The 71,089-nt window shown below is 47.3% G+C and overlaps 4 protein-coding genes and 1 pseudogene across 4 annotated transcripts; 2 read left to right on the top strand and 3 right to left on the bottom strand.

Moving 5' to 3' along the window:
- Positions 1–14,196: 14,196 nt before the first annotated feature.
- Positions 14,197–20,395, top strand: LOC543222 (eukaryotic translation initiation factor-like). The gene is made up of 9 exons (NM_001427958.1): positions 14,197–14,530; positions 15,127–15,198; positions 16,120–16,215; positions 16,398–16,622; positions 17,222–17,319; positions 17,452–17,539; positions 17,626–17,976; positions 18,055–18,297; positions 18,858–20,395. The coding sequence occupies exons 1-9, from the start codon at positions 14,375–14,377 to the stop codon at positions 19,893–19,895; spliced, it is 2,367 nt and encodes a 788-aa protein (NP_001414887.1). The 5' UTR covers positions 14,197–14,374; the 3' UTR covers positions 19,896–20,395.
- A 2,892-nt stretch (positions 20,396–23,287) lies between these two features.
- On the top strand, positions 23,288–30,850 carry LOC123053788 (enhancer of rudimentary homolog). Its single transcript, XM_044477338.1, has 5 exons — positions 23,288–23,527; positions 23,631–23,723; positions 24,875–24,968; positions 30,137–30,257; positions 30,341–30,850. Exons 2-5 carry the CDS (start codon positions 23,721–23,723, stop codon positions 30,432–30,434), a joined length of 312 nt encoding a protein of 103 aa, XP_044333273.1. The 5' UTR covers positions 23,288–23,527; positions 23,631–23,720; the 3' UTR covers positions 30,435–30,850.
- A 478-nt stretch (positions 30,851–31,328) lies between these two features.
- Positions 31,329–34,394, bottom strand: LOC123053787 (probable folate-biopterin transporter 2). The gene is made up of 5 exons (XM_044477337.1): positions 33,693–34,394; positions 33,339–33,598; positions 33,125–33,220; positions 32,869–33,039; positions 31,329–32,290 (listed from the first exon to the last, which is right to left on the bottom strand). The coding sequence occupies exons 1-5, from the start codon at positions 34,072–34,074 to the stop codon at positions 31,580–31,582; spliced, it is 1,620 nt and encodes a 539-aa protein (XP_044333272.1). The 5' UTR covers positions 34,075–34,394; the 3' UTR covers positions 31,329–31,579.
- Positions 34,395–62,738: 28,344 nt separating this feature from the next.
- LOC123055837 (probable folate-biopterin transporter 2) lies at positions 62,739–64,734 on the bottom strand (annotated as a pseudogene).
- A 9-nt stretch (positions 64,735–64,743) lies between these two features.
- Positions 64,744–65,198, bottom strand: LOC123053789 (probable folate-biopterin transporter 3). The gene has a single exon (XM_044477339.1). The coding sequence runs from the start codon at positions 65,090–65,092 to the stop codon at positions 64,781–64,783; it is 312 nt and encodes a 103-aa protein (XP_044333274.1). The 5' UTR covers positions 65,093–65,198; the 3' UTR covers positions 64,744–64,780.
- Between the last annotated feature and the right edge of the window lie 5,891 nt (positions 65,199–71,089).

Below are 71,089 nucleotides of genomic sequence, written 5' to 3'. Positions count from 1 at the left end.
ATAGGTTTCTAGCAAGAACGTTTCTTACCTACGTAAAACCACAACGTGATATGCCAATTTCTATTTACCCTTCATAAGGACCCTTTTCATCGAATCCGTTCCGACTAAAGTGGGAGAGACAGACACCCGCTAGCCACCTTATGCAACTAGTGCATGTCAGTCGGTGGAACCTGTCTCACGTAAGCGTACGTGTAAGGTCGGTCCGGGCCGCTTCATCCCACAATACCGCCGAAACAAGATAAGACTAGTAGTGGCAAGAAAAATTGACAACATCTACGCCCACAACTGCTTTGTGTTCTACTCGTGCATAGTAACTACGCATAGGCCTGGCTCTGATACCACTGTTGGGGATCGTAGCAGAATTTTAAAATTTTCTACGCATCACCAAGATCCATCTATGGAGTATACTAGCAACGAGGGGAAAGGAGTGCATCTACATACCCTTGTAGATCGCGAGCGGAAGCGTTCAAGTGAACGGGGATGATGGAGTCGTACTCGTCGTGATCCAAATCACCGATGACCGAGCGCTGAATAGACGGCACCTCCGCGTTCAACACACGTACGGAGCAGCGACGTCTCCTCCTTCTTGATCCAGCAAGGGGGAAGGAGAGGTTGATGGAGATCCAGCAGCACGACGGCGTGGTGGTGGAAGTAGCGGGGATCCCGGCAGGGCTTCGCCAAGCGCAAGCGGGAGGGAGAGGTGTTGCAGGGGGAGAGGGAGGCGCCAGGGGCTGTGTTGTTGCTGCCCTCCCTCCCCCCCACTATTTATAGGGGTCCTGGGGGGCGCCGGCCACCCTGGAGATCCCATCTGAGGGGGGGCGGCGGCCAAGGGGGTGGCTTGCCCCCCAAGGCAAGTGGGGCGCCCCCCACCCCTAGGGTTTCCAACCCTAGGCGCAGGGGGAGGCCCAAGGGGGGGCGCCCCAGCCCACTAAGGGCTGGTTCCCTTCCCACTTCAGCCCATGGGGCCCTCCGGGATAGGTGGCCCCACCCGGTGGACCCCCGGGACCCTTCCGGTGGTCCCGGTACAATACCGATAACCCCCGAAACTTTCCCGGTGGCCGAAACTGGACTTCCTATATATAATTCTTCACCTCCGGACCATTCCGGAACTCCTCGTGATGTCCGGGATCTCATCCGGGACTCCGAACAACTTTCGGGTTTCCGCATACTAATATCTCTACAACCCTAGCGTCACCGAACCTTAAGTGTGTAGACCCTACGGGTTCGGGAGACATGCAGACATGACCGAGACGCCTCTCCGGTCAATAACCAACAGCGGGATCTGGATACCCATGTTGGCTCCCACATGTTCCACGATGATCTCATCGGATGAACCACGATGTCGAGGATTCAATCAATCCCGTATACAATTCCCTTTGTCAATCGGTATGTTACTTGCCCGAGATTCGATCGTCGGTATCCCAATACCTTGTTCAATCTCGTTACCGGCAAGTCACTTTACTCGTACCGTAATGCATGATCCCGTGGCTAACTCCTTAGTCACATTGAGCTCATTATGATGATGCATTACCGAGTGGGCCCAGAGATACCTCTCCGTCATACGGAGTGACAAATCCCAGTCTCGATCCGTGCCAACTCAACAGACACTTTCGGAGATACCCGTAGTGTACCTTTATAGTCACCCAGTTACATTGTGATGTTTGGTACACCCAAAGCACTCCTACGGTATCCGGGAGTTGCATGATCTCATGGTCTAAGGAAATGATACTTGACATTGGAAAAGCTCTAGCAAACGAACTACACGATCTTTTGTGCTATGCTTAGGATTGGGTCTTGTCCATCACATCATTCTCCTAATGATGTGATCCCGTTATCAATGACATCCAATGTCCATAGTCAGGAAACCATGACTATTTGTTGATCAACGAGCTAGTTAACTAGAGGCTTACTAGGGACACGTTATGGTCTATGTATTCACACATGTATTACGATTTCCGGATAACACAATTATAGCATGAACAATAGACAATTATCATGAACAAGGAAATATAATAATAACCATTTATTATTGCCTCTAGGGCATATTTCCAACAAGCTTCTGTAGGTTCTGGTGCATGGCGCCGGATGTCCGGGCTTCTGGCCGGATTTCCGGGATCGGTCCGGATGTCCGGGGCCTGTAGATGTTGGGCAGCTGGGCTGCTGCTGTGGTGGACGCTCCAGGGGCCGGATGTCCGGGGTCTTGGCCGGATGTCCGAGGCCTGGGAGGTGCTCTTTCCTCTTTCCGTTGGTTCTCTTCATTCATGGACTTGGCAGCTTGTCCGTCTTCACATGCATCCTCGGGAGGGTCCTCTTGACACCTAATCATGCATAGCATATCGGACTTAGGTAGTAGCCATGTCTCGAGTGGATCATATGTGATATCACTAAGGAAGGAAGTCACCTCGTTCTCGAGAGCTCTAGCTCGTGCTCGTGTCATGGGTCCTCTTGGTTCTTGATGAGACGATGGTAGGTCCATGGGGATGATCGTAGGATGCTCCGCATCAAAGATTTTGATGATTCGGTTTATAGACCTGAAAATTTTAGTATACTTAAATATTGCTATGAGAATTATGAATTCAATTCCGATATTGATGATTTTATTGAGAGAGTCTCCGTTGTCCAAGAAGAGACTAATATTTTGCAGGAGTCTATGGAAGAAGAAATTAATGACATTGTGAGTTCATTGGATGAAAAAGATGAGGAGGAGAGCGAAGAACAAAAGGAGGAAGAGCGGATTGATCACCCGTGCCCAGCTTCTAATGAGAGTAACTTTCAACTCATACATTGTTTAATTTCCCTTCGTGCTTACCGAAGGATGAATGCTATGATAATTGTTATGATCCCGTTGATTCTTTTGAAATATCCCTTTTTGATGATGCTTGCTATGCTTGTGGCCAAGATGCCAATATGAATTATGCTTATGGAGATGAACTTGCTATAGTTCCTTATGTTAAACATGAAATTGTTGCTATTGCACCCACGCATGATAGTCCTATTATCTTTTTGAATTCTCCCGACTACACTATATCGGAGAAGTCTGCCCTTATTAAGGATTATATTGATGGGTTGCGTTTTACTATTACACATGATGATTTTGATAGATATAATATGCATGTGCTTGCTGCTCCTACTTGCAATTATTATGAGAGAGGAACTACATCTCCGCCTCTCCATGTTTCCAACATGATAAAATTGCAAGAAACTGTTTATACTATGCATTGGCCTTTACTTTTTGTGCATGAATTGTTCTTTTATGACATGCCGATGCATAAGAAGAGAGTTAGACTTCGTCATTACATGATATATGTTACTTTGTGCTCACTATTAAATTACAAATCATTGTTAATTAAAATTGGCTTTGATATACCTTGGGATTCGGGTGGATCCATTACTTGAGCACTATATGCCTAGCTTAATGTCTTTAAAGAAAGCGCTGCTAGGGAGACAACCCAGAAGTTTTAGAGAGTCATTTATTTCTGTTGTGTGATTTTATAAAGTTTAAAAATAAAAATAATGTGCCAAGGTTTGCCTTTAGGATGTTTTAGATTACTTGTTGGTTTGTGCGGTGCAGAACAGAAACTTTGGCTGTAGTGTGCGATTTTACATTTTTTACTGGAATGTCAAACGGTTCTGAAACCTTTTTGCACTGTCTTTCTATACAAATTGTTTATTTTTCCTAATTTTGGCAGAATTTTTGGGGTATCAGAAGTATGGTGAATGTTCAGATTACTACAGACTGTCCTGTTTAAGACAGATTCTGTTTTTGATGCATAGTTTGCTTGTTTTAATGAAACTATCGATTTCTATCAGTGGATTAAGCCATGGAAAAGTTATATTACAGTAGCTACAATGCAAAAACAAAATATGAATTGGTTTGCACAGTACTTAGAGTAGTGATTTGCTTTATTATACTAACGGATCTTACCAAACTTCCTGTTGAGTTTTGTGTGGATGAAGTGTTCGAAGATCGAGGAAGTCTGGATGTGAGGAGAAGGAGGAGAGGAAAGAGCTCAAGCTTGGGGATGCCCAAGGCACCCCAAGTAAATATTCAGGGAGACTCAAGCGCCTAAGCTTGGGGATGCCCCGGAAGGCATCCCATCTTTCTTCAACAAGTATCGGTATGTTTTCGGATTCGTTTCATTCATGCGATATGTGCAAATCTTGGAGCGTCTTTTGCATTTAGTTTTCACTTTTGTTTTATGCACCATGCTGGTATGAGATAGTCCATGGTTGATTTATAGAATGCTCATTGCACTTCACTTATATCTTTTGAGTATGGATTTATAGAATGCTTCATGTGCTTCGCATATATCATTTGAAGTTTGGATTGCCTGTTTCTCTTCACATAGAAAACCGCCATTTGTAAAATGCTCTTTTGCTTCACTTATATTTGTTAGAGCGTGGGCATATCTTTTGTAGAAAAAATTAAACTCTCTTGCTTCACTTATATCTATTTAGAGAGATGACAGGAATTGGTCATTCACATGGTTAGTCATAAAATCCTACATAAAACTTGTAGATCACTGAATATGATATGTTTGATTCCTTGCAATAGTTTTGCAATATAAAGATGGTGATATTAGAGTCATGCTAGTGGGTAGTTGTGGATCGTAGAAATACTTCTGTTGAAGTTTATGATTCCCGTAGCATGCACGTATGGTGAACCGTTATGTAACGAAGTTGGAGCATGAGGTATTTATTGATTGTCTTCCTTATGAGTGGCGGTCGGGGACGAGCGATGGTCTTTTCCTACCAATCTATCCCCCTAGGAGCATGCGCGTAGTACTTTGTTTCAATGACTAATAGATTTTTGCAATAAGTATGTGAGTTCTTTATGACTAATGTTGAGTCCATGGATTATACGCACTCTCACCCTTCCATCATTGCTAGCCTCTTAGGTACCGTGCATTGCCCTTTCTCACCTCGAGAGTTGGTGCAAACTTCGCCGGTGCATCCAAACCCCGTGATACGATACGCTCTATCACACATAAGCCTCCTTATATCTTCCTCAAAACAGCCACCATACCTACCTATTATGGCATTTCCATAGCCATTCCGAGATATATTGCCATGCAACTTCCATCATCATCATATACATGACTTGGGCATTTATTGTCATATTGCTTTGCATGATCGTAAGATAGCTACCATGATGTTTTCATGGCTTGTCTGTTTTTTGATGTCATTGCTACGCTAGATCATTGCACATCCCGGTACACCACCAGAGGCATTCATATAGAGTCTATCTTTGTTCTAGTATCGAGTTGTAATATTGAGTTGTAAGTAAATAAAAGTGTGATGATCATCATTATTAGAACATTGTCCCATGTGAGGTTATCAAAATAAAAGTGGCCAAAGAATCCCCCCAAAAAATAGAGAGGCCAAAGAAGCCTACAAAAAAAGAGAGAGAAGGGACAATGTTACTATCCTTTTACCACACTTGTGCTTCAGAGTAGCACCATGTTCTTCATATATAGAGTCTCTTGAGTTATCACTTTCATATACTAGTGGGAATTTTCATTATATAACTTGGCTTGTATATTCCAACGATGGGCTTCCTCAAATGCCCTAGGTCTTCATAAGCAAGCAAGTTGGATGCACACCCACTTAGTTCAGTTTGAGCTTTCATACACTTATAGCTCTAGTGCATCCGTTGCATGGCAATCCCTACTCCTCACATTGACATCAATTGATGGGCATCTCCATAGCCCGTTGATTAGCCGCGTCGATGTGAGACTTTCTCCTTTTTGTCTTCTCCACTCAACCTCCATCATCATATTCTATTCCACCTATAGTGCTATGTCCATGGCTCACTCTCATGTATTGCGTGAAAGTTGAAAAGGTTCGAGAACATCAAAAGTATGAAACAAATGCTTGGCTTGTCATCGGGGTTGTGCATGATTTGAATATTTTGTGTGGTGAAGATGGAGCATAGCCAGACCATATGATTTTGTAGGGATAACTTTCTTTGGCCATGTTATTTTGAAAAGACATGATTGCTTTATTAGTATGCTTGAAGTATTGTTGTCTTAATGTCAAATGATAGACATGATTAGATTATATGATCAAGATTAGTATGCTTTGAATCACTCGTGTCTTAATATTCATGCCATGATTAGATTATATGATCAAGATTATGCTAGGTAGCATTCCACATCAAAAATTATCTTTTTTATCATTTACCTACTCGAGGACGAGCAGGAATTAAGCTTGGGGATGCTGATACGTATCCATCGTATCTATAATTTTTTGATTGTTCCATGCCAATATTCTACAACTTTTACATACTTTTGGCAACTTTTTATACTATTTTTGGGACTAACATATTGATCCAGTGCCCAGTGCCAGTTCCTGTTTGTTGCATGTTTTTTGTTTCGCAGAAAATCCATATCAAACGGAGTCCAAACGGGATAAAAACTGACGGAGGTTTTTTTTTGGAATATATGAGATTTTTGGGAAGAAGAATCAACGCGATACGATGCCCGAGGGGGCCACGAGGCAGGGGGCGCCCCCCAGGGGGTCAGGCGCGCCCTGGGCCCTCGTGGCCACCCCGTAAGGCGGTTGGTGCCCTTCTTTCGCCGCAAGAAAGCTAATATCCGGATAGAGATCGTGTCCAAAATTCAGCCCAATCGGAATTACGGATCTCCGGGAATATAAGAAATGGTGAAAGGCCAGATCTGGGAACGCAGAAACAGAGAGAGACAGATCCAATCTCGGAGGGGCTCTCGCCCCTCCCACGCCATGGAGACCAAGGACCAGAGGGAGAACCCTTCTCCCACCTAGGGAAAAGGCCAAGGAAGAAGAAGAAGGGGGGCTCTCTCCCCCTCGCTTCCGGTGGCACCGGAGTGCCACCGGGGCCATCATCGTCATCGCAATCTACACCAACAACTTTACCGCCGTCATCACCAACTCTTCCCCCCTCTATGCAGCGGTGTAACCCCTCTTTTACCCGCTGTAATCTCTACTTAAACATGGTGCTCGGCACTATATATTATTTCCCAATGATGTATGGCTATCCTATGATGTTTGACTAGATCCGTTTTGTCCTATGGGTTAATTGATGATCGTGATTGGTTTGAGTTGCATGTGTTTATTATTGGTGTTGTCCTATGGTGCTCTCCGTGTCGCGCAAGCGTGAGGGATCCCCGCTGTAGGGTTTGCAATATGTTCATGGTTTGCTTATTGTCTGTGTTGCGTGAGTGACTGAAACACAAACACGGATAAGTGGGTCATGGCGTATGGGAATAAAGAGGACTTGATACTTTAATGCTATGGTTGGGTTTTACCTTAATGATCTTTAGTAGTTACGGATGCTTGCTAGAGTTCCAATCATAAATGCATATGATCCAAGAAGAGAAAGTATGTTAGCTTATGCCTCTCCCTCAAATAAAATTGCAATAGTGATTACCGGTCTAGTTATCGATTGCCTAGGGACAAATAACTTTCTTGTGTGACAACAAGTTATCTACTAAAACTAATTTAGTTGTGTCTTTATCTAAACAACCCCTACTTTTTATTTACGCGCTCTTTATTATCTTGCAAACCTATCCAACAACACTTCTAGGTTTGTACTTGTTCTAGGTAAAGCGAACGTTAAGCGTGCGTAGAGTTGTATCGGTGGTCGATAGAACTTGAGGGAATATTTGTTCTACCTTTAGATCCTCGTTGGGTTCGACACTCTTACTTATCGAAAGAGGCTACAATTGATCCCCTATACTTGTGGGTTATCATATAGAGAGCTCCTTCACCCTATTCATCAATTCTAATGTTCTGTAATAGAGCATTAGTTCCTCAATAATTGCAACATGATCAAATATGTACCAGTCACTGTTATATGCTACTACAACAGGGTTACGTTAAATTTACAGCTGAATCTCATATGGCATTTGGACTTACAATGCTCACAAGATGATGGATATGCAAATATACCTTTAGCGTAAATATACAATGCCTCCAATTTATCACCCATTTCAATACCTTTAAATGAATATTGATATTGAGCATATATCATTCCTCTCTTTTCGTTTTGTTTCCTTGTAGCATTCTAATTCCTGCAGAAGACATCTCAAAGCCAGACATTTTTTGATGTTTTTTGTTAAGTAGAAACAAACATAAATAAACTATATGCGAGCGGGTAAGTAATAATCAAGCGTTATGCTCCCCAGCAACGGCGCCAGAAAAGGCTTGATGACCTACAAGTGCACATGGCTGTTGTAGCACTTTCGTGATAAATAGAGTGTCGAACCCACAGGGAGCAAATAGGAAGGCACCACAAACCCCGTAGCTACACTGTCACTTAACGAGCTACGTACGCACCCAAACCGTAGTTTGGAAATAGCCTACTTTAGTAAGTTGCTAGGAACACGAATAAAAGGGATAGTGTTTAGTAAACTATGAACAAGAAATAAAAGACAGAAAAGTAAAGAGACTAAACTACGTGAAATGGTGCTTGAGTAGTAAACGTTCTCTTGGGAGCTGGAGTCATCAACACAAGTATGATGCTGACAAAACATGATAAACATGGCTCTCTAATTGTATCATTAAGCCACTTTTATATGATCTCGCGTGGGCGGAGCCATGTAAAGTACGCATCCCCACTAAGGTTACCACATACACTCGTGCCATCACCATGCTTCCCCACTCCGGTTATCACAACGATGATTAAGGGGAGTAAACTCCCCGTGGTCACGGCCTTAAATTCTAGGGTTCTCCACCAATCCCTATTGCAATGATCAGAGAGGAAGCGGGAATAGGTCCTGTCACCACCTACCCTCTACAACTACCCTTCTCAACATAAATCACCTCAAGTCCATAATTGGCCAATACTGTGTGGGCGCCCTTCACAACACCATGAGACAATCGATGCAATACATATAAAGAGAATATTGGATCACTTATTCAACAAAGTACCAAACATGTAAGGGTTATCCAATTCTTCAAAAACTAACACAACTACTCAAACATCATAGAGGGAGAGAGCAACTTACAAGCCGGCATGTAGCCGGTGGAGGAGAGGGGCAAGGCGGCGCCGGTGGTGGTGACGATGGCGCGCCACGGTGAAGACTGCACCGGCCCAAAGGCCGATGCGCGTGGTGGAGGCACCCCTTCTTCTTCCTCTTGGCTTGGCCCTTCTCTTATCTATGGAGGTGGTCTTGGGGAAACAATGGAGATGGAAGACAGTTGCGTGGGTGAATGAATGTGGATGTGTGATGACCACGGCTAGGGTTGAGGGAGACATATATAGAGAGTCTCCCTAGCCTCCTCTCTAGATGGGCTTCATCCAAGGGCTCTAGGTGAGCCAAATACTCTCCCAATCTCTTCTTTATGAGCCAAGGATTCCATGGGATCGAACGGGGGCGAAATCGGTGAAGAATCCCATCTAGAGAGGCAACTTTCAGAGCTGTCTACACGTCAAACAACCGCTCAAACGACCGTGTGCGGTCGTTCGAAATGCCGTCTTTTGGTATGGACTCGCCCGGTAAAACGACCGCCATTTCTACATACAAACTCGGAATTTGACGTTCTTGTGCTCATTGGATTCGTATGAATGACGTTGATCCATTTGTGGTATTAGATCTTGATTTGGAGCACTTTGGAAAAAATGACCTTTTCCAGCCTTCGAAATGGCTAAGTCTGACCCGTGGCTGACTCCGTATTGAACCCATCCTTGCTCCTTTCATCGTGCTTGGTCCTAGGTTGCTCCAATACACCTATAGACACAAGAAAAGAAGGAAACTAACAAAAAAATACACGAATGTGCAATGCTCACAATGAAAAGTGCAAAGCGGGTAATCATGCATAATGGACAATATTTGGTTCAATGGGACATAATATATGAAGAACACATGCAACATATGAGCTCTAAAATTGCGTAAAATACAGAGCCATCGGGATCTACTCACAAGACATCATATGGATCATGATAAGTGGGTATAAATATTTTGTAAACAATCTGAACACAAGAATCTTTCACCAATAAATCTCCTTTGCATCAACTAGAAGGTGTAATCAACACATACAAGTACTCCTAGTTACGAATATGAGGTTTGATACAGAGATTGAACAAAAGGGATAAACTAGGGTTTGGAGATGAGATGGTGTTGGTGAAGATGATGATCTCAACGATGAACAAAGTGTTGGTGATGATGGTGACTTTGATTTTCCCCTCCCGAAAGGAAGTTTTCCTAGCAGAATCACTCCACGGAGAGCAAAAGTGCTCCGCCTAGGTTCAGCCTCGCAGATGACGCCAAAAATTCCAGAGGATCTATTTTTCTAGGGCAAATGGGAATTTATGAACAAAGGGCATCAGAGGCGAGCCACTAGGGGCCCAAGCGTCCATGCACACGGCCTAAGGCACACCAGCGTGGGGTGCCCGCGCGGCGTCCTGGCCCTCTGGCCCATCTTTTGGCATGTGGCTTCATAGTTTTTATAAACAACTCGGTAAAATCCCCGCTGCTTTTGGATCTCCGAAAAATTGCTTTTTCTTCTGTTGAATTTTGGTCCGAATTTCCAAATGTCCAGCAATCCCCTCTCTGTGTATACCTTGCATTTTAAGAGATGAAAGACATTAGAATTGCATTACAATGTAAAATATATCATGGAAATAAGATAAATTATAGTAGGAAATAGTGATACAGAATGGACTATCAAAGGTTCATCGTCTTCGGGTCGACTATGACTTACAAGTTTTGCTGGTGTTGACAGTGTTGGTCTTAGTGGATGTCTTACTCTGTTTTGGTGTGACCAGTTGAGCGTCAATGTCCAAGATTTGAATGAAAGATTAATGCACTCGTGCGTGTGTCTCCTTCTGTTCCCATGTGGCGTCTGACTTGTGTGTATGGCGAACCGCGTAGAGAGAATATGCATCTAATGTGGTCAAAGCTGCAAAACTTTAAAGTAGAATCAGATTTGCCTTGGTGTGTTATGGGAGATTGTAATGAAGCTCTTTGGTCTTTTGAGCATCTATCAGGCACTCCAATAAATGAAAATCAAATGATGGCTTTTCATGATGTTCTTGAAACTTGTTAGTTGGTGGATTTGGGATTTCAGGGGTGTCCATTTACATTTGATAATAAACAACGCGGTTGTCGAAATGTCAAAGTCCAGTTAGACCGGGCTATTGCGGATAACAGACGGAGGGATATTTTCACAATAGCAAAGTTGATACATGAAGTCTCGCCATGTTCTGACAATCTCCCCTTTGTGTTGACATGTGAAGTAGATGGGGAGAAGATATTCAAACCGAAAATAAGATGTTGTGAAATCCTATGGGAGCGGGATGCTAGTCTCCCTGAACGGATTGCCATGGAATGGGAAAAGGCAGGAGACCATTTCAGCTTGGGGGATATAAGAGCAGGACTACGCAACTTACTATGTGACCTGCACACATGGGAATGTAAGAGATTTGGCAACGTGAGTAGGGAACTTGAGAAGTCTAGAAGCCGCCTTGAGGAATTACTGAATATGAATGCAGGCCGAGGGATGAAGTGAAGCGCGTTACAAACCACACGAATGAATCGATTGGCTTAAGGAAGGAGACCGTAACACCAACATTTTCGCTAGTAAAGCTATTTGGTAGGCAAGGAAAAATAGAGTCAAGTATTTGTTGGATGCATATGGGTTGGAATAGAGGAAACATGTAGCGATGGGTCAACTTGTGTAGATCTACTTCCAGGGAATTTTTACTGGTGACAATGGCATTGCTCGAACACTGTGGTAATTGTTTGAACCGTTTATTACTGATGATATAAACATGAAATTGTGTGCATTTTTCAGAGAAAGAAATACGGGATGCATTGTTTCAAATAGCCCCCCTAAAGGCACCTGGTACTAATGATGGATACCGACACGTTTCTTTTAGTGGAATTGGAGCATTTTTTAAGGAGAAAATTGTGAGGGTAGTAAGAATTTTTGTCCAAACCGGGGTAATGCATGAGGGAGTAAATGAGGCGATCATTGTTCTAATCCCAAAAGCGACGACCATAAGTTTATGCAATGTCATCTATAAGATTGTGGCAAAGTGTCTCGTTAACCGGCTTCGAAGAATCTTAGACGAGATTATATCACCTTTTTAGATTGCTTTTGTTCCAGGCCGCTTGATTACAGATAATGCTTTAGTGGCCTTTGAGTGAATACATGCCATGCATCACGAGAAGAAATAAGAAGATAGCTATTGTGACTATAAGCCGGACCTGTCCAAAGCATTTGATCGAGTCGATTGAGGATTCTTGAAGCAAGTGATAGAAAATTTGGGTTTCACTCACCGGTGGGTGCACTGGATTATGATGTGTGTCATCGCGGTGAGATATCCAGTCAAATTCAACAAGACCCTCTTGGATCTGTTCGCACCGTAGTGTGACCTCCGGCAAGGTGATCCCTTGTCTCCCTTTTTGTTTCTCTTTGTTGCCGATTGTCTTTCTATGCTACTTAAGCATGGTGTGAAATCACATGGTATTGAACCTCTGAAAATTTGTCGCAGTGCGCCGTGTATCTCAAACCTTTTTGTGGATGATGCACTTTTCTTCTTCCACGCAGATCAATAACAAGTAAAGACGGATAAGGAAATTATGAAGGTTCCATTGGGCAGTTAATAAATCCTACCGGGTGGTCGATTCTCTTTGTCCAAGCATGCCTCGTGCCCACCCCAAGACCAAGTCAGATCTGAACTTGGCCTGTAACGAGGAAAATTTGAGGATAAACACTTGGGTTTCCCACTCCGACTGGTCGCATGCACCAGGGAAAAATTTAAATTTTACAAGGAAGACTGATGAAGCACATATGTGTGTGGGGAGATGGTCATCTAGTGCAAAAGTGGAAAGAAAGTATTGATAAAGGCAATAGCGCAGGCCATCCTAACCTATGTTATGGGAGTCTTCAAGTTATTATGCTTGGTGTGCGAGGACCTGGCAAGGGTGGCTAAGAGTTGTTGGTGGGGTTCACGGAAAGCACACCGGAAAGACGGGACCGAATTGTTCGGCCAAGGGCGAGAGGTGCCCTTGGATTCTGGGATTACCGCTTGTTTAACCAAGCCTTAACTCGCATGACATGCATGGAGGCTGCTGCTTGCTTTCTCATAAGAGTGGTTGGGTGACCCCAAGTATAAGGGTGAAATAACCTAGCAATAAATATTTCCCTTGATTTGAGAACCAAGGTTTATCGATCAAGAAAGAGTTCTCACAGCAAACAAAGTCACAAGGTACACAATGCACACAAAAACAACACACTCTTCCCCCAACGTTTCAAGAAGGTTATCAAGCTTCCTGTCCAACTAGTTACAAATGTAAATTGCACGGTACGATAGGAATTGATAGATAAATAAAATAAAATAAATGATACAACAGAAAAAGTAGTTTTGTTGAAGTTTTCAATAATGGAAACAACTACTTACCATATGTATACCACAAATCTGCCAATTATACCGCAAAATGGACCTAATCAAGTAGTTGCAAGCTGTGCGGTTCCTCGGAGGCTAGAATGATTAGAAAACGCGAAAATTCCCGCAATGTTTAGAAATCAAAGTGAATCTCAAGGCAAACTAAGTTGCAAAAGTAGCTACTCCTCTATTTATTCAACGAAATTTGCATGGCTCACAACAACCCATTGGTGAATAAGGAACAAAACGAAAGTGAATCTTGTTGGTGTAAAACAAAAACATAAATATAGACATATGTACACATGCTAACGAGACACATATGTTCATTTTTCTTCATACCTGATTCGTGTATGATCTAATACCATGGTGTATTAACTTGACATGTCATCATACATAATGAGGTATATACACCATTGATCGTTGCATCCGATTTTGTAATGCGTTGCATCCAATTTTGTAACGACCATATTATACACATACTCTTACGTATTAAAGATTAGAAGTATGTTCTATATATTGGAAAATACAAATGAAATACCCGTCCAAAGTCACATGTCCTGGGGGTCCATTACAGCCTGCGAGTGGCGAGATAGCATCGCGCTCCAGCAGGACCCCGGGCACCGCATCCGTAAATCCTCCAGCCTCTCCTGCCCAAAATCGTAACTATCCACCACCGTCACGCTGCAGGGCGTACCGACATGCGGGCCCCGAGCCCCGGACACCACGCACCTGCCCTTGTGAAAGTACGAGACTGCCCCGCGGTGGCAGCAGAAACAACGAGGATTTGCCCCACAGCCCTAATGCTCCCGGGATAAAACCCCACCTCCTCCCGTCACCGCGCCTCCACTAGGAGAGAGGTCGCAGACGGAACCCAACCCTCCCCTCCCCCCCAAAGAAGAAGAAAAAAGCTCGGATTCCTCCGCGATTTCCTCCTCGGCCGCCCGCCGATTCCCTGTCGATCGAGCTGTCGCGGTGCCTTGGTCGGATTCGGCACCCTCAGCCATGACGACAGACCAGCCAGTGATCAGCCTGCGCCCCGGCGGCGGCGGCGGCGGGCCCCGCGGCGGCCGCCTCTTCGCCCCCGCCTTCGCGGTCGCCGCCTCCGGCTCCGGCGACTTCCTCCGCCCGCACGGCGGCGGCGCCTCCGGCGTCTCCAGGGTGAGAGCTCCCGCCGCCCGATCTGGGGGGAGGTGTTACTGTTCGATGCGGGTTCGATTGGTTCGCGGATGGGCGGGAGGGGGGAGATCCAGAGGGGAAATATCGGATCTTGGCTCTAGGCCCTGCGCTAGTCTGGATGGAGCGTTTATTGGTTGAGGACGCTGTCTAATTAATCGATACGCCGGGATTTATTAGTCAGTACGCTGCTTAACGAGGTTTTAGACCGCGATAATGCGCAAGAAGGATGTGTTTAGCTGCGTGCGGATTGACGTTGGCTGCTTCTGTAGGCTACAATTTAGATTTCAGAGTATTCACTTCTGGGGTGACGGTGTGAGGGCTGTGCTCTCGACCGGGTTTCAGCTCTCATGGCTGAGCTTTTGTGTAGGATGAGGTGGGCTGTTGGCAGAACCAGTGACTTCAAGCAGATTCCTGGGTTTATCGCTACTTGTGCATATACCATGTTCGATACTCAACACAATACTTACATGCCTAGGCAGACCAAATAAGCTGTTATACATTGGCAGATTTTGGGTATATTCTGATTTAATTTATAGACCTATTTTCGCTATGCTGACATGGATGCTACTGTGGTGCAGATTGGTGACTTGCATTCTGAGTCACGTGAGCGTGTTCGTTATTCAAGAGATCAACTTCTTGACCTGCGCAAGGTACATCTCTGACACTTCCCACAAAGTCGGTTTCTTCATAGAATTTTTGTTGTAAATATCTTCCTTCAATATGCTATGGTTAGTATACCTTGTTATCTGATTTTGCTGAAAGATGCCAGTAGTGTGTGGTTCAACAGGTTTGAGATGTATCGGAGAAGAACTATCAAGTTTGAGTAACCCTGGATACTTTCGGCCAAGCCATGAATAGCGCATAGGCTGTGAAGTACCTTCCCCCACCCACCTGCCCACCCACTTAGTTCACTGATGTATGCTGTTGCCGTGTATACAGCCAAACTTAACCAATAATGAATTGTGTAGATTGTCAGTAGAAGACTCCTGTTTTGTATGTTTGAATGTGTGTGCTGGTATATTGGAAATAGTCTGTCACTGTGAAAGTTATATCTAGAAAGGCAGTGCTATTTTGTAAGTAGCATCATGAACTGGGGGAGTATGGCTCAAGGATGGAAGTAAATACCAGAGGCATTCCCATGAAACAGAGGTGGAAGTGCACCTGTCGTTGTCAATTTGAGGAGGCAGAATACTCTGTAGCGTGCTTAACTTATCCCTGAGCAGTAGCAGTTTGATTAGTCATGTTTTATTTTGAGCCTGCGGGAAAAAGGCTGAATTGGAAGCCAAGTTTCTAACCTATTAGGATGTTTCTCCTTTATAAGGGTGGAAACTGATAAGCAACATGCCAGCTATGATGTGGTAAAAATAGTTCTAGACAGGGATGGGCTATCTTTCTTTGTGGACATAATTGTGCTTTCATCTTTGGTCCAGCGAACTTAAGTAAATATGTGTTATAGTTCTATCTGCACAACCTAACCACCCCATGGGACATATGTTGAATGAAATATCTAATAAGTTGTTCCTGGCAATGCAGACGCATTATTTGCATGCACTGATATAATATCCTTGCAGATTACTGATGTAACCGAGCAAATCTTGAGGCTTCAGCAAGAAATTGAAGCAGAGCTTAATGGTGACGATCAGAGCTGGGTTCGCAACGATTCAAATGTGAGTTCTTCATTTCCATGTGCATTGTATGTAGTTTACCTATTTTTACAATCTGTACTATAATGTTTTGCATTCTTATTAAATGACCTTCATGCTACCATATCACTAAATTTATTACAGTTCTATGCTAATTTGCACATGTGGAAGATGGAACCCTTATTGTTGTCCTTTTTGTTATTTAGGTGCAATTGCAGACACAGGCACAGCCACAAGTACAAGCTCAAAACAGGTTTACTGAGACAGATAACCGTGACTGGCGTGCACGCACAGAGAAACCTCCAGCACCAGCAGTTCAGGAAGAGAAGTCTTGGGACAACATTCGTGAGGTTAAAGAACAGTACAATGCAAGTGGCAGGCAGCAAGAGCAGTTTAACAGGCAAGATCAATCGAGCTCCCAGAAAGCTCAGGTACCTTCAAGATGAGCATCAGTCGTTTACTCTTTTGCTCCCTTTGACCTTTTTGTAGTAAATTTTGAATAAGCTCGTGTTACCAATCATCTGTTTTGTTTGCTGGTTGCTTCCTTTTTGGATTGAATGCCGATTTGCATCGACTAATCAATGTTGATGTGACACGACTCCATTCATCAAATCTCAGTACAGTTGCTTGGTTCTACTGATCTGTCATACAGTCAATGTTGGGGTTGTTGATATAACTCAACAGTGTAGTCTGATCATGGTTCTGTTGAGCTATTATATAATTTGCTTAATTAAATATCATTCTATGCAACTATGAACATACCTTTCTAGCAACCTATAGGAAACTACATGAAGAAGTTGTGTGTTTGAATAGAAGTAAACAAGTAGTACTCCCTCCGTCCCAAAATAAGTGTCTCAACCTTAGTACAAAGTTGAGACACTTATTTTGGGACGGAGGGAGTAATATATTCGGCGGTGATTGATTTCATGTGTTGTTATGCTTCGTTCTATTTTTCATTACTTATTTTTCCCTACCAAGGTAGTGTTTGGCCGTATGTATATCCCTCCTTATTTTGTTCTCCAAATGTCAGGTTGGCCCCCCTCCTGCTCTTATCAAGGCTGATGTACCTTGGTCAGCCCGAAGAGGCAATCTCTCGGAGAAAGACAGAGTCCTGAAAACAGTGAAAGGGTAATATTATGTTTTTCTTCCTTCTTGTTTGTTCCTGTTGAAGTGGCAATTTTCATTCCTTGTTTACTAAGCATATATTACCTAGTTTGTATTTGTCGTCTGCATGCTGTTTATCTGCTCTTGCTTGTGCAGTATACTGAACAAACTGACGCCAGAGAAATTTGATCTACTCAAGGGCCAACTGCTAGATTCTGGAATTACCACTGCTGATATTTTGAAGGTTTGATTTGTTTCTAGCTGTGTATTATAATCCCATGTCATCTTGACTGTTCCTGGTGATTTATCTATCTTCTGCTTTTCATTCAGGATGTTATCTCTCTCATATTTGAGAAGGCTGTTTTTGAACCGACATTCTGTCCGATGTATGCCCAACTTTGTTCTGAACTCAATGACAACCTTCCGACATTCCCTTCTGAAGAACCAGGCGGTAAAGAGATTACCTTCAAACGTGTGCTGTTGAACAATTGTCAGGAAGCTTTTGAAGGTGCTGACAGCCTGAGGGTTGAGATTGCAAGTTTGACTGGCCCTGACCAAGAGATGGAGAAAAGAGACAAAGAAAGGATCTTCAAACTTAGAACACTTGGAAATATTCGTCTAATTGGTGAGCTACTCAAGCAAAAGATGGTTCCTGAGAAGATAGTTCATCACATTGTCAAGGTACACCTTGGGAAATCGACGGTACAATTATTATTCCATGAAAACGTGCCTAATCCGTTTGTTGTATGCACTATGTAGGAGCTACTGGGGTCTGATAAAAAGGCTTGCCCTGACGAGGAACACGTCGAAGCAATTTGCCAGTTCTTCAATACGATTGGTAAACAGCTTGATGAGAACCCAAAGTCTCGCCGAATCAATGATACCTACTTCGTCCAGATTAGGGAGCTAGTAGCGAACCCTCAGTTGACCCCACGTTCCAAGTTCATGGTCCGGGATTTGATTGATCTCCGTTCTAACAACTGGGTGCCTCGACGTGCTGAGGTAAATAAAATCAACCAAGTGCATGGACTGTTTACTCTACATGCAGTTGCTCATAGCGATTTAATGGATCGATATTACTGTTTTGCTGCTATTATGTTGAACTATATTACCTTTTTATGTATAACGAGTTAATGACTGTTGCTGGGTACTGGCTCATCTCATTTTAGTAGTTTGTTGCATATTGCCAGAAGAGGCATATCAACTTCATAGGAAAACTGTTAGTTCTAAGATCCTAAAGGTTAACGTATTAGAAGAACACACATGCATTGTGTGTACTGGCGAACCAAAAATGATTAGCATATTGAATCGCACATTTCTTGGAAATCAGTCAGACGTGCACTTTGCTTTGTACACTCAACATGCACATGCTTATAGTCAGTCAGTTAAAACCACCACATTACCTGATTATACTGAAGTGCGTATAGTCTGTTCTCAAAACTAGAATGACACTTAAGCCTTCAAACAGTTTTTCCCACTTCTTTGACTGTTCTTATAGCAACTGAGTCCAGCTGGATTTGTGAATCCATCCATTGTAAACTTTTTGTGCTTGTAACTTTCAGATCAAGGCGAAGACAATCAGCGAGATCCACACAGAGGCTGAAAAGAACCTTGGATTACGTCCAGGGGCCACAGCGAACATGAGGAATGGCCGTAATGCACCAGGTGGGCCTCTTTCGCCTGGAGGTTTTTCAGTGAACCGGCCAGGAACAGGAGGTATGATGCCTGGGATGCCTGGATCTAGAAAAATGCCTGGGATGCCTGGGTTAGATAATGATAACTGGGAAGTTCAGCGTTCTAGATCAATGCCAAGAGGCGATCCGCTTCGCAACCAGGGTCCGTTGATCAATAAGGTTCCATCTATTAACAAGCCATCACCCATCAACCCCAGGCTTCTTCCTCAAGGCACTGGAGCACTGATTGGCAAGAGTGCACTCTTGGGCACCGGTGGTCCACCATCCCGCCCTTCCAGCCTTACGGCTAGCCCCACTCCTTTACCAGCTCAAACTACAGCATCACCAAAACCATCAAGTGCAACTCCAGCTTCTGTACCTATTCCTGACAAAGCAGCCAGTTCTGCCAAGGTGATCCCTGCAGGGCTTCAGAAGAAGACAGCATCTCTTCTTGAGGAGTATTTTGGTATTCGTATTTTGGATGAAGCACAACAATGTATTGAGGAGCTGCAGAGTCCTGATTACCACCCTGAGATTGTTAAAGAAGCTATCAATCTTGCTCTGGATAAAGGTGCCAGTTTTGTTGACCCTCTTGTTAAGCTTCTGGAGCATCTGTACACCAAGAAAACTTTCAAGACCGAAGATCTGGAAAATGGTTGCTTGTTATATGGGTCGCTGTTGGAAGATATTGGTATTGACCTTCCTAAAGCTCCAACGCAATTTGGTGAAGTGGTTGCTCGTTTGATTCTGTCGTGTGGCCTGAGATTTGAAGCCGCAGAGGGGATTCTAAAGGCAATGGAGGATACCTTCTTCCGCAAAGCAATATTCACCTCCGTGACGAAAACCCTAGGAGCAGACCCAGCAGGCCAGGCCATATTGAGCTCACATGCTGCCGTAGTCGACGCGTGCAACAGCCTCTCGATATAACAGCTCTTGGCAGCTCAACTTCTCAGGTGCTGTGTCTAGTGAAAAACAGCGTATGGTGTATTCTCTATAGCTTAGGTGTTTCACCGCAGAGGAACTGGGATGTGAGCAACAGCCAGTTTTGAGCTGTATATTTTTGCGAGGTCACATGAGTGTTGATTATTGTTTCGAGGAAAGGAAGAAGCCATGGATTTTGGTCTCTCGGCGACGGCGGCCTAACTCTCGCTGGAGCCTGGGAATGAACAAGGCTTTTTTGTTTTCAAAATGGGATGTTTTTGTGTCTCCTCCAATGTTATTATTTCTTTTCAGTTCTTACACAATTTGTAACAATGTACTGTGGTTTTGGAGTATTCTGTCGGTTACAATATATCGTGTCAGCATTGTAGGAGTCGAAAACTGAATCTAAGATTATTTTTGGCTTATTACTGTCAGCCTCAGTTCTTGGTTCTGATCGTTTGATTTTTTTTTCGTGTTGCTTTGATCATTAGATGCTCTTCGAATAGATTTTTGAATGCCCTTCGATGAGGTTTTGAATCTATTTGAAAGTTCGATGTGTGTGTGAATAGATCGTTAGATTTTTGAATGCCCTTCGAAGAAATTGTAAGGTTAGTTTGCTTCATGTTTCTCTGTTTGTATTCCATTTCCAGTAGCCAAAAACATCAACCAGACGTAAATTAAACCTGTTTGCTTGCCAAGTGCACACGAAATGTTTTTTTTGTTGTTTTTGATAAAGACGAATTGAACGTTACACATGAAGTTTTGAATCCCTTGTGGCAAAAATAACGCAAATGTAACAATCTGGTACGAAAGTAGTACTACCTCCATACCAAAATACACAAGACGTTTTTTTATTAAATTTTCCTAAAAAAGTCTTATATTTGGACGTGGCTAGCAGGCGCGCGAGCGCCCTTTGGTGGGATCGAGCGCTCTTTCAAATATGGAAAGACCTACTGGTGCGCCTGACGTAGCCCACCAAAAAAGGAATCTTGTCTCACATGCATTTATTTGGAGGTCCAAAAAGTTTAAAAAGCTATAACTTTTGATTTAAGCATCGAAATCTAATTTCGCTTTCACAGCTGGATTTCTCACGACGATTTCTTCAAAACTAGATCTCATATAGATAGGTTTCGTCGAACTTTTTTTTGAGGCAATTTCGGGTACGATAGAGGCAACTTTAGTGCTACAGGAAAGCAACTTCATTTTTTTGCCTAGAGGACTGTTTATTAGGTTTGTTTGTGTAAAAATGCTAAAATTATCACAACTGGCCTACCATGGTTGCTCAGTTGCCTACCATGGATATTCAGTTGCCTATCAGTGATGCCCACTTGCCTACAATACTATAAAATTGACCTACCATTGACGTCCAGTTACCTGCTATTGATAATTAGTTACATATCATTACTGCTTAATTGTCTAACTTGGCAAATTAGTTGCCTACAATTATCTGCTTATCATTGTGTTTTTCCTAAGTTGCCTAAAACACTATGAAGTTACCTATCGGTGATGCTCAGATGACTGGCATTTTAAGATCGTTATGAAACCCGAGTATCACACAAAAAAGTTAGCTACTTTTGGGGTGTTTTTGTGCAACTTCAGTGCATTCAACAAGCAACTCATGTGTGTTTTCCATCATTATATCTGGAGATTTCAATAATTTTCACGAGCAACTCATGCAAAAATTATGAACAACTTGTGTAGGCTTGTGGGCAACTGTCTGATCCGCCCCTATGAAACTTCTCATCACCCCCTATGCAACTTATCATCTGTCTCTACTTATGCAACCAGTCAACACCCATGACATTGCTAGCTAACACCCACGTGCTCGGTAGCGTTGGCCGATAGACTCCCCCAGAAAAGGAAAGAATAATGCTATCACACCATCCATCTTCACATAGTTTCGAAATTTGAAATCATGATAGGCAACTTATATCCCACAAAAACTTTTCAGCATTGTAGGCAAGTTAGGTCCCTTGATGGACAACTTTCATACTATTTTAGGCAATTGGGGTGTGTAGGCAACTTCGTAGCAATATAGGCAATCTGGTTTCTGAGGCAGGCAACTTAGAAGCCGTGTTAGACAACTTTCCACTCTACGGTAAGCAACTTTCACAGTATCGTAGGCAACTAAACTATCGACAACTTAGTTTTTGATGTATGCAACTCAACAACCATGATAACCATCCATTAGACTATTGCACACAACTATTCGTAGGCTAGTAGGTGAATCACTAACACACACAATGCACTTCATCTAGCATTAAAGTTGCTCCAGTTTAGCACTAGAGTTGCCTCATCTAGCATCAAAGTTGCTTTAAAAAAGCATCAACATATTCATATGGGATCTAGTTTTGAAGAGTTCATCACGAGGAACCCAATGATGAAAACGGGTCATAATTCCAACACGCAGTTTGAAAGTTATATTTTGAAATTTTCTTGTACTGAAATTAATGCATGTTATGTCATCGTTGGGTTCATATGGTTGGTCAGACGAGTTTATGAAAGATCAACATACTATAGTAGATGAATCTTTCCATCTATGGGCAACTTAGGATAATGTCAAGCTACTCGTTAGTCATGACACGTAAATATTGTGCCCTTGCTTATTATTGTTTTCCTAAGTTGCCTACAAACACTCTGAAGTTGCCTAACAGTGGTGCTTAGTTGCCTGCCATTACTTTTTCAGTTGCCTACAATACATTGAAAAGTTGTCTATAAGTGTTACTAAGTTGCATATCTATGAAACTAAGTTGCTTAGCATACCAAAAAGTATTTTATGCAACTAAGGATGATGTTAAACTATTCGCTAGTCATGGCAGGCAGCTGATAAATATTAGCCTAGCTCGAAAACTAAGTTGCCTACAATACTATCGACTTAGAGGCAAAACTAAACTAGTTATGGTAGGTAACTTAGAGGTGAAGCTAGCTAACTTCAAAGGAATTTTCGATGATACACAGTCATCCTACGCAGACTGGTAGTAAGTTGCTTTCCTATAGCACTGAAGTTGCTTCCGTTTCATCCGAAGTTGCTCATAAAAAAAGTTAGTGAAACCTAGCCGTGAAAACAAATTTGAGTTTCGATGATCGGTTCAAAAGTTATAGCTTTTTGAAATTTTGAAAACGCAAATTAAATGCATGCGACGTGGGATCTTGTTGGGAAATCACGACATGAATGGGCGCACTGAGACACGGTGGATCAGCTCCTTTTTCTGTGCGTTAGTTCCTTTCTGTGGGCTGTGTATTGGAACCACGTGCGAGAAAGAGGCGGGAGACAGGAACATAGAATTTCTTATCGTGTAGCGCGTGCGCCCGCCATGACGAACGAGCGCAGCTGCGCGTTTAAGATTTCAGGCTTATATTTTGATATGGATATGGAGGTAGTACCTGGTAAAAATGGATCTCCTCCTCCTGGGGTATTTTTTAAAACAATTTCTGGGGTATTTTGGAAGGACTTATTTCGATCGGGCTTTCCCTAGTCTAGTGTTCCGAAAGGATTCCATTTTCGTTCGGAAGGATCTCTCACTCTCAGGGTCGGGCTTCTCTTCACTGCAACTTTTTCTTGGCAAGCCTTCCTCCTCGCAGGCTCGCCCACACCACACCATCCACCGGCTCCGCCTCCGCCTTCACCCGCCATTCCGGTAACAATTTTTTTTCTGGTCTCCTCTTCACTTTCCCCCTACCGGCGAGCAGTATTTCTTCTCGGCTCCACCCACGCAGTTCGCTTTCTCTCGTTTCCCACAGGAAAGGCGCGGCTGCTGGTCTCTCTAGGGTTCGTCGGCCCGGCGCGGGGGTGCGGCGGGGGACCCGTGCTTCTGCTTCCGCACCGAGAGTATGGTACGGCGATCTAACCCTACAGCTACATTATTCCCGCTTCCTCTGTTGATGCTTTGCCTCGCGTCGCGGCTCGCTGGCTGTTGTGGGGAATTTTGTTCCCCATTTCCTCCTGCCTTTGGCGGGGTTAACTAATTTCCCTGGCTCGAAGGACCCGTGGTGGTTTTGCCATTGGGCAGAGTCCAATGGCTCGTTTCTCTCATTTTTTAGAAGCAATCGATGGTGCTTACTCTTTCCAATGTCGCTGCAAATCTTGATGTGAAATTGATTGATCCTGGAAGTGAAACTGCCTTTGGGGGACATGTCACTTGTGCATGGTGTTCAGTCTGTAGACCCCTGTTTAGGGCGCATCGATCCCGAAGTGTCTTCTGTATATATGCTCTGAGTAGCTTGGATTTGCATGTGAGATGCCAATCGCGGCTTGATTGCTTTCGTAGGAACTTCGATTCATCTCATCTATGTTTGGAGTGTATGATACCTTGCTGGATGGTTATCTAGTGTTCTGATGTCCTGTGACCTGGTTGAACCTGACTATCTGAGTGTGCTCGCTGTGGCGCTTGGCAAATTTTGTTCAATTCGATTAGGAAGACTCTGGGTGGCTTTGCTGGTCGCAAGGCCCAAAGGCGCTTATATGTTACTCCCTCCGTCCCAAAATTCTTGTCTTGGATTTGTCTAGATACGGATGTATATAACACTAAAATGTCACTAGATACATCCGTATCTAGACAAATCTAAGACAAGAATTTGGGACGGAGGGAGTACTTGGAAGCAATTAACAGTGCTCTTTAGGGCTCACTCTTTCTTTCAACTGGAAATAATTTCTATCTGAGAACTGGTGGAAAATAAACAATAAAGTGGTACCTGCCATGATATTTGGTCTGTAAACCCTTTGTTGAAGTACATTGGTTCACAGGTGTTCTGGGTGCCTGGACAATAATTATGCTTATGCCGTTTCAAAACCAACTTGCTTACCAGCATTTCTTTATGCAAAGTTTAGCACACCCCAGATCTTACTTATGGGCTGTGTGCACTTAGCTATGCAGAGGCCAGCTGTCAACTCTTTCCGCTTTTATTGCCTTGATGCGGCATTTTGAGTCAATACAATCTCCCTTTATACTAGAAAATAAAAGATCTTATTTGTGACATTATCACAGGCTGGAAGGCACACCATTGTTCTCGTGCAACCATCTCCAAACAAAGCGTCCAGAACTTTTATGGACTTCAGTTCACTCAACCAAGCACTGGATGGTCAGTGTTTTCTCTCATGCTCAGCTCTTGAATTATTAATGCAGTTATATGAATAAATTTTACTTTGCTGTCTGATTGTGCATGTGTTGTTGACTATGAGGTTATCATGGGATTCTAAAGATATGCTACTGTTTTGCATATGTCTCATTAGTTCATCTATTCCTTGCTTCAACTCTATAGAAGTAGTCATCAGCCATCATCGTTTAGTAGAACTTGGACTGAACGTTCAGGAATTCAATTTCTAATGTTGTTTACTGTCTTAATTTTTTGGTACCAGTAACCTTCGTGGTTGGCTTCTTACAGTGTGCACTGTGCCAAATGTTTCAGAAAACTGAAGTGATATCTGTGTAATGTTTAGGCGAGACAGATCATTAGTATGCTTAAATGTTTAATGAGACAAGATCTCAGTGTTCAAAATGTTCAACAACAGTTGAAATGACCACTGATGTATGTAAATTATCACATGGTTTGGGAGTCACATAACAGCAAATCACAGGATTTTGCTGGTCCTTTTAGATAATTGTGGGGTTGTGTACCTATTCGGCTATTCGTGCATGCAGTGACCTGGATGGCAGTTTTTTTTAGACAAAAGACATCTCAATTATGATGCCCGGTCTATAGAAGACCAAAGGTTCAAAATCTTACAATCCAACAGAAAGGTAAAGGGCTGGGGTTACCAGCTTACAGAGACAAACACACTAGCAGAAGCACTAGAACAGGGCCTGAAAACCCAAGAACCAACACATCAGGAAACAAAAACCACTTCAGATCACATCTATCATGCCGCTTGGGTCCTGGTGAGGTGTCGATTCCTGCTTCAGCTTGGTAATCTGTGCCTGAATACACAACCCTGTCTTCTTGATCTCCTCCTGTGTCCTCCCCTTCCACAGAGGCATCCACTTCTGCAGGTGAATTATCGAAACAAACAAGTAGTCAGAAGGATGAATAGTAGACTTCTTCTCAAAGATAATCTTATTTCTCATTTTCCAGAGCGCCCAAAATTGGACAGGAAGAACGATCCAGATAATCCTAAAACTATCCCCTCCCCCTCAGTGAAGCTAATAAGCTCTCCTCTATTACTAGGCCACCACCAGTTAAACATCTCTTTCAAACAACTCCAGACAAACCCGCAGTAATGCACTGTAAAAACATGTGGTCTGCGTCCGCAGGTGCTCCAAAAGCGCGCACATCCCATTTCCTGGGCATCTCCTTTTTTGCAATTGGATCCTTGAAGGAAGTTTATCCAACAAAGAGTTTCCGCATGAGATTTTCGTAGGAAGTTTTAACTTCCCCAAAACTCCTTTTGAAATTAATGTACCCCTTTTCCTGCAGGACAAGCTTTTGTGCATAGAACTAGTTGAATAATTTTGTGCAAATTAATGTACCCCTTTTCATAGGAAGTTTAACTCCCCAAAACTCCTTTTTGTGTAAGACGCCAGCTAACCTCATCCTCTCCTCTGAAATCAGTACCAGCAATCTCAGCTAACAAAGTAAGCCATAGATTTGAGTTCACCTCATCCAAGTTAGTCCTAAAGGGGGCAAACTATTCCCCTGAGGCTTGAGCTTTAGATACCTTGAGATCTGGGTCACATCATTTGCTGAAAAGAGCTGGAAAATGTTTGCAGTAGGGGTCATTTTCTAACCACAGATCATTCCAAAAGGAAGTTCTCTCCCCATTTCTCACATGATTGTAGTTCCCATGTTTGGAAATAAGTTGGGGTAGGCTAGAGGTGAAACCCATAAGATCTTGCGACCAACTCATGGCTCTGGCACATGGATAGCAAGCCTCCACGCACCCCTGTCCATAGCTAGTTCTTTGGTGATACTCCAATCCTTCAGGTCTCTCTTAACGGATTCCTTCCATGTCAAATTCGGTCTACCCCGACCTCTCTTGACATTCTCCGCACGCTTTAGCCGTCCGCTATGCACTGGAGCTTCTGGTGGCCTGTGCTGAATATGCCCAAACCATCTCAGACATGCCCAAACCATCTCAGACGATGTTGGACAAGCTTCTCTTCAATTGGTGCTACCCCAACTCTATCTCGTATATCATCCTTCCGGACATGATCCTTCCTCGTGTGGCCACACATCCATCTCAACATACGCATCTCTGCCACACCTAATTGTTGAACATGTCGCCTTTTATTCGGCCAACACTCAGCGCCATACAACATTGCGGGTCGAACCACCGTCCTGCAGAACTTGCCTTTTAGCCTTTGCGGCACTCTTGTCACAGAGAATGCCAGAAGCTTGGCGCCACTTCATCCATCTGGCTTTGATTCCATGGTTCACATCTTCATCAATTACTCCCATCCTCCTGCAGCATTGACCCTAAATATCGAAAGGCGTCCTTCTGAGGCACCATCTGCCCATCAAGGCTAACCTCCTCCTCCTCACACCTAGTAGTACTGGAACCGCACATCATGTTCTCGGTTTTAGTTCTACTAAGCCTAAACCCTTCTAATTCCAAGGTTTGTCTCCATAACTCTAACTTCCTATTTACCCCCGTCCGACTATCGTCAACTAGCACCACATCATCCGCAAAGAGCATACACCATGGGATATCTCCTTCTATATCCCTTGTGACCTCATCCATCACCAAGGCAAAAAGATAAGGGCTCAAAGCTGACCCCTGATGCGGTCCATCACTTGTTCGAACACTTGTCACAACATTATCGTACATGTCCTTGATGAGGGTAATGTACTTTGCTGGGACTTTGTGTTTCTCCAAGGCCCACCACATGACATTCTGTGGTATCTTATCATAGGCCTTCTCCAAGTCAATGAACACCATATGCTAGTCCTTCTTTTGCTCCCTATATCTCTCCATAAGTTGTCGTACCAAGAAAGTGGCTTCCATGGTTGACCTCCCAGGCATGAAACCAAACTGATTGTTGGTCTCTCTTGTCATTCTTCTTAAGCGGTGCTCAATGACTCTCTCCCATAGCTTCATTGTATGGCTCATCAGCTTAATTCCACGGTAATTAGTACAACTCCGAACACCCCCCTTGTTCTTGAAGATTGGTACTAATATACCCCGTCTCCATTCTTCTGGCATCTTGTTTGCCCGAAAAATGAGGTTGAAAAGCTTGGTTAGCCATACTATCGCTATGCCCCCGAGGCCTTTCCACACCTCAATGGGGATACAATTAGGGCCCATCGCCTTGCCTCCTTTCATCCTTTTTAAAGCCTCTTTGACCTCAGACTCCTGGATTTGCCACACAAAACGCATACTGGTCTCATCAAAGGAGTTATCCAGTTCAATGGTAGAACTCTCATTCTCCCCATTGAACAACTTGTCGAAGTACTCCCGCCATCTATGCTTAATCTCCTCGTCCTTCACCAGGAGTTGGTCTGCTCCGTCCTTGATGCATTTGACTTGGCCAATATCGCTCGTTTTCCTCTCTCGGATCTTGGCCATCTTATAGACGTCCCTTTCGCCTTCCTTCGTGCCTAACTGTTGGTAGAGGTCCTCATATGCCCGACTCCCGTGCTTCACTGACAGCTCGCTTTGCGGCCTCCTTCACCATCTTTGTACTTCTCTATGTTGTCTACACTCCTATTCAGGTATAGGTGTCTGAAACAATCTTTCTTCTCTTTAATCGCCTTCTGGACATCATCATCATTTTGGGAAAGTGTGAGTCCGCCTATGTTGTCTCAACATAGCCGGTCCCAAGCCCCGTAAAGGAGGAGGGTTGTGATAGGCTTGGCGAGCCAACGTAAAAACTCAGCCACTCTCATATTTTCTCCCCATGCATCGGCAGCCAATGACATGCTGCCTCTAGGTTCAGCCCCAAACTGTCTCTTGTAGAAGTCAGATATGCTCAGAGAGCTCCTGTTTAGCACTAATCACCTTTTCCCCATCAATGAATTAAAGAAAAGATAGAACACTTTCTTCTCCTTTCGTTAGCCACCGCATGAAAGTAAGCTGTCTTACAGTCACCCTGAGTTGAACAATCCATTTCCCTCTCCCCCTCTGCTGCCAATAAGCTTCTTCTGCTTTATAAATACCGATCAACTCCTGTTGCAAGCTGCCATTCCCCAGCAGTGCCCAGAACTATCAAGAACACTATCTTTCCTAACTCTTACTTCTCTCCCAAAATTAGCTTCCAATCCGTCAGAACTTTTCTAAGCTCAATAGAACAGAAGTTCCAGTCACCCAACGCATTACACCTCCTATGTTGCCAGATTTAGGAATTCTCCCCATTTATAAATAACTCGATCTTTAAATCCCTCCTCTGGTAGCCATTGTTTTTCAAAGAACATTTTGTGACCATCTAACTCAGAGGATAGAGGTAAAGGGAACCAATTCTGGTCACAGCTTGCAAGTTACAAAGGGTAAACATGGCTCCTAATCACAAGATATCAGCACTCTATTCAACACACATCTAACATAATCTAATTGCTTGTTAGTCCAAGTAAATCTAGCTTCTCCCCTAGATAACTATCAGATTCAAATTAGCAATAGAAGAGTTAAACAGATCAATCAATATCTGATTGATATTATCCGAGTTTTTTCATGCGCCCCCCTAATAAGATTGAACCCCCTCCTCACCCCAATAACAATGAGCACATTGGAACCTCTGATTTATTTTCAAGCCCCTCTACAAACTGATCAGCAGGACCATACACCACAATTAGCTCCCATTTTCTTCAGGCCCTGTTTGGATTACCGTTTTTCTTTTAAATACACCTGTAAAAAATACACGTCTGCTCCCACCGGTTTTGTTTCCAGCCGGAAAACACTTGTGTCCGGTAAGATACACTTATAAATTTAGTACTTCCGTATTAAATTACACCAATACCAAGCGCGGCCTCAGGTCCCTTTGGAATAGTTACATGCTAAGGAAATATCTCCGCTTTGAAATGTTACCTACTTCAAAAAGATCATCATTACCTCCAGCTAGGATTCCTCCCCGGATCACCCATGAACTAAGCACCACACAAACTGGTGGGTTCCTGGAATGCAGTAGGTACAGCAAAACCGTATCTGCACTGCAACTGCACTTATTTACGTTCATTTCTTTAGCTACCGTCATTGTAGATCTCCATATGGACAACCAGATGCTTTTCTTTGATTGAAGCAAGTCCCGCGTATTTGTTCATTTCTTCAGCCACTGTCTTTGTAGATCTTAATATGGTTAACAGGGCTCTTTTGTAAACGACAGGTATCTGTGCCCGTTATGAAAAGAAAATCATGGATATCAACCCGATGGCCAGGAACTTCACTTATGACATCACCGACCTCTACAATTTCATCGATGGCCTAGCGGACATCAGCGCGCTAGTGTGAGTACAACTTCACGTTAAACTTTCAAAGCATTGAATCACAAAAGCAAAACGACTAACCATGATGTGGCCTGCCCCTGCAGGTATGATCATCAACTCCAAGCTTTTTTGCCGTATGACAGGCAGTGGATAAAACAGAAGATGTTCCAGCACCTCAAGAACCAGGCACGGCAGTAGCCAGCCGCTGGTTCTGATTAACAAAAGCAAGTGTACAAGGTGGTATGTCTGTTGTCTGTAGTTTCAGATGGTGTGAGAGACCTAGGGTTCATGTGCTAATTGTAAGAGAAGATGATCGATTTGCTTGGCTATCTGCCATTTCTGATGCGACACCGACACACCGTAGTACTCCCTCCGTTCCTAAATACTTGTCTTTCTAGGCATTTCAACAAGTGACTACATACGGAGTAAAATGAGTGAATCTAAACTCTAAAATATGTCTACATACATCCGTATGTGATATTCATTTGAAATGTCTAGAAAGACAAGTATTTAGGAACGGAGGGAGTATAAATGAAAGGCTTCTGCCTGTGTGTGTCTGACCATGAATGGATGAGCAATTACTATGATAATAAATCGATCACTTTGTCTTCAAATTTGGCAACACTCGGTCCTCATTCAAATTTCAGTTATTCAATGAGCTTGGGAAATGAACTTATGTGTCAAGATAGAAGCTCTTATGCAAAGTCAATTCTTCCACATAACATACGCTAGATCTGTACTTCGTTTTTTTACCGTCAACTCTGCCATCCAAAAATGAGGTAAAGAGGAGACGGTTTTCACCACCAAATTCTGCCAGTGCCTGTGATATACAGGGTTGGTAAATGCACAGGCACCACGTCTACCTGTAGAGCACCACGTGTACTGAAATACTAGCACTTCACACCTACAAAGAACAATATTCTCAAAACGCCAAACTTTCAACCACAACCTTGGTGAAAGTTACAGGAAAAGAATATGCTAACCAGGGATGGTTCTGTGATAGAGAAGGAGATGAAGTTACTGTTTTAACTCAACTGAAGAGAGCAGGAAAGAAACAATGGATAGGAAAAAAAAAACTGCTCAATACAATAATTGAATGGACTGATATTTGTATTATTCTATCTTGTTTTACATTAAGAAAAGAAAGAAGAAGAATCTCGCAAAAAAGAAAGAAAGAAGAAAATGTATGCTTCACTTGCTACTCAGCTGCTTTTACCTATACAAAATACAGATAAACAGGCGGTAAGAAATTGTGTACATTCCTAGCAACAGCTACCGAAGCGTATAATCAGATGGTCGGGGCGTAAATGAATCATGAATCAACCCTCTTACGAAAAAGATGATCACCCAACTGTTCTGTTCGTGTTCATCAGTGGGATCAACTCTACATCCCCTCCTACATCATCAGTCACTTTGATTCTCTCATCTTGAACATCCTCAACGGAAGGATGACAACCTGAACCATCCGCAACAAGGACGGAAAACTCAACACTGCCTGATCCATCCTTGACAGCTTCTGTAGATTCGTCATCATGGAGCATCTCCGCAGGAAGGAGCGTCGAGTTCTGGTCGCTTTGAGGAACAAGAAACAGTAGCATCAGCGGAAGTAGCCTCGAGACGTTTCTGATCAATACAACTGCCCAAAGGTTAGTGAACTCCGATCGAGTCACATTCAGCGTGTGCAGCAGCAGGCCACCCCACCAGGCAGACATAAGCAGCCCCACATTTTGTATCGACATGAGCAGGGCATAGAAGGTTCCTTCGATGCCCGGAGGACAAAGCTTGGAGCAAAGCACGAGAACCGGCATCCACTGAAGCTTGCCGACCATTACAGAAACGCCGCAGTCGATCACCGCGAAAACGTAGTCTGGTATGCCGACCTTCGTGTTTAGTCGGGTCACCAGCGCTAGATCAAGCATCCCTGTCAGGCTTGACAGCACCTGACCCCATAAAAGCATGCTGCGGAAATCATAGTCCTTTAGAGCACTTTGGTATAGGACAACCCCGAGTAGTGAACCCACTGCACCGACTGCATAGATCACACCAATAAATTCCTGTCACAATGAAAATGTTCCGTAAGTTTCTTCGGCAACAAATGAGTATCGTAAATCTCAATGTAACCAATATAGCACATCCATGCACATTTTTACCATATACTATTACTCCCTCCGTTCCACAATACATGCCTTCCATTTGTCAAAATATAGATGTATCTAGACATGTTTTAGTATATAGGTACATCCATTTTTGAACAAATGGAAGTCAAGTATTTTGGAACAGAGGGAGTACACGATAAAGGGTTAGGATCTGATTGAGACTGCTATTTTGGAACATTTGAGCAGATTGGCAGATCATCTTCAGAAGCTTATTAGTCGGATTTGAACGTACATTGCTTTAGCTATATTAAGATAGTACACAAATACCATGTTCATCTACTTATGGAAGCTACATAAATCAATTAGGTTGCATCAAAGTGGTATCTGGTTGTCTTCCAGCCAGAGAGTTCTGGCCAGATAACCAGATTGGCTTCTAACTGAAACACCACCTGCTTATAGAGATTTAACCATTAGTATCATGCTATTCTTTTTCAGACTCCTAGTCTGTGACGATGATATCTAGGGTATGTGCACACCTCAGAAAATCCTGGTCCATTTAATCGATCTGTGTACCAGTAGAACATCCCTCCTTGGATGTCCAGGCTTAGATTGAGCGAAACATATATGTACAAACACGGCCGCCAGACTTCAGGGCACTTCAGTGTTGTCCCCGTTGACCGAATTGCTTTGTAGAACTTCTTATGAACCTGATTCAGCAGAGGCCTTAGTGTGCAAAGACTGCATTCAGCAATTCAACCCAACAAAAAGTGGAGTGTGCTGTCTGAGGCTGACCTGCTTGTAATTGAAGTTTGTCACTCTGCTCTCCTTCAGGAGAATCCCAGCTGAGAACACCAGTGCTGAGGGGATGCTCAACAAGCCAAGAGCCCCCTTCAAACAACAAGCACAAGACATATCATCCGCCGAGAACATCGAATTCGCATGTCGCGGCATGTGAGAAACAAGAATTGATAGCATATATATTAGCTTAACAGGGGGCTCAACGGACCTGAGCGCCCATGGAGTGGACAAGAAGGCCGCTGATGGAGTACCCAATCAATGACCCAAATGAGGAGCAAAACCCGCACAGGCTCTGCATGTCGGCGGCGAGCGGCGGATGTGTTATGCTGTTCTGCGCAACCAGCGCGTCCAGCGTCACGTCGGCTATCGCCGCGCCTGCGCTCTGCGCCGTGAGGGCTAGGACCGCCGGTATGAGCCCCAGATTGCTTTGCAGGGAGATCATAAGCATGGATGTGGCGCCAATCACGCCTGCATTAGCCTCAGAACACGGAGCATCAGGATACCAACCGTGAAATGATGTTCAGTGTGGTGGAATCAAGAAGAGATCCCCAAATATTTTCACCTGCGAGAAGGAAGTAGGGGCGGCGGCGGTACCCGGCGACGGGCACGACGTCGGTGAGCAGGCCCCAGATGGGCTTGACGACCCACGGCGAGTCGACGATGCCCTGGTAGAACTGTGCCGCGGACGGCTGGAGGCGCAGCACGTCCTTGCTGTAGTACGAGGCGGCGACCACCCCGACGGCGTTGCCCACGCCCTGGCAGGCCCCGTAGACGGCGAAGACGGCGAGCACGAAGCTCCAGTGCAGCTCGCGGGAGAGCCGCCGCAGCCAGCGGAAGGGGGAGGCGACGCCGCATTCGGCGCTGCCGTCGCAGGGACCACTCTCGGCGCCGGCGCCGCCAGCTTCTTCGAGTGGCCCGCCCTCCTTGGCGTCGGGATCCATCATAGGAACAGCAGCCCTCGAGGAACAATTTCTTCCGAGGCTTCTTGGGGATCTGCGGCGAAGCCACCGGAAACCGCGCGGCAGGAATGCGAGCCGCGGCGACCGGGCGGTTGGCCGCCGGGAGAGGCCGACGAGCACGAGAAGCGTATATTTTCTTGGTGAGCTGACTGGCTAGCGGTAGCTGAGCACGAGGCGTAGTGTTCGATGGGTTTACCCGAGTTCGCGGTGTTTGGTTTGACTTCGGCTCGCAACTAGTTTCTACACTAGAGAAGAAACGCTCGTGTCGTCGAAAAATCAGGGCGTTCTGCAGACACAGTCGCCGGAGTTCATCAGAGATTGGGAATCAACGAGAGGGAGAGGAAGTGAAAGACCGTGGTGATTTTTCTGATTTGATTTGCCGGCGGTTAGCGACGGTGATATTGAAAGGCATTCACTCGCTATCAACAGATGATCCAGGAAATGGAATCACACGTGATGTCACATTCTTTGCTATTGCTTTTTTTTCTTTTGCTAGGAAAAGGGAGTTTTATTCCAAAATAATAGGGTTATAATTCAGAGGTAACAATTTCTCGATACATGGAGGACCTCTGTTCATCCAAATAGCCGTGCAAGATTCAATACGACTGTAAACGTCCAATCGATCTGCTACCCTATTTTGCTCTTTTCTAATTTTCTGTGGAACAAACTCCTTGTTCGGGGAACGAAGCATGAAAATCAAAATTTCCTACGAACAATCAAGATCTATCTAGGAGAAGCATAACAATGAGCAGGGAGAGTGTGTCTACGTACCCTCGTAGACCGAAAGCGAAACCGTATATAACGCGGTTGATGTAGTCGCACTCTTCGCGATCCGATCACGGTCCAACCGATCTAGTGCCGAACGAATGACACATCCGAGTTCAGCACACGTGCGGCTCGATGACGTCTCCTCTTTCTTGATCCAGTCAGAGAAGGCAAATAAGTAGATGGGATCACAACCAGCATGACGGCGTGGTGGTGATGGTGGCGGTGGAGTCGAAATACCGGTAGGGCTTCGCTAAGAGAAAAACCGTGGACGAGAACTATGCCGAGAGGGAGAAACGGGGCAGCACCAAGGCCAATGTATTGGGGTGCCTTGCTGCGCCCCCTCCTCTATATTTATATGCGTGGGAGGGCTGAGAGTCTAGCCCTACTCCTAGTAGGAGTTGGCGCCAAAGGGGGTGAGGACTTGGACTCCCAAGTCCAATTCTATTCTTGCTAGGACTCCCCTTCCCCCTCCTTCCCTAACCGCATGGGCTTTTGAGGACTTGGTGCGCCTGGCCCAACAAGGTCAGGGCGCCTCCCCTCAACCCATGCCAGCCCTTGGGGCGTGGTGGACCCATTTGTGGACTTCCGGACCCCTCCGGAATCCTTCGGAACCTTCTGTAAGCTTCCCAGTACAATCCCGAAAAAACCACACCTTTTTTCAGAACCCAAAATATGACTTCTCATATATAAATCTTTACCTCTACACCATTCCGAGACACCTCGTGATGTCTGGATCTCATCCGGGACTCCGAACAACATTCGGTTACCAATCATCAAATATCCCAATACTACTCTAGCGTTAACGAACGTTAAGCGTGCGACCCTGCGTGTTCGGGAATCATGTAGTCATGACCGGGAAACCTCTCCGGTCAATAACCAATAGCGGGATCTGGATGCCCATATTGGTTCTTAAATATTCCACGAAGATCTTTTATCGGTTGAACCACGATGCCAAGGATTCGGTAATCCCGTATGCAATTCCCTTTGTCCGGCGATATGTTACTTGCCCGAGATTCGATCGTTGGTATCTCCTTACCTAGTTCAATCTCGTTACCGGCAAGTCTCTTTACTCGTTCCGTAATACAAGATCTCGTGACTAACTCATTAGGCACATTGCTTGCAAGCTCTTTACGATGTTGTATTACTGAGAGGGCCCAGAGATATCTCTCCGTCACACGGAGTGACAAATCCCAGTCTCGATCCGTGCCAACTCAACAAACACCTTCGGTGATACCTGTAGAGTACCTTTATGATCACCCAGTTACGAAGTGATGTTTGGATACACATTAAGTATTCCTCTGGTGTCAGGGAGTTGCACGTTCTCATGGTCTTACGAATAGATACTTGACATGAAAAAAGTTATAACAATAAACTGATACGATCAACTGCCACACTTACGGTTGGGTCTTGCCCATCACACCATTCTCCTAATGATGTGATCCCGTTATCAAATGACAACTCATGTCTATGGTTAGGAAACCTTAGCCATCTTTGATCAACGAGCTAGTCTAGTAGAGGCTCACTAGGGACATAGTGTTTGTTTATGTATTCACACATGTATTTAAGTTACACATGTATTTAAGTTTCTGGTCAATACAATTCTAGTATAAATAATAAACCTTTATCATGAATAAAGAAATATGATAATAACCAATTTATTATTGCCTCTAGGGCATATTTCCAACAGTCTCCCACTTGCACTAGAGTCAATAATCTAGTTCACATCGCTATGTGATTAACCCCCAATGAGTTCTGGGATTTGATCATGTTTTGCTTGTGAGAGAGGTTTTAGTCAACGGGTCCGCAACATTCAGATCCGTGTGTACTTTGTAAATCTCAATGTCTCCATCCTTGATCCAATCATGGATGGAGTTGAAAAGGGCATTAAATATGCACTTCATATGTAAATCCCGCCTCAACACTCGGTTTGGAACTACTTCAGATGTTTGCTCCACTTGACGTATCCGGTTCGAGACTCAGGGTCATTCAGATCGGCGTCAAAACTTGCATCAACGTAAACCTTTACGACGAACTCTTTGTTACCACCATAAACGAGAAACACGTCCTTAGTTCTTTTCAGGTACTTTAGGATATTCTTGACCGCTGTCCAGTGATCTACTCCTGGATCACTTTGGTACCTCCTTACCGGACTTATGGCAGGGCACACATTAGGTTTGGTACACATCATGACCTACATTATGGAGCCTATGGCTGAGATAGGGAATGACTTTCATCCTTTCTCTTTCTTCTGCGGTGGTCGGGCTTTGAGTCTTACTCAACTTCTCACCTTGCACTATAGGCAAGAACCCTTTCTTTGACTAATCCATTTTGAACTTCTTCAAAACTTTGTCAAGGTATGTGCTTTGTGAAAGTCCTATTAAGCGTCTTGATCTATCTCTATAGATTTTGATGCCCAATATGTAAGCAGCTTCACCGAGGTCTTTCATTGAAAAACTCTTGTTCAAATATACTTTTATCCTTTCTAGAAATTCTATATCATTTCCAATCAACAATATGTCATCCACATATAATATTAGAAATGCTACAGAGCTCCCACTCACTTTCTTGTAAATATAAGCTTCTCCGTAAGTTTGTATAAAACCAAAAGCTTTGATCACCTCATCAAAGCATATATTCCAACTCCGAGATGCTTGCACCAGTCCATAGATGGATCGCTGGAGCTTGCATACTTTGTTAAAATCCTTAGGATCGACAAAACCTTCTGGTTGCATCATATACAACTCTTCCTTAAGAAACCCATTAAGGAATGCCGTTTTGACGTCCATTTGCCAGATCTCATTATCATGAAATGCGGCAATTGCTAACATAATTCTAACAGACTTAAGCATCACTACGGGTGAGAAAGTATCATCATAGTCAACCCCTTGAACTTGTCGAAAACCCTTTGCGACAAGTCGAGTTTTATAGACGGTGACATTACCATCAGCGTCGGTCTTCTTCTTAAAGATCCATTTATTCTCAATGGCTTGCCGATCATCGGGCAAGTCCACCAAAGTCCATACTTTTGTTCTCATACATGGATCCTATCTCGGATTTCATGGCCAGAAGGCATTTGTCGAAATCCGGGCTCATTATAGCTTCTTCATAGTTCGTAGGTTCGCCGTTGTCTAACAACATGACTTCTAGGACAGGATTACCGTACCACTCTAGTGCGGAACGTACCCTGTCGACCTATGAAGTGATGGAAATATGCCCTAGAGACAATAATAAAATAGTTATTATTATATTTCCTTAATCATGATAAAGGTTTATTATTCATGCTAGAATTGTATTGATCGGAAACTTAAATACATGTGTGAATACATAAACAAATAGCATGTCCCTAGTAAGTCTCTACTAGAATAGCTCGTTGATCAAAGATGGTTAAGGTTTCCTAACCATAGACATGTGTTGTCATTTGATAACGTGATCACATCATTAGGAGAATGATGTGATGGACAAGACCCATCCGTTAGCTTAGCATAATGATCGTTCAGTTTATTGCTATTGCTTTCTTCATGTCAAATACATATTCCTTCGACTATGAGATTATGCAACTCCCGGATACCGGAGGAATACCTTGTGTGCTATCAAACGTCACAACATAACTGGGTAATCATAAAAATGCTCTACAGGTATCTCCGAACGTGTTTGTTGAGTTGGCATAGATCGAGGTTAGGATTTGTCACTCCGAGTATCGGAGAGGTATCTCTGGGCCCTCTCGGTAATACACATCATAAGCTTGCAAGCAAATGACTAAGGAGTTAGTCACAAGGTGATGTATTACGGAACGAGTAAAGAGACTTGCCGGTAACGAGATTGAACTAGGTATGAAGATACCGACGATCGAATCTCGGGCAAGTAACATACCGATGGACAAAGGGAATTACGTATGTTGTCATAACAGTTCGACCGATAAAGATCTTCGTAGAATATGTAGGAGCCAATATGGGCATCCAGGTTCCGCTGTTGGTTATTGACCGGAGAGGTGTCTCGGTCATGTCTACATAGTTCTCGAACCCGTAGGGTCCGCACGCTTAACGTTCGTTGACGATATAGTGTTATATGAGTTGTATGTTTTGGTGACCGAATGTTGTTCGGAGTCCCGGATGAGATCACGAACATGACGAGGAGTCTCGAAATGGTCGAGAGGTAAATATTGATATATATATAGGACGATGGTATTTGGACACTGGAAGTGTTTCGGGACGTATCGGGAAGGAATTGGGTCACCGGAAGGGGTTTCAGGCACCCCCCGACAAGTTATGGGCCTTATGGGCCAAAGGAGGGGATAGACAAGCCCACAAGGGGGCTGGTGCACCCCCTCCCTTGTTGGCCGGCCCTAGGGAAGGAAAAGGGGGAGGGCTAGCCCCTCCTACCTTTCCCTCTCATGAGAGAAAGGAAGGGGGGGCGTCCTCTCCTGCCTTTCCCTGCACTCCAAATAAGGAAAGGAGGGGGCGCGGCTTGGGAGGGACCCCAAGTAGGATTCCTCCTACTTTGGCGCCTCCCCTTGGCCGCTACTCCCTCCCTCCCACCTATATATATGTGGGAGGGGGGCGCCTAGCACACAATAGACAATTGCCTAGCCGTGTGCGGCGCCCCCCTCCACCGTTTACACCCCCGGTCATATTTTCGTAGTGTTTAGGCGAAGCCCTGCGGAGACCACTTCGCCATCACCGTCACCATGCCGTCGTGCTGCCGGAACTCATCTACTACCTTGTCGTCTTGCTGGATCAAGAAGGCGGGGGACGTCATCGAGCTGAACGTGTGCAGAACGAGGAGGTGCCGTGCGTTCGGTACTAGATCGGTTGGAGCGCGAAGAAAGTTCAACTACATCAACCGCATTGTGAAACGCTTCCGCTTACGGCCTACAAGGGTACGTAGACACACTCTCCCCTCTCATTGCTATGCATCTCCATGGATAGATCATTGCGTGTGCGTAGATTTTTTTTGTTTTCCCTGCAACGATTCCTAATAGTGGCATCTGAGCCAGGTCTATGTGTAGATGATATGCACGAGTAGAACACAAAGAGTTGTGGGTGGTGATAGTCATACTGCTTACCACCAACATCTTATTTTGATTCGGCGGTATTGTGGGATGAAGCGGTCCGGACTAACCTTACATGTCCATGCACGTGAGACTGGTTCCACCGACTGACATGCAACTAGTTTTGCATAAAGGTGGCTGGCGCGTGTCTGTTTCTCCTACTTTAGTTGAATCGAATTTGACTGCGTCCGGTCCTTGAAGAAGGTTAAAACAGCAAACATGATGAATCACCGTTGTGGTTTTTGCGTAGTTAAGAACGGTTCTTTCTAGATGCCTGTAGCAGCCACGTAAAACTTGCAACAACAAAGTAGAGGACGTCCAACTTGATTTTGCAGGGCATGTTGTGATGTGATATGGTCAAGATATGATGTGATATATGTTGATGTATGAGATGATCATGTTTTGTAATATTGATAACCCGCAGGAGCCTTAGGGTTGTCTCTTTATTGTATGAAATGTAAACGCCATGTAATTGCTTTACTTTATCACTATGCGTTAGCAAGAGTTGTAGACGCAATAGTTGGCGAGACGACCCGGACGCTACGATGGAGATCAAGGTGCCGAGCCGGTTACGATGGAGATCATGACGATGCTTTGGAGATGGAGATCAAAAGCACAAGATGATGATGGCCATATCATGTCTTATTTTGCTTAGAACGGAAGTAGCATTATAAGATGATCCCTTCACTTAATTTCAAGATAAAAGTGTTCTCCCTAAGTATGCACCGTTGCTACAGTTCGTCGTTCCAAGACACCACGTGATGATCGGGTGTGATAGACTCTTTGTTCACATACAACGGGTGTAAGACACTTTTGCACATGCAGAATACTTAGGTTAAACTTGACGAGCCTAGCATGTACATACATGGTCTCGGAACACTAGAGACCGAAAGGTCGAACATGAGTCATATAGTAGATATGATCAACATAGAGATGTTCACCATTGATGACTACCCCATCTCACATGATGATCGGACATGGGTTAGTTCATTTGGGTCATGTATCACTTAGATAACTTGAGGGATGTTTATTTAAGTGAGAGTTCATTAGTAATTTGATTAATTGAACTTAATTTATCATGAACTTAGTCTTGATAGTTTTGCATATCTATGTTGTAGATCAATAGCTCACGATATATACCTCCTATATTTTTTTTGATATGTTCCTAGAGAAAAGTAAGTTGAAAGATGATAGTAGCAATGATGCGGACTGGGTTCGTGATCTGAGGATTACCCTCACTGCTGCATAGAAGAATTATGTCCTTGATGCACCGCTAGGTGACAAACCTGTTGCAGGAGCAGATGCAGACATTATGAATGTTTTGCAAGCTCGATATTTTGACTACTTGATAGTTTAGTGCGCCATGCTTTACGTCTTAGAACCGGGACTTCAAAAACGTTTTGAACGCCACAGAGCATATGAGATGTTCCAAGAGCTGAAAATTGGTATTTTAGATTCATGCCCGTGTCGTGAGGTACGAGACCTCTAACAGGAACTTTGCCTACAAGATGAAGGAGAATAGCTCAACCAGTGAGCATGTGCTCAGAATGTCTGGGGTACTACAATCGCTTGAATCAAGTGGGAGTTAATCTTCCAGATAAGACGGTGATTGACAGAGTTCTCCAGTCACTATGACCAAGCTACTAGAACTTCGTGATGAACTATAATATGCAAGGGATGACGAAAACGATTCCCGAGCTCTTCGCGACGCTAAAATCGGCGAAGGTAGAACTCAAGAAAGAGCATCAAAAGTGTTGATGGTTAACAAAACCACTAGTTTCAAGGGCGAAGGAAAGAAAGGGAACTTCAAGAAGAATGGCAAGCAAGTTGTCGCTCCCATGAAGAAGCCCAAAGCTGGACCCAAGCCTGAAACTGGGTGCTCCTACTGCAAAGGAAATGGTCACTAGAAGCGGAACTGCCCCAAATACTTGGCGGAAAAAAAGGATGGCAAAGTGAACAAAAGTATATTTGATATACATGTTATTGATGTGTACCTTACTAGTGTTCGTAGTAGCACCTGGGTATTCGATACTGGTTCAGTTGCTAAGATTGGTAACTCGAAATAGGAGTTGCAGAATAAACAGAGACTAGTTAAGTGCGAGGTGACGATGTGTGTTGGAAGTGATTCCAGGGTTGATACGATCACCATCGCACACTCCCTCTACCTTCGGGATTAGTGTTGAACCTAAATAAATGTTATTTGGTGTTTGCGTTGAGTATGAATATGATTAGATCATGTTTATTGCAACGATTATTCATTTAAGTCAGAGAATAATTGTTGTTCTACTTACATGAATAAAACCTTCTATGGTCATACACCCAGTGTGAATGGTTTATTGAATCTCGATCGTAGTGATACACATATTCATAATATTGATGCCAAAAGATGCAAAGTTGATAGTAATAGTGCAACATACTTGTGGCATTGCCGTTTAGGTCATATTGGTGTAAAGCGCATGAAGAAACTCCATGCAGATGGAGTTTTGGAATCACTTGATTATGAACCATTTGATAGTTGCGAACCGTGCCTCATGGGCAAGTTGACTAAAACTCCGTTCTCCACAACAATGGAGCGAGCTAATGACTTATTGGAAATAATACATACTGATGTATGCGGTCCTATGAGTGTTGAAGCACGCGGCGGGCATCGTTATTTTCTGACCTTCACAGATGATTTGGGTAGGTATGGCTATATCTACTTGATGAAATACAAGTCTAAAACATTTGAAAAGTTCAAAGAATTTCAGAGTGAAGTGGAGAATCATCGTAACAAGAAAATAAACTTTCTACGATCTGATCGCAGAGGCGAATATTTGAGTTACGAGTTTGGCCTTCATTTAAAACGATGTGGAATTGTTTCACAAATCACGCCACCTGGAACACCACAACATAATGGTGTGTCCGAACGTCGTAACCATACTTTATTGGATATGGTGCGTTCTATGATGTCTCTTACTGATTTACCACTATCCTTATGGGGTTATGCATTAGAGACAGCCGCATTCACGTTAAATAGGGCACCATCTAAATCCGTTGAGACGACACCGTATGAACTATGTGTTGGGGAACGTAGTAATTTCAAAAAATTTCCTACGCACACGCAAGATCATGGTGATGCATAGCAACGAGAGGGGAGAGTGTTGTCCACGTACCCTCGTAGACCGACAGCGGAAGCGTTATCACAACGCAGTTGATGTAGTCGTACGTCTTCACGATCCGACCGATCAAGTACCGAACGCACGGCACCTCCGAGTTCTACACACGTTCAGCTCGATGACGTCCCTCGAACTCCGATCTAGCCGAGTGTTGAGGGAGAGTTTCGTCAGCACGACGGCGTGGTGACGATGATGATGTTCCACCGACGCAGGGCTTCGCCTAAGCTCCGCAACGGTATTATCGAGGTGTAATATGGTGGAGGGGGGCACCGCACACGGCTAAGAGATCTCAAGGATCAATTGTTGTGTCTCTGGGGTGCCCCCTGCCCCCGTATATAAAGGAGCAAGGGGGAGGCAGCTGGCCAAGGGGAGAGGCGCGCCATAGGGGGGAGTCCTACTCCCACCGGGAGTAGGACTCCTCCTTTCCTTGTGGGAGTAGGAGAAGGGAAGGGGGAAGGAGAAAGAAGGAAGGGTGCGCCCCCTTTCCCTAGTCCAATTCGGACCAGACCATGGGGAGGGGTGCGGCCACCTTTTGAGGCCTTTCTCTCCTTTCCCGTATGGCCCATTAAGGCCCAATACGAATTCCCGTAACTCTCCGGTACTCCGAAAAATACCCGAATCACTCGGAACCTTTCCGAAGTCCGAATATAGTCGTCCAATATATCGATTTTACGTCTCGACCATTTCGAGACTCCTCGTCATATCCCGATCTCATCCGGGACTCCGAACTCCTTCGGTACATCAAAACTCAATAAAACTGTCATCGTAACGTTAAGCGTGCGGACCCTACGGGTTCGAGAATTATGTAGACATGACCGAGACACGTCTCCGGTCAATAACCAATAGCGGGACCTGGATGCCCATATTGGCTCCCACATATTCTACGAAGATCTTTATCGGTCAGACCGCATAACAACATACGTTGTTCCCTTTGTCATCGGTATGTTACTTGCCCGAGATTTGATCGTCGGCATCTCGATACCTAGTTCAATCTCGTTACCGGCAAGTCTCTTTACTCGTTCCGTAATACATCATCCCGCAACTAACTCATTAGTCACAATGCTTGCAAGGCTTATAGTGATGTGCATTACCGAGTGGGCCCAGAGATACCTCTCCGACAATTGGAGTGACAAATCCTAATCTCGAAATACGCCAACCCAACAAGTACCTTTGGAGACACCTGTAGAGCACCTTTATAATCACCCATTTACGTTGTGACGTTTGGTAGCACACAAAGTGTTCCTCCGGTAAACGGGAGTTGCATAATCTCATAGTCATAGGAACATGTATAAGTCATGAACGAAAGCAATAGCAACATACTAAACGATCGAGTGCTAAGCTAACGGAATGGGTCAAGTCAATCACGTCATTCTCCTAATGAGGTGATCCCGTTAATCAAATGACAACTCATGTCTATGGCTACGAAACAGAACCATCTTTGATTAACGAGCTAGTCAAGTAGAGGCATACTAGTGACACTCTGTTTGTCTATGTATTCACACATGTATTATGTTTCCGGTTAATACAATTCTAGCATGAATAATAAACATTTATCATGATATAAGGAAATATATAATACTTTATTATTGCCTCTAGGGCATATTTCCTTCACTATGGTTTGGTAAGAAACCTAAGCTGTCGTTTCTTAAAGTTTGGGGTTGCGACACTTATGTCAAAAGGCTTCAACCTGATAAGCTCGAACCCAAATCGGAGAAGTTCTTCTTCATAGGATACCCTAAGGAAACAATTGGGTACACCTTCTACCACATATCCGAAGGCAAGATCTTTGTTGCAAAGAATTGAACATTTCTAGAGGAGTTTCTCTCGAAAGAAGTGAGTGGGAGGAAAGTAGAACTTGATGAGGTAATTGTACCTTCTCTCAATTTGGAAAGTAGCACATCAGAGAAATCCGTTCCCGTGATGCCTACACCGACTAGAGAGGAAGCTAATAATGATGATCAAAACTTCAGATCAAGTTACTACTAGACCTCATAGGTCGAACAGAGCACGTTCCACACCAGAGTGGTACGGTAATCCTGTCCTAGAAGTCATGTTACTAGACCATGGTGAACCTACGAACTATGGAGAAGCTATGATGAGCCCAGATTCCGATAAATGGCTTGAGGCCATGAAATCTGAGAAAGGATCCATGTATGAGAACAAAGTGTGGACTTTGGTGGACTTGCCCGATGATCGGCAAGCCATTGAGAATAAATGGATCTTCAAGAAGAAGACAGACGCTGATGGTAATATCACCATCTACAAAGCTTGACTTGTCACAAAAGGTTTTCGACAAGTTCAAGGGGTTGACTACGATGAGACCTTCTCACCCGTAGCGATGCTTAAGTCAGTACGAATCATGTTAGCAATTGCCGCATTTTATAATTATGAAATCTGGCAAATGGACGTCAAAACTGCATTCTTAATGAATTTCTTAAAGAAGAGTTGTATATGATGCAACCAGAAGTTTTGTCGATCATAAAGGTGCTAACAAAGTGTGTAAACTCTAGCGATCCATCTATGGACTGGTGCAAGCATCTCGGAGTTGGAAGATACGCTTTGATGAGGTGAGCAAAGCATATGGTTTTATACGGACTTACGGTGAAGCCTGTATTTACAAGAAAGTGAGTGGGAGCTCTGTAGCATTTCTAATATTATATGTGGATGACATATTGTTGATTGGAAATGATATATGTCGGATTTCGGGTTCTGGCAAAACCCTCGAGGTTCGAACACTGGGGTGCGCACGAAGATCTCTCCCTCCCCCTAGCTCGCTCTCGCAATGATCGTCAGGCCTAACGTGTCGAACCCAAAGAGTAAGGAGACACAAGAGTTATACTGGTTCGGGCCACCGATGTGGTGTAATACCCTACTCCAGTGTGGTGTGGTGGATTGCCTCTTTAGCTGAGGGTGAACAGTTACAAGGGAAGAACAGCCTCCTGAGGAGGGGTGTTCTTGTGCTTGGTGGACTTGTGTGAGGCTATGGACAGAATGGCTCCGATCCAAGATGAGCTGCCTCCTATGGTGGTGGCTAGTCCTATTTATAGAGGCCCTGGTCCTCTTCCCAAATATTGAGCGGGAAGGGATCCCACAACGGCCAAATTCGAAGGAAGACAACTAGTACATGTTATCCTGACTAAAGGTGGTCTTCGCCTGCCAAAGGCTCTAGTGGTGACGCCGTCTTGGGCTCCACGGTGACCTCCGTCCTGCCGTCCTGCTGGTCTCGGTCTCGTTGCACCGATATGGAAACCTTTGCCTGATGCCTCGGGACTCCTCGCCTGCGCTTGCCTCTTTAGCACCAAAGAGGAAACGAGGACACTGCACACGTTGGCGCCCGCCTGGTCATGGTCGTCATGGCTTGCGTCACGGGAACCTCGCGAGGTGTCCCTTGCCTTGATCTCTCTGCCCCTCGCGAGCCAGCCTGGTGAGGCCGCCCCTGAGGAGGTCTTGCGTCGTCCGCCTCGCGAGGTTTGACCCCTCGCGAGGGTCTTGAGTGTTTGCTAGTGAAGATGGGCCATACGGGGCCACTGGTGGAGCCACGCCGTGGGCCGCAGGCAGGCAAGTCTAGGGACCCCCGTTCCCAGAACACCGACAGTAGCCCCCGGGCCCAAGGCGTGCTCGAACTTGGCTTCGAGGCGAAGCCAAGGGGCAAGTGCGGAGCGCCGCGGGCCCCAACAGCCTGCGACCCTGCTTGACGCGTGGTGATTGATTGGACATGGGCGTCTCCGCTTCCCCACGCTGCCTCGGCAACTGCCCGACTTGACGAGTCCTTGCTGCATGCAGAGAAAAGTCATTATTACCTGTGATCGTGGGGATCGCCGGTTGGTCTTCTCCCGCTATAAATGAGGAGGGGGCAGAGCCCCCGTTGCTCATCTCTTCCTGCTCCGCTTGCTCCTCCTCCCTTGCCCCATTGCTAGAAGCGACACCCATGGCGCCGATTCAGAGGTTCTCGAGTGCGGAGAAGGAAAAAAAAACCCCGCTACAAGCCCGGACCACTTTCGCCGAAGAAGAGGCCGGTCCACCGCCGCGATGTAGTCGTGAGGCCGGAGGTGTCGAGGCCTTGGTGCGAGCGGCCTCCTCCCGGGTACCCGCTGCCCCTGTACGCCCAAGTTGAGGGCTCTGGAGGCAGAGGCGGCGAGCGCCGCGTTCCGCGCCATGGCCGTGGTCGCCGCGCAGCGGTGACGCACGCCGTTGCTCCAGGAGCCCACGCCGCGGACTCCTTGCGCGAACTCGTGATGTGGGCGGCGATGCCTCCGCGCACTTGGATTCTCTTCCCGCAGTTCTTCTTCGTCGAGATGTTGCCGAGGGGCCCCCTCGAGCTTTGGCTGCAGCACGCTGACTGCGACGCCCCGGCGACTGGAGCGGAGGTTGAAGCCGTTTTCCCAGGCAAGGTCTTCATGACCCGCGGCTGGGGCGAGGTGGCTCGAGTTCGCCGCGTGGAAGGCGCCCTCGCCATCCACTTTGAGTACGACGACGCCTCCACCATGTTCTTCAAGGTATTCGATGAGGAAGGCCGCCGCCTGGAGTGCTGCCCTAGAGGGGGTCGTCGGGACGGCGCAGCGACCAACGCCGAGCTTGCGGTCGGCTTCGGCAGCGGCTCTCCCAGCAACAGCGGCGATGCTTGGGAGTCCAGCGACTCTCCCGAGCCCTACGAGACCCCGGAGACGAGCGACGACAGCTACGTACCCCGAGCTCTCACCGGGCCCGGAGCAAGGCCGCAGCATCTGGCCGCCGCCGTCGCTGATCTGGATGGGGTTGGCGTCGGCCTCCCGTGACCCACTATTGATGATGGCATCAGCCGCACCAGCGCGTGTAGATAGAACTCCTAGGAACTCCCTTCTTTTTGTTCCTCACGAGGAATCGAAATGGTCCCCATGGGGGCGTGTAAAGGGTCTGTAATGTCTTCTGTTCATTTTATCCCTATTATGAAAATTTGCGAACGCATGTCTTGTTTTGGCCCAGTCTCCCCTTTCCAACCCCACGGCAGCTTGGTGCTCTACGCCGACAGGTCCCGGTCCCCAGGCAGGCTGCAGCCGTCGCTGGTATGCCAGGTCGCGATGCCGTGGTCAAGGCCAGGAGGTGAGCGGCCCGTGGTCCAGTAAGAGCTCCTGAGGCGCGATGCTCAAGAGGTCCCCTTTAGCGCTCAAGCAACTACCGAGAGGCAGGAAAGGGTGGCGATGTTTCCGTAACAAGGCTGCCACATGTGAGGATCCTATGCTGTAGTGCTTGGTCGACCCGGGCGTGAAAACTTATCTTGGCAGTCCGGAGCTGGTTCCGTGTGTTGCGCCAGACTTGTGCGTCGACTGATGTAGTGCAGCTAGGTTGGGCCCATGCAAGTCTCCTCCTCCCCTCCACACTCTTCGGTGTGCTCTGCGTCCTCAAGTCCCGGCCCTCAAGCGAGCTCAGCCGCCGCTGGTATGCCAGGTCGTGATGCCGTGTTCAAGGCTAGGGGGTGAGGGCTGGAGAGCCAGTAAGAGCTCCTGAGGCGCGATGCTCAGGAGCCCCCCTTTCAACGCGCAAGCGAATCGCATGGGAGAAGAAGGAGCGCGTGGTACCGCCCGCTGTCGTCCTCAGGAGGTCCCTGCAGGTTAGCACGAGGAGGGACATAGATCGCCACAATGATTGTCGGTCTACCGCAGGTCCCTCTGCAAGAAGATGAGGGCACTTAGGGCCTGGTGAGGTGGCGTGCGCGAGGCGTGCCGCGAGCCAGAGCTCGACCGCTCAGATTTGTCGACATTGCAGGGACGGACCCGAGCACAAGCGCCGTGCCAGCATGTGTTGCTCCCGTGGTGGGTGACAACCAAGCAGGTGATAACCATAGATAGATTATGCATGAAAAGCAAACTAGCTTAGGTAAATGCAAGAACAATTCATGCCACCGGGACGGACCCGAGCAGCCTGGGGATAATGCAGCCCGAGGGGCGCCCCCAACAGAGTAAGCTAAAGATGCAAAGGATACATGCCGCAGGGACGGGCCCACGTGGCCTGAGAATGATGCAGCCCGAGGGGCGCTCCCAGCTAAATAAATTTGGAAAATGTCACCTAGTTTCGTTGTCGAAGGGATGTTGGGGTAGCTGAAGATGCGTGGCGAAGGGGTTGCTCGTCATGAGCTACCGGAGCCCTGAGCCTCGGGAGGCTCTGGGGTCCGGGTGGTTCCTTGAGGACCGTCTCCATCTCCTCCAGAACTGAGTGATGCCTGGCCTCCTGAGCTGCCAGGACGCTCCGCAGGTTGCGCTGATAGGCGTCCACCATGCTCGGCAGGCCGAATGGCATGCGAACATAGCTGTGAGGTGGGCCCTCACAATGTCCCACGCGCGAAGGCCAGAAGAGCTCCTGAGATGCGGCCCTGTTGAGCCCTGGGATGTCGATGTAGACGCACAGCCCGCCATCCTCGCCTGGATGGGGAGCTGCGCCAGGTGGGCGGCGGTCGCCGCGCATGGCTCTTGCTTCTTGAAACTCTTGGGTAGTCTGGGTGATGAACTCCTGAGCACCAGGCGCTCCTCGCCCGGTGCCCTCCTGAGGGCAAACGTGCCGCCAAGCACGCCTCCATGTGGTGCCCGAGCGCCTCCCTCGTGATGTTGGTCAGGTCTGAGGCCCTCCAGAAGAGAGCCCTCGAGCCCTGCTCGAGGAGGGCGCCGGGCACGCCTTCCTATGTGAGGGAGGGAGGCGCCCCAGGCGCGGGCGCCGATCCGGATGTGGCATCGCTAGAGGCGCCGCTCCCCTGAGGCCCTGTACGGAGTAGCTTCTTCTTCTTCTTGGGGATGGCCTCAGGAGGGTACGGTGCTCCATTGTTGTCTGGGTCTTCGATTGCTGCGGCCTGGAAGGTGCGCTCCAGGGCACATCGCATCTCTTTCTTCGCAAGGGACTGTGATGATCCCACCGCTCCCTGGCATCTTGAGGATGTTGTAGCAGTGGTGGGTCACTGCCATGAACTTTGCCAGTGCTGGGTACCCGAGGATAACATTGTACGGCAGACGGATGTGGGCAACATCGAAGTCGATGAGCTTGGTGCGGTAGTTGTCGCGCTGTCCGAAGGTGACAGGGAGGCGGACTTGCCCTATCGGGGTGGTGGAGCCGTCGGTCACTCATGAGAAGGGCTTGGTGAGCTGAAGCTGATCGTATGGCACTTGGAGGCCGTCGAATGTCTCGACGGACAGGATGTTAAGCCCTGCTCCACCATCGATGAGGGTCTTGGTGACTTGTACGTTGCTGATGACGGGTGAACAAAGCATCGGGAGGGCGCCAGCGGTGGCCGCGCACTTGAGCTGGTCCGCCGAGCTGAAAGTGATGGCGCACTTGGACCACCTGAGCGAGCGTGCAACCTCAAGCCTGGGATGGGCTGCGTTCACCTCGCGAGCGAACTGCTTGAAGATACGCTGAGAGGCTGGGGCCTGAGCTCCGCCCAAGATGCAGGCGATGGCGCGCGGTTCCTGGAAGCCCCCAGCCCCCTCATCCTGAAGGTGGTCGTCATTCCTTCTTGGTGGTGGCGGCAGCGGAGGAAGACCGGCGTTGCCCTGAGGGCGATCCTCGCGAGGCTGATCCCTCCAGGCGCCCTCACGAGGCTGGTCCTGCCAGCGGTCCTCGCGAGGCCGGTCGCGCCACTCCTGACAAGGGCCGCAATCGTCCCAGTAGCCCCGGTCGTTGCACTCGGGGTGTCGACCGAAGCGTCCATCTCGAATGGCCCTGATCTCTTGACAGTCGTTGGTGTTGTGGCGGTGTACGTTGTGGAAGGCGCAGAACGGCCGACTGCTCTTGGACAACTCGGGATGGTCCCGGCCGCGCTTCGTATCTGGCTCCGCCGCGAGCACGGCCACTCCGTTGCGCTTCACGTCCTTGGCCTTGGCTTTCTTCTCCTCCCGGGTCGGTAGCTGGGAGCTCGAGGAGGGAGAGGCGCTCCTCCTCAGCTCTTGCGCACTTGGTTGCTAGGTTGAACAGCTCCAAAGCCGTGCATAGCTCCTCGTGGATGGCGAGCTCCTCCTTCATCTTGACGTCGCGGACGCCATCAGAAAACACTGAAATGATGGCCTCGTCCGTGACCTTGGGGATCTTGAGGCGAACGTTGTTGAAGCGCCAGATGTACTTTTGTAGGGTCTCTCCTAGCTGCTGCCTGACGCGGCGTAGGTCGCCCACGGCTGGGAGGCGGTCGCGAGTGCCCTGGAAGTTGGCGATGAAGCGGCCGCGCATCTCGTCCTAGGAGGAGATCGAGCCCGGGGGCAGGTTCAGGAGCCACGAGCGAGCGCCATCCTTGAGAGCCATGGGGAACCAGTTCGCCATGACTTTTTCGTCACCGTTGGCCACCTCGATGCTCAGCTCGTAGAGCTGCAGGAACTTCGCAGGGTCGGGGGTGCCGTCGTAGCGAGGAGGCAGGTCTGGCTTGAACTTGCCCGGCCAGGCGACGCTACGCAGCTCCGGAGTGAAGGCACGACAGCCTGCCGTGGCCACCGGGGCCCTTTGCAGAGGTGGGGCCTGCCCTTGGTGCCCGCGCACCGCCACAATAGGCGGAACGCGGTCTTGTCGTGGTGGCGCTGGGAGCGCGGGAGCATTCTCTTGCGGCCAGGGAACTTCTTGGCAGCTTCCTTCTTCTCGCGCGGGCGCCCGACGCGGTGGGTCACGCCTGGGGGCCGCGCGCCTTGGCGCCAGGGCGCCGTCTTGGTGTGGAGACGGTGGAGGCGCTCCATGAGCCACGTCGCCTGCGGCTGGCGGCGGGCGAGGCAGCGAGGGGGATGGCGCGGGGAAGCCCCCTGCGGCGCTGACGAGCTCGGCGGTGCGGTCCAACCAGTCCTCGTAGAGGTCGTCGACTGGGCGGTAGCGCAAGAGCTCTCGTGCCATGAGCAGCGCGGCCTGCGCGTCTGTGGGAGCGCGACGAGCGTGAGACGATGAGCCGGCTGGGGTTAGCGACGAAGTTGTGGTGCGGCCGTCCCGCCGCACCGAGGGGTGCAACGAGGACGCTTACTGCTCATTTCCAGCCGGGCCGGTGGCGCCGTTGGCGGCGGGTGCGGAGAATTACGGGGAGGCCCGCCGATGGGGGCAGTCTGAGTGACACGGGCGGCGAGGGCGGCCCGGTGATCAGCGCGGGCTCGGCGCGCGTCTGACATGGTCGTGGTGGAACGGTGGAACACGGATTGGCGGAAGAAAAGCTTCGGTGTACCCCTACCTGGCGCGCCAAATGTCGGATTTCGGGTTCCGGCAAAACCCTTGAGGTTCGAACGCTGGGGTGCGCACGAAGATCTCTCCCTCCCCCTAGCTCGCTCTCGCAACGATCGTCAGGCCTAACGCGTCGAACCCAAAGAGTAAGGAGACACAAGAGTTATACTGGTTCGGGCCACCGATGTGGTGTAATACCCTACTCCAGTGTGGTATGGTGGATTGCCTCTTGGGCTGAGGGTGAACAGTTACAAGGGAAGAACAGCCTCCTGAGGAGAGGTGTTCTTGTGCTTGGTGGACTTGTGTGAGGCTATAGATGGAATGGCTCCGATCCAAGATGAGCTGCCTCCTATGGTGGTGGCTAGTCCTATTCATAGAGGCCCTGGTCCTCTTCCCAAATATTGAGTGGGAAGGGATCCCACAACGGCCAAATTCGAAGGGAGAGAACTAGTACAAGTTATCCTGACTAAAGGTGGTCTTCGCCTGCCAAAGGCTCTGGTGGTGACGCCGTCTTGGGCTCCTCTGTGACCTCCGTCCTGCCGTCCTGCTGGTCTCGGTCTCGTTGCACCGATATGGAAACCTTTGCCTGATGCCTCGGGACTCCTCGCCTGCGCTTGCCTCTTTAGCACCAAAGAGGAAACGAGGACACTGCGCACGCTGGCGCCCGCCTGGTCATGGTCATCATGGCTTGCGTCATGGGAACCTCGCGAGGTGTCCCTTGCCTTGATCTCTCCGCCCCTCGCGAGCCAGCCTGGTGAGGCCGCCCCTGAGGAGGTCTTGCGTCGTCCGCCTCGCGAGGCTTGGCCCCTCGCGAGGGTCTTGAGTGTTTGCTGGTGAAGATGGGCCATATGGGGCCGCATGCAGGCAAGTCTGAGGACCCCCGTTCCCAGAACGCCGACAATATAAAATTTCTGTATAGCATAAATGGATACTTGAATAAGAATTTTTCAATAAAAGACGTCAGTGAAGCTACTTACATATTAGGCACCAAGATCTATAGAGATAGATCAAGATGCTAGATAAGATTTTCAATGAGTACATATCTTGACAAGATTTTGAAGGAGTTCAAAATGGATTAGTCAAAGAAGGAGTTCTAGCCTGTATTGTAAGGTGTGAAGTTTGAGTAAGACTCAAAACCTGACCACAGCAGAAGATAGAGAGAGAATGAAAGTCATTCCCTATGCCTCAGCCATAGGTTCTATAAAGTATGCCATGCTATGTACCAGACCTATTGTGTACCTTGCCATGAGTTTGGCAAGGGGGTACAATAGTGATCCTGGAGTAGATCACTTGACAGCGATCAAAATTATACTTAGGGGACTAAGAAAATATTTCTCGGTTATGGAGGTGATAATGAGTTTGTTGTAAAGAGTTACGTCGATGCAAGCTTTGACACCGATTCATATGACTATGAGTCTCAATTTGGATACATATTGAAAGTGGGAGCAATTAGCTAAAGTAGCTCCATGCATAGCATTGTAGACATAGAAATTTGCAAAATACATACAGATCTGAATGTGATAGACCCGTTGACCAAACCTCTCTCACAAGCAAAACATGATCACACCTTAGTACTCTTTGGGTGTTAATTACATGGCGATGTGAAATAGATTATTGACTCTAGTAAATTCTTTGGGTGTTGGTCACATAGCGATGTGAACTATGGGTTTTAATCACATGGCGATGTGAATTAGATTATTGACTCTAGTACAAGTGGGATACTGATGGAAATATGCCCTAGAGGCAACAATAAAATAGTTATTATTATATTTCCTTAATCATGATAAAGGATTATTATTCATGCTAGAATTATATTGATTGGAAACTTAAATACATGTGTGAATACATAAACAAATACCATGTCCCTAGTAAGCCTCTACTAGACTAGCTCGTTGATCAAAGATGGTTAAGGTTTCCTAACCATAGACATGTGTTATCATTTGATAACGGGATCACATCATTAGGAGAATGATGTGATGGACAAGACCCATCCGTTAGCTTAGCATAATGATCGTCAGTTTATTGCTATTGCTTTCTCCATGTCAAATACATATTCCTTCGACTATGAGATTATGCAACTCCCGGATACCGGAGGAATACCTTGTGTGCTATCAAACATCACAATGTAACTGAGTGATCATAAAAATGCTCTAAAGGTATCTCTGAAGGTGTTTGTTGAGTTGGCATAGATCGAGATTAGGATTTGTCACTCCGAGTATCGGAGAGGTATCCCTGGGCCCTCTCGATAATACACATCATAAGCTTGCAAGAAAATGACTAAGGAGTTAGTGACAAGGTGATGTATTATGGAACGAGTAAAGAGACTTGCCGGTAACGAGATTGAACTAGGTATGAAGATACCGATGATCGAATCTCGGCCAAGTAACATACCGATGGACAAAGGGAATTACGTATGTTGTCATAACGGTTCGACCAATAAAGATCTTCGTAGAATATGTAGGAGCCAATATGGGAATCTAGGTTCTGCTATTGGTTATTGACCGAAGAGGTGTCTCGGTCATGTCTACATAGTTCTCGAACCCGTAGGGTCCGCACGCTTAATGTTCGTTGACGATATAGTGTTATATGAGTTATATGTTTTGGTGACAGAATGTTGTTCGGAGTCCCGAATGAGATCACAGACATGACGAGGAGTCTTGAAATGGTCGAGAGGTAAAGATTGATATATAGGACGACGGTATTTGGACACCAAAAGTGTTTCGGGACGTACCGGGAAGGAATCGGGTCACCGGATGGGGTTCCGGGCACCCTCCGGGAAGTTATGGGTCTTATGGGGCAAAGGAGGTGACAGACCAGCCCACGAGGGGGCTGGTGCGCCCCTCCCTTGTTTGGCCAGCCCTAGGGAAGAATAAGGGGGAGGGCTAGCCCCTCCTACCTTTCCCTCTCATGGGAGAAAGGAAGGGGGGGGGGGCGCTACCCTCCCCTGCCTTTCCCCGCACTCCAAATAAGGAAAGGACGGGGCGCGGCTTGGGAGGGACCCCAAGTAGGATTCCTCCTACTTGGGCGCCTCCTTTGGCTGCTCCTCCCTCTCTCCCACGTATATATATGTGCGAGGGGGGCGCCTAGCACACAACAGACAATTGCCTAGCCGTGTGTGGCGCCCCCTCCACCCTTTACACCCCCGGTCATATTTTCGTAGTGCTTAGGCGAAGCCCTGCGGAGATCATTTCACCATCACTGTCACCACGCCGTCATGCTGCCGGAACTCATCTACTACCTTGCTGTCTTGCTGGATCAAGATGGCGGAGGACGTCACCGAGCTGAATGTGTGCAGAACACGGAGGTGCCATGCGTTCGGTACTAGATCGGTTGGAGCGCGAAGAAAGTTCAACTACATCAACCACGTTGTGAAACGCTTCCGCTTACGGTCTATGAGGGTACGTAGACGCACTCTCCCCTCTCGTTGCTATGCATCTCCAAGGATAGATCATTGCGTGTGCGTAGAATTTTTTTCCATGCAACGATTCCCAACATGAAGTTCAGTAGTAACTTGATCCGAAGTTTTACGATCATCATCATTAGCTTCCTCTTCGGTTGGTCTAGGCATCATGGGAACTGATTTCTATGATGTGCTACATTCCAATTCGAGAGAAGGCACAATTACCTCATCAAGTTCTACTTTCCTCCCACTCACTTCTTTCGAGAGAAACTTCTTCTCTAGAAAGGACCCATTCTTGGCAACAAAGATCTTGCCCTCGGATCTGTGTTAGAAGGTATACCCAATGGTCTGTTTAGGGTATCATATGAAGACACACTTCTCCGCTTTGGGTTCGAGCTTATTAGGCTGAAGCCTTTTGACCTAAGCGTCGCATCCCCAAACCTTAAGAAACGACAGCTTAGGTTTCTTGCCAAACCATAGCTCATACGGTGTCGTCTCAACGGATTTAGACGGTGCCCTATTTAAATTGAATGCGTCTGTCTCTAATGCATAACCCCAAAACGATAGTGGCAAATCGTAAGAGACATCATAGAACGCACCATATCTAATAGAGTACGATTACGACGTTCGGACACACCATTACGCTGTGGTGTCCCAGGTGGCGTGAGCTGTGAAACAATTCCACATTGTCTTAAATGCATACCAAACTCGTAACTCATATATTCACCTCCACGATCAGGTCGTAGAAACTTTATTTTCTTGTTACGATGATTCTCCACTTCACTCTGAAATTCCTTGAACTTTTCAATGTTTCAGACTTGTGTTTTATAAAATACATATACCCATATCTACTCAAATCATCTGTGAAAGTAAGAAAATAACGATATCCACCGCGTGCTTCAATACTCAATGGACCGCATAAATCGGTATGTATTATTTCCAATAAGTCACTAGCTCGCTCCAGTGTTCCGGAGAATGGAGTTTTAGTCATCTTGCCCATAAGGCATGGTTCACATGTCTCAAATGATTCATAATCAAGAGATTCCAAAAGTCCATTAGTATGGAGTTTCTTTATGCGCTTTATACCAGTATGACCTAAGCGGTAGTGCCACAAAATATGTGGTATTACCTTTATTAACTTTGCATCTTTTGACAATAATATTATGAATATGTGTATCACTATGATCGAGATTTAATAAGAATAAACCATTCACAAGGGGTGCATGACCATAAAAGATATTACTTATATAAATAGAACAACCATTATTCTTTGACTTAAATGAATAACCGTCTCGCAATAAACAAGAACCGGATATAATATTCATGCTCAATGTAGGCACCAAATAACAATTATTTAGGTTTAAAACTAATCCTGAAGGTTGATGTATAGGTAGCATGCCGACGGCGATCACATCAACCTTGGAAACATTTCCGACGCGCATCGTCACCTTGTCCTTAGACAATCTTCGTTTATTCCGCAACTCCTGTTTTGAGTTACAAATATTAGCAACCGAACCAGTATCAAATACCCAGACGCTACTACGAGCACTAGTAAGGTACACATCAATAACATGTATATGAGTATATCACATATACCTTTGTTGACGTTGCCAGCCTTCTTATCTGCCAAGTACTTGGGGCAGTTCTGTTTCCAGTGACCATTCCCCTTGCAGTAGAAACACTCAGTCTCAGGTTTAGGTCCAGCCTTGGGTTTCTTCACGGGAGCGGCAACACTTTGTCCTGATTCAAATTTCAGTTATTCAATGAACTTGGAATGGAACTTATGTGTCAAGAGAGTGCAAAGTCAATTGTTCCACATATAACATACGCTAGATCTGTACTTCGTTTTTTCACTATCAACTTACCATCCAAAAACGAGTTAAACAAAAGACAGTTTTCACCACCAAATTCTTTTTTTCTCTCGAATACGCTATGGTTAGCGTATCATTGCATTGATAGAAAGGGAAGAAACGTACAAGTTAGGCATCAGGGGCACGTACACTACAAGGCGTGCCCGAGATGCACAATGAGCTTGGAGTGGGTTGCTCAGCCCAGATATTAGTCTATGTTACAGGGATGATACTACTCAGTCCTTTGGCTCCTGCGTAGGTCCAGGAGCGGGCGTCATCCTGGATCGCAGCCAGGAGGGAGGCGGGGGAGGGTATGATCTTGTCGAAGATGATCGCATTGCGGTGGCGCCAGACGGACCAAACCGTCAGGGCGGCAATGGTGGAGAGCCCTCGACGCTTTTCCTGGATCACTGTAGTAAGGGCTGCGCTGAGCCAGTCTAGGAAGCCAAGGGAGCCATCAGGTATGGTGATATCGGGGCAACACCAAGAGAGGATGCCATGCCAATCATGTGGGAGAATACACACTCCACCAGGAGATGGTGTAAGGTCTCGGCATGCTGAGAACACAACACACATGCAGGCTCATGCGGGAGGCCACGCCGCTCCAGTCGGTCGGCCGTCCAACACCGGTTGACGGAGGCGAGGTAGATGAAGAACTTGACTGAGAGGGGGGCACCCGATTTCCACACGAGGCGCCAGTGCTCGGACATTGTAGATCCGGTGAATAGGGCATTATAGCAGGAAGAGGCGGAGTAAACCCCGTTTTCAGTCCACTTCCATAGAATGGTATCGGGTTCCTGGGATAGAGTGATAGCCTGCAGCCGACACCAAAGGTCAAAATACTCAAGCGCAGCCGCCGGGCCAAGGTGGCCATGGATGTCACCGATCCACGCTCGATCCTGAAGGGCAGCAACGACTGTACGTGATTGGCGGGGCCGGCTTGGGACAAGAGCAATAAGTCTCAGGGCGAAGTCACTGATAGAGCAGCCCTGGAGCCATTTGTCAGTCCAAAAGCGACAAGATGTGTGATTGCCAATGGACCAGGTCGTCGAGGCATGGAAGAACTGGAGAGCCTCGGGTTCAGAGGGCGGCTGGAGATGTGACCATGGGCGAGAGTCATTAGAAGCACGAAGCCAAAGCCATCAGACGCGAAGGGAGATGCCGGTGCGGTGGAGATCACGAATTCCGAGCCCGCCAAGCTCGATAGGATGGCAAACTATTGCCCAGCTAACAAGACAAGATCCAGCACGGGCATCTCTGCGGCCGTGCCATAGGAAGTCGCAGATGATCCGGTTCGCCTTCTTGAGGATGGGTGGGGATAGCAACATGGCCAGAAGGATGTGCATGGGCATAGCCATAAGAACTTGCCAGACCAAGGCGAGGCGTTCCCCTCGCGAGAGAAGCGCGGCCTTCCAGGTTGCCAACTTGCGGAGTAGCTTGTCGATGAGGGGAAGCAGGTGAGAGGCAGGCACCTTGCGGAGGGAGAGGGGGAGGCCTAGGTATTGGATGGGGAAGGCCACTACCGGACAGGTCAGAGAAGAGCCAACCGCGTCAGAGACCTCGGGGGTGCACTGGATTGGCGCCGCCGAGCACTTGGCGACATTGGTGCGTAGCCCTGACACAGCCCCAAAGTAGTCGAGGAGCCCGCTAACGACGGCGAGCTCGGAGGGATCAGGGTGGCAGAAAATGACCACGTCATCTGCGAAGAGGGAGATGCTGGAAGCAGCCAGGCGGTCGGTGAGTCGCCGGATGATGCCCTTGGTCACCGCAAACTGTAGGAGCGAGTTCAGCGCACCAATGACTAGGGTGAAGAGCATTGGTGAAACAGGGTCACCCTACCGAAGGCCTTGATGATGAGCAATGGGAGGGCCCGGAGTGCCATTGATCATCACCCGAGTAGATGCCGTGGATATGAGTATGGATACCCACTCGCGCTATCTAGGTATGAACCCTATATGCTCGAGGATCTGAAGGAGAAACGGCCAAGATACTGAGTCAAAGGCGCGGGCTATATCCAGCTTGAGCAGAACGCGAGGTAGTCAGAGCCGGTGAAGTTGCCATGTCGTTTGTTGGACAAGAATGAAGTTGTCGTGTACGCTCCTGCCCACAATGAAGGCACTTTGATTGGAGGAGACCAACTCGCCGAGTCTAGGCGCCAACCGCAAGGAGAGAACCTTGGCGAAGAGTTTAGCGACGATGTGAATGAGGCTGATGGGGCGGTAATCGAACAAGGTGGCGGCGTCCGGCCTCTTGGGGATTAGAGTGACCAGGGCCTCGTTGAGCCTCTGGAAAGCTTGCCCGTTGAGAGCGTATAACTTGTCGAAGCACAGCACAGAGGTCGTTCTTGATGACGTCCCAGCATGATCGAAGGAAATCGGCGGTGAACCCATCCGGGCCTGGTGCCTTGCCGGAAGGGAGCTTTTTGATAGCATCCCAAATCTCGTCTGAGGTGAATGGAACTTCAAGCTCAGAAAGGTCAAAGGATCGGTGCTCAATGGCCTGGAGATCCATCGTGATAGCGCGCCCATCTTGGGACCCAAGGATGGTGGTGAAGTGATTGAACGCAGCACGGGCAAGGTCGGCCTCTCGAGAAACTCGCTGGCCACTGACGGTGAGGTCAATGATCTTGTTCTTCTGCGCCCGGTGAGAAGCATGAATCTTAGAGAAGGCCGAGGAGGCCTCGCCCTCCTTGAGCCACCGAAGACGGAGGCGCCGGCGTGTAATGGAGTGCTGGAGGGACGTGAGGCCTAGATACTTTTGTTTAAGCTCTCGTCGGAGCCACGCTTCGGCAGTGGAAAGGGGTCTCATGTCTTGGGCAGCGTCAAATCACGCAATGAGCTCGCGGGCGACGCCGAGTTGGGTGCTGATGCTGTTGGTAACTCACGCACTCCACCGCTGGAGACCCTTGGCTGTGGCTTTCAGGCGCGCAAAGAAGCGCCGAAAGGCGTCCGGATCAGGAGCCACAGAATTCCAGGCCTTCGCCACCGTATGTTGAAAACCATCAAGACTCGGCCAGTACTTTTGGAAGTGGAAACGTCGGCCTCCAGGAGAGTGGGCGGCGCAATCGATGAGCAACGGACAGTGATCAGAAGCCACAGAAGAAAGGCATCGCAAGAGGCACTCAGGGTGTGACGTCTCCTAGGAGGGGGTGCAGAGGACGCGGTCGTTCCGAACAAGGGTGGGGTTCGCTTGCTCGTTGGACCAAGTATAGCACCGGCCATGCATGTAAATGTCGTAAAGGCCATGATCGGAGATGAAGCGGCGAAAACGGTTCATCGTGTGACGAGAAACGCGATCATTATTCTTGTCGGCCAACGAGGTGATCATGTTAAAATCGCCTCCTAGAAGCCAGGGGCCCGAGACGCTGGATCGGAGGTCTTGGAGCTCATTTAGGAAAGCAAGCTTTGCGTCATCGCCCTGAGGGCCGTAGACGCCGGTGAGCCACCAGTGAGGTCCGCCCGTGGTGGGGCTCACAACCGCGGAGACATGATGATCGCCAATCATGGGATTAGATAGGGAGATCTGGCAGCTTTGCCATGCGAGGATGATGCCTCCCCGGGTGTCGATTGCCGGGAGGAAGAAGAACCCATCGAAGGTGCTGCCAAGAGTCTCGGATACCAGAGCTGGCGTAACCGACGAGAGTTTGGTTTCTTGCAAGCACACCACCAAATTCTAGCTCGTGCCTGTGATACACACTTACACATGAGGCACTGGGAGTGGGGTGTCTACAATATGCAGAGCACCACGTGCACTAAGATACTAGCACTTCAAACCCACAAAGAACAGTCTTCTCAAAATGCAAACATCTCAACCATAACCTTGGTGGAAGTCACAGGTTTCATTCTCCTCCCCCCTTGACCTCCTCCCCCCGTGCGGCGGCGCCGCGCCGCACCGGGGCCTCTCCGCCGGGCCTCCCTCTCCTCCCGCCGCCGCCGCCGAGGGCATCGCAGGCTAAGCCTGCGGGCCACAGCGGCGGCGGCGGCAATCTTCCTCGGCCGGTGATCGGATCTGGGTGGCGGCGACCCACTCCGGCCGATCCAAGGGCGATGGCGCAGGCCGGTGGCGACCAGGGTTGTCGTGCTGGTGGCGGCGACGAAGAGATCACGTCGGCGGCTAGGGTGTCCGATCTGGATCCCATTCGGATCTTGATGGTGGTTCCTCGAGCCGTCGTGCGCATCCTTTGTTCCGGCGCGGCAAGCGGCCTCTGGACTAGGCATGCGACACGAGGACGTCAGGGGCTCTGGCCCTCGGCGTGGAGGTGGTGGCCATCTTCTTCGCCGGAGGTGGTTGGCTAGATGGTTGTGGATTCTCGCATCCAGTCTCGGCGTACAGTGGGGAGACGGGGCTGCCGGTGAAAACCATGCTATGACTCGGGTCATGGCGGGCGATGACGGCGCTTTTCGCGTCGTTATCTTGTTGAAGACATCGCCTCTGCAGCTTCTGTCGACTTGCTTGCGCTGCTCTGGGTGAAAACCTTGATCCGGAGTTTCCGGATCAGACGATGGCGGTGCTTTTGGGGCGCCGTTTTCCCTCATGGGGGCATCATTTTTTTGAGCAGCGGCTGGATGCAGGACCAGAGGACGGATTCTTTGGTGGAGCGGTGCGGCATCTCACTCATTGATGGCGGCGGGTCTCGGCGGCATGGCGCTGTGGTGACTCTGCGTCCGATGCGCGGAGATGGACTCGCGCAGGAGGGTGACGCGGTCTGGCGTCGTGGTGGCATCGACGGCAGCTAGACCGGGCAAGGTAGATGCAGCAGTACAGCTCTGAAGATGGATTGGTGGCAGGTGGCTGCGGCGGCCTCAGACCCGGCATGCGTCCTGGTTGAGGAGTGCGCCGGACTGGTAGGTGACCCATACCCTGCAGGCGTCCTGGATGGGACCTCAGGTCTTAGATGTTAGGTTTGGCTGCGAGGTCTGTTTGGTACTAGGCCCAGACTATCAGCATCCCTTCATCACTTGGATAGGAGTAGCGACACTTTTGTTGCCTAGACGATGGCTTCAGTCTTACTGTTGTATGACTTTGTAAGGTTTTGTGTGAATAATTAATAAAGTGGCTGCATGCATCGTCCAGATGCAGAGGCCGGGGGTCCTCCTCCATTTCTAAAAAAAAGAAAAGACTATGCTAACCAGGGACGATTCTCTGATACAGAAGGAAATGAAATCACTGCTTCAACTCAACTGAGAACAGGAAATGAGAACTGCTCAATACAATGGCTGAGTGGACTGATATTTGTATTATTCTATCTTGTTTTACATTAAGAAAAGAAAGAAGAAAACGTATGCTTCACTTGCTACTCAGCTGCTTTTACCTATGCAAAATACAGATAAACATGCGGTAAGAAATTGTGTGCGTTCCTAGCAACAGCTGCCGAAGCGTATAATCAGAAGGTCGTGCGTAAATGGATCATGAATCAACCCTCTTATGAATGAGATGATCACCCAACTGTTCTGTTCTTGTTCATCAGTGGGATCAGCTCTACATCATCAGTCACTTTGATTCTCTCATCTTGAACATCCTCAATGCAAGGATGACAACTTGAATCATCTGTAACAAGGACGGAAAACTGGGCACTGCCCGATCCATCCTTGACAGCTTCTGTAGACTCGTCATCGTGGAGCATCTCCGCAGGAAGGAGCGTCGAGTTCTGGTCGCTTTGAGGAACAAGAAACAGTAGCGTCAGCGGAAGCAGCCTTGAGACGTTTCTGATCAACACAACTGCCCAAAGGTTACTGAACTCCGATCGAGTCACATTCAGCGTGTGCAGCAGTAGGCCACCCCACCACGCAGACATAAGCGCCCCCACATTTTGTATAGACATGAGCAGCGCATAGAAGGTTCCTTCGATGCCCGGAGGACAAAGCTTGGAGCAAAGTACTAGAACCGGCATCCACAGAAACGCCGCAGTCGATCACCGCGAAAACGTAGTCCGGCATGCCGACCTTCGTGTTTAGTCGGGTCACCAGCGCTAGATCAAGCATCCCTGTCAGGCTTGACAGCACCTGACCCCATAAAAGCATGCTGCGGAAATCATAGTCCTTTAGAGCACTTTGGTATAGGACAACCCCGAGTAGTGAACCCACTGCACCGACCGCATAGATCACACCGATAAATTCCTGTCACAATGCAAATGTTCCGTAAGTTTCTTCGGCAACAAATGAGTATCATAAATGTCAATGTAACCTATAGCACACCATGCAAATTTGTACTATATATCACACGATAAAGGGTTAAGATCTGACTGAGACTGCTATTTTGGAACATTTGAGCAGACTGGCAGGCCATCTTCAGAAGCATATTAGTCGGATTTGAATGTAGATTGCTTTAGCTATATTAAGACAGTACACAAAACCATGTTCATCTACTTATGGTTATGGAAGCTACATATATACATAAATAAATTATGTTGCATCAAAGTGGCATGCATCTAGCTGTCTTCCAGCCAGAGAGTTCTGGCCAGATAACCAGATTGGCTTCTAACTGAAATACCAGCTCCCTATGCAGATTTAACCATTAACGGCATGTATATTTTTTCAGACTCCTAGTCTGTGATGATGATATCTAGGCATGTGCACACCTCAGAAAACCCTGGTCCAGTTAGTTGATCTGTGTACCAGTAGAACATTCCTCCTTGGATGTTCAGGCTTAGATTGAGGGAAACAAATATGTACAAACACGGCCGCCAGACTTCAGGGCACTTGAGTGTTGTCCCCATTGACTGAATTGCTTTGTAGAACTTCTTATGAACCTGATTCAGCAAAGGCTTTAAATGGCATCAGTGTGCAAAGACTGCATTCAGTAATTCAACCCGACAAAAAAAAGGGGAGTGTGCCGTCTGACCTGCTTGTAATCGAAGTCTGTCACTCTGCTCTCCTTCAGGAGAATCCCAGCTGAGAACACCAGTGCCGAGGGGATGCTCAACAAGCCAATAGCCACCTTCAAACAGCAAGCACAAGGCATATCATTCGCCCAGAACATCGAATTCACATGTCGCGGCATGTGAGGGAAAGAATTGATAGCTTAACAGGAGACTCAACGGACCTGGGCGCCCATGGAGTGGACAAGAAGGCCGCTCATGGAGAACCCGATCAATGACCCAAATGAGGAGCAAAACCCACACAGGCTTTGCATGTCGGCGGCGAGTGACGGGTGTGTTATGCTGTTCTGCGCAACCAGGGCGTCCAGCGTCACGTCGGCTATCGCCGCGCCTGCGCTCTGCGCCGTCAAGGCTAGGACCGCCGGTATGAGCCCCAGATTGCTTTGCACGGAAACCATAAGCATAGATGTTGCGCCAATCACGCCTGCATTAACCTCAGAGCACAGAGCATCAGGATACCAACCGTGAAATGATGTTCAGTGTGGTGGAATCAAGAAGAAGTCCCCAAATATTTTCACCAGCGAGAAGGAAGTAGGGGCGGCGGCGGTACCCGGCGACGGGCACGACGTCGGCGAGCAGGCCCCAGATGGGCTTGACGACCCACGGCGAGTCCACGATGCCCTGGTAGAGCTGCGCCGCGGACGGCTGCAGGCGCAGCACGTCCTTGCTGTAGTACGAGGCGGCAACCACCCCGATGGCGCTGCCCACGCCCTGGCAGGCCCCGTAGACGGCGAAGACGGCGAGCATGTTGGTGTTAACCATTGTTGTTTAGTAGTTCATCTAGTTTATTTCTGTTTGGGTCTGTTTAGTCTAAGTCTAGTACAGCAATGCATGGCATCATGGTAAAGTGGACTGATGGATCGGTAATGGTGCGAGCTGGTCATCGGTCAAGTGAAGCCAGGAGTTGTGAGTACATGCATAAGTACTAGGTAGATTTGATCGGTACATGCATGCAGCCGAGAGCGAGATGGATCTATACGTTGCCGTGCCAAGAGACTAGCTCAAAGTGAGCTGAGTTAGTTGAGGCAAAGACGTTGAGTTGATCCATCAGAGTGACTGGATGTGCATGCACTTGTTTAGTGGAGTACGTGTGTGTGGAGCGTGAGTTTAGGATCAGGCCGGTGTGTAACTTGGCCTCTGCGTTTGCTTCTTTTTTAAATACCCTGTAATCACTTTGGTTAATCAAGAGAAAGAGAGTCAGAAAAGGCACAAGTTGTGCGGTGCCAAAACTCCTGTGTGCTCTTCTTCTATCTTGTGTGCGTGAGTTCATCTCCTACCCTGGGCAGAGACAACACTTGATATTCAGAGCCATGGTGACTGAAGGTTCGCGCACTCCGTCGCCGGGTCGCCGCCGTGTCTCAGCCTCGCCGGTGGTGCGCCGAGGCCGGAGCCCGACACGGCGTGGCTGCCGTGAGGTGGTGGTGCAGCAGGAGGTCGTCCACTAGGCCAGCAGCACCGTCGTCTACCCGCCGCTGACGGCGACGAACTACTTCGAGTGGTCGCTGATCATGAAGGTGAACATGGAGGCCCAACGCGTGTGGGACGCCATCGAGGGAGGCGGGAGCTTCAGCCAGGACAGGGCGGCGCTTGCGGCAATTCTGCGAGCCGTGCCGGAGGAGATGCACTCCACGCTTGCCGTGAAGGCGACGGCAAAGGAGGCATGGGATGCCATCAAGATCATGCGGGTCGGCGATGCCCGCGTCCGTGAGGCCAAGGCGCAGACTCTCCTCAAGGAGTTTGATGCCGTCCGCATGAGGAGCGGCGAGACCCTCGATGAGCTCGCCATGCGCATGAACGGGATCGCCAACAAGCTGCGCACGCTCGGCGAGAACCTCGACGAGGTGAAGGTCGTGAAGAAGCTTCTCCGCATCATGCCGTCCAAGTATACCCAGGTAGCTATTGCCATTGAGCAGCTTCTTGATCTTAAAACCATGTCCATGGAAGAGCTTGTGGGAAGGCTCAAAACGGCGGAGGACCGGAGCGACTTGGACGAGGGCGCCAACAACTACGACCAGGGTGGTGGGAGTCGCCTGCTCCTCACGGAGGAGGAGTGGCTTGCTCGCTACCGCAGCGGCGCCAGCAAGAAGAAGAGAAACTTCGACATACGGAAGGTCCGCTGCTACACTTTCCAAGAGTATGGGCATTACTCGAGGGACTGCACCGAGCCGAAGAAGGAGCGGGCGCTTCTCGCCGACGCGACCGCCGACAACAACCCGGGGCTGTACTGAAGGTCTCCATGGAGTTCTCACTAAAGCACAACAAGGTTAAGGGGGTGATTGTTGGTGTTAACCATTGTTGTTTAGTAGTTCATCTAGTTTATTTCTGTTTGGGTCTGTTTAGTCTAAGTCTAGTACAGCGATGCATGGCATCATGGTAAAGTGGACTGATGGATCGGCAATGGTGCGAGCTGGTCATCGGTCAAGTGAAGCCAGGAGTTGTGAGTACATGCATAAGTACTAGGTAGATTTGATCGGTACATGCATACAGCCGAGAGCGAGATGGATCTATACGTTGCCGTGCCAAGAGACTAGCTCAAAGTGAGCTGAGTTAGTTGAGGCAAAGACGTTGAGTTGATCCATCAGAGTGGCTGGATGTGCATGCACTTGTTTAGTGGAGTACGTGTGTGTGTGGAGCGTGAGTTTATGATCAGGCCGGTGTGTGACTTGGCCTGTGCGTTTGCTTCTTTTTTAAATACCCCGTAATCACTTTGGTTAATCAAGAGAAAGAGAGTCAGAAAAGGCACAAGTTGTGCGGTGCCAAAACTCCTGTGTGCTCTTCTTCTATCTTGTGTGCGTGAGTTCATCTCCTACCCTGGGCAGAGATAACAAAGCACAAAGCTCCAGTGCAGCTCGCGGGAGAGCCGCCGCAGCCAACGGAAGGGGGAGGCGACGCCGCATTCGGCGCTGCCGTTGCGGCCAGCTTCTTGTAGTGGCCCGCCCTCCTTGGCGTCGGGATCCATCATAGATAGCAGCCCGCGAGGAACAATTTCTTCTGAGGCTTCTTGGGGATCTGCGGCGAAGCCACCGGAAACCGCGCAGCAGGAATGCGAGCTGCGACGACAGGGCGATTGTCTGACGAGCACAAGATGCGTCGTATATTTTCTTGATGAGCTGACTGGCTAGCAGTACTGCAGTGGCTGAGCACGAGGTGAAGTTTTCGATGAGTTTACCTGAGGTCGGTCGGCGTCGGTGTTTCGTTTGACTTCGACTCGTAGAGAATCTCCGAATCATGGTGGTTCGGTTATCAGTCGTCAAAAATTATGGAGGGACATGATCAATGCCCACAATAGATTGATGAGGTACTATTTTGTGAAGGATCTCATATATCACGAGTCCTACTTTCGGCATTGTTTTAGGATGAGCATCGAGTTGTTCAAACACATTGCGGAGAAACTGACGAGTCATGATCGGTTTTTTCAGTAAAGGAGGAATGCCGCCGGAAAACTCGGACATATCACCTTTCAAATGGTGACAGCCGCTTTGAGTATGTTAGCATACGGTATTCCGACGGACCTAGTTGATGATCATTTGTCCATGGGTGAGAGTCAAGCCATCATGTGTGTCAAGCACTTCGCAGTTGGAAATGTACAAGCGTTTGATCCGGAATATTTGAGAGCTCCCAATGCTGAAGACACCGCAAGGCTTTTGAAGATAAACAAAGCTCGCCGGTTCCCAGGTATGCTTGGCTCAATAGATTACCTGCATTGGAGTTGGAAGAACTGTCCTTACTAATAGAAAACAAGGCTTTGGTCCAGGCCTGGCCAGCCCATTAGTCCTGGTTCAGTCACGAACCGGGACCCATGGGGGCATAGGTCCCGGTTCGTGAGTCCAAGGGGCCGGCCGCGCCTCGTGGGGCATTGGTCCCGGTTCGTCTGGCCCCTTTGGTCCCGGTTCCAGACACGAACCGGGACCAATGGGCCTCGCTCCTGGCCCACAACAATTGGTCCCGGTTCGTGGCTGGAACCGGGACCAAAGGGCCTTTAGTCCCGGTTCCAGCCACGAATGGGACCAATGAGATGCCTATATATACCCCCTCGCCAGCGAGCAGAGCACTTCACTGCTCTATTTTTCTGGCCGGCGAGGGGAGAGCTTTGTGGTGCTCTAGCTCACCTCCTATGCACATGAGGTGTTCGACGAAATGCCCGAGCCACACTTAAGCTTTCTCCTCTCAAAGCTCCTTGTCCAAACTCCATTTTCCTCGAGATTTGTCTAGGTTAGGTGGTCTGTCCTGTCCCGTCCCCGTCCTCACCACCGTCGATCGCCCGTGCCGATCTCGTCACCGGCACCACCGTGGTGAACCTCTTGATCTTATCTTCTTTCTAAAAGAAAAAAAGTTCTTATGTGTATGATTTAGATAGATACTTGTGTAATTTTCTTACTTTTATTATTGTTTGTTATTATATAGTGCGATGGTTTTGGTATCCGCCTCCGTCGGCCCTCGTACTGTCTATGATTCGGATGTGGTATATATTATCTTTTATAACTATTTGGTTCATTTATTGTTTATGAAAATTATGCCGACCAACGTGACATAGATTTTTTTATCTAGGAGGTATGTGAACCGGAAATTCCAACTGACCCTATTGTCGAGAGGTCAAATTTAGTTGAAAAACAAAACAATTACTTGAAGAAAAAATTAAAAAAAATTGAGGAGAAGAAGATGATATTGGAGTTGCATGTTGCGGATGTCGTCGATGATCACAAGATCAAGATGGTTGCAATGCGCTTGAAGATTAGAAAGATTAGAAAATATGACACTCATACTGAGGCCTGGTATCATTATGCCGTTGGATCAATTGTTACCTTGGTTGCGATTATGATCGCATTTGTTGTTGCATTGAAATGTTTTACATAGTTTCAATGTATGGTTTAATTAGATGCTCTGGAGAGCTATATGTTGTTCAATGAGAACTATGTATGTACTTTGGTTTTAATGTGATAATGAACTTCTATTAATTTGGTCACTTATCTATTCATGATGTTCTGTAATAGTTTTTGACACACTTAATTATATATAATGCACGCAGATGAACCGACAATGGATGTACGGTGACAGACGCACCTCCGAGTACATTGAGGGCCTGCATAATTTTCTCGCTGTGGCTGAGGCAAACAAGTAGAATGGTTTTATGTGTTGTCCATGCCCTAGCTGTGGGAATACGAGGTCTTACTCTGACATGAAAACCCTTCACACCCACCTGCTTTATAAGGGTTTCATGCCACACTATAATGTTTGGACAAAGTATGGAGAAATAGAGGTTATGATGGAAGACAGCGAAGAAGAAGAGGATGATGACAACTATGTGCCCCTTGAATACGGTGATGCTGCAACAGGGGAAGCTGAAGATCAAGAGGAACCAGACGATGTGCCCGATGATGATCTCCGCCGGGTCATTGTTGATGCAAAGAGACAGTGCGAAAGTGAAAAGGAGAAGCTGAAGTTCGATCGCATGTTAGAGGATCACAAAAAATGGTTGTACCCCAATTGCGAAGATGGCAACACAAAGCTCGGTAACGTACTGAAATTGCTGCAGTGAAGACAGAGAATGGCGTGCCAGCCAAAGGATTTGAGAAGCTACTGAAAATATTGAAGAAGCTTCTTCCAAAGGATAACGAATTGCCTGATAGTACGTACGCAACAAAGAAGGTTGTATGCCCTCTAGGATTGGAGGTGCAGAAGGTACATGCATGCCCTAATGACTGCATCCTCTACCGTGGTGCGTACAAGGATTTGAACGCATGCATGGTATGTGGTGCATTGCGGTATAAGATCAGACGAGATGACCCTGGTGATGTTAACAGCGAGCGCCCCGGGAAGAGGGTTCCTGCCAAGGTGATGTGGTATGCTCCTATACTACCACGGTTGAAACGTCTGTTCAGAAACAAAGAGCATGCCAAGTTGATGCGATGGCACAAAGAGGACCGTAAGAAAGACGGGAAGTTGAGAGCACCCACTGATGGGTCGCAGTGGAGAAAAATCAAGAGAAAGCACTGGGAGGAGTTTGCAGGTGACACAAGGAACATATGGTTTGGTTTAAGCGCGGATGACATTAATCCTTTTGGGGAGCAGAGCAGCAATCACAGCACCTGCCCGTGACTCTATGTATCTATAACCTTCCTCCTTGGCTGTGCATGAAGCGGAAGTTCATTATGATGCCAGTTCTCATCCAAGGCCCTAAGCAACCCGGCAACGACATTGATGTGTACCTAAGGCCATTAGTTGAAGAACTTTTACAACTGTGGAACGGAAACAGTGTACGTGTGTGGTATGAGCACAAACAAGAGGAATTTGACCTACATGCGTTGTTGTTTGTAACCATCAATGATTGGCCTGCTCTTAGTAACCTTTCAGGACAGACAAACAAGGGATACCACGCATGCACACACTGTTTAGATGACACCGAAAGTATATACCTGGACAAATGCAGGAAGAATGTGTACCTGGGGCATCGTCGATTTCTTCTGACCAACCATCAATGTCGAAAGAAAGGCAAGCATTTCAAAGGCGAGGCAGATCACCGGAAGAAGCCCGCCATGCGTACTGGTGATCACGTACTTGCTATGGTCAATGAATTACAAGTAATCTTTGGAAAGGGTCCCGGCGGACTATCTGTTCCGAAGACGCTGAGGGACGTGCACCCATGTGGAAGAAGAAATCTATATTTTGGGACCTACCCTACTGGAAAGACCTAGAGGTCCGCTCTTCAATCAATGTGATGCACGTGACGAAGAACCTTTGCGTGAACCTGCTAGGCTTCTT

This window comes from Triticum aestivum, chromosome 2D (genome assembly GCF_018294505.1).
Source record: "Triticum aestivum cultivar Chinese Spring chromosome 2D, IWGSC CS RefSeq v2.1, whole genome shotgun sequence".
Taxonomy (NCBI): Eukaryota; Viridiplantae; Streptophyta; class Magnoliopsida; order Poales; family Poaceae; genus Triticum; species Triticum aestivum.
Note: the sequence above shows the minus strand (reverse complement) of the source record. Positions and strands in the feature narration are given on the sequence as shown.

What these genes read in the sequence shown, in the direction of transcription:
- LOC123053788 (XM_044477338.1), top strand. An exon ending in ACTCAACCAAGCACTGGATG is followed by an intron (nt 24,969 to 30,136) that starts GTCAGTGTTTTC and finishes TGTAAACGACAG; the next exon opens with GTATCTGTGCCCGTTATGAA. An exon ending in GCGGACATCAGCGCGCTAGT is followed by an intron (nt 30,258 to 30,340) that starts GTGAGTACAACT and finishes CTGCCCCTGCAG; the next exon opens with GTATGATCATCAACTCCAAG.
- LOC123053787 (XM_044477337.1), bottom strand. Translation starts at nt 34,074, where the DNA reads ATGATGGATCCCGACGCCAAGGAGGGCGGGCCACTCGAAGAAGCTGGC. An exon ending in CCCCTACTTCCTTCTCGCAG is followed by an intron (nt 33,599 to 33,692) that starts GTGAAAATATTT and finishes AGGCTAATGCAG; the next exon opens with GCGTGATTGGCGCCACATCC. An exon ending in ATGGACCAGGATTTTCTGAG is followed by an intron (nt 32,291 to 32,868) that starts GTGTGCACATAC and finishes TCATTGTGACAG; the next exon opens with GAATTTATTGGTGTGATCTA.
- LOC123053789 (XM_044477339.1), bottom strand. Translation starts at nt 65,092, where the DNA reads ATGGTTAACACCAACATGCTCGCCGTCTTCGCCGTCTACGGGGCCTGC.
- LOC543222 (NM_001427958.1), top strand. Translation starts at nt 14,375, where the DNA reads ATGACGACAGACCAGCCAGTGATCAGCCTGCGCCCCGGCGGCGGCGGC. An exon ending in GTCCTGAAAACAGTGAAAGG is followed by an intron (nt 17,320 to 17,451) that starts GTAATATTATGT and finishes TTGCTTGTGCAG; the next exon opens with TATACTGAACAAACTGACGC. An exon ending in TAGTTCATCACATTGTCAAG is followed by an intron (nt 17,977 to 18,054) that starts GTACACCTTGGG and finishes TGCACTATGTAG; the next exon opens with GAGCTACTGGGGTCTGATAA.